Source organism: Balaenoptera physalus (assembly GCF_965194825.1).
Source record: "Balaenoptera physalus genome assembly, chromosome: 9".
Taxonomy (NCBI): domain Eukaryota; kingdom Metazoa; phylum Chordata; class Mammalia; order Artiodactyla; family Balaenopteridae; genus Balaenoptera; species Balaenoptera physalus.
Window position 1 is genome coordinate 104199086 of NC_138888.1, and position 72089 is coordinate 104271174.

Sequence of the window (72089 nt, forward strand, 5' to 3'; positions counted from 1 at the left end):
AACAAATGACAATGAAAACACGATGACCCAAAACATATGGGATGCAGCAAAAGCAGTTCTAAGAGGGAAGTTTATAGCGACACAATCCTACCTCAAGAAACAAGAAAAATCTGAAATAAACAACCTAAACTTACACGTAGGGCAATTAGAGAAAGAAGAAGAAAAAAAAAAAAACAAAAAAAACCGAAGTTAGCAGAAGGAAAGAAATCAAAAATATCAGATCAGAAATAAATGAAAAAGAAATGAAGGAAACAATAACAAAGATCAATAAAACTAAAAGCTGGTTCTTTGAGAAGATAAACAAAATTGATAAACCATTAGCCAGATACATCAAGAAAAAAAGGGAAAAGACTCAAATCAACAGAATTAGAAATTAAAAAGTAGTAACAAATGACACTGCAGAAATACAAATGATCATGAGAGATTACTACATGCAACTATATGCCAATAAAATGGACAACCTGGAAGAAATGAACAAATTCTTAGAAAAGCACCTTTTGAGCCTGAAGCAGGAAGAAATAGAAAATATGAACAGACCAATCACAAGCATTGAAATTGAAACTGTGATTAAAACAAAATCTTCCAACAAAAAAAAGCCCAGGGCCAGATGGATTCAGAGGCGAATTCTATCAAACATTTAGAGAAGAGCTAGTACCTATTGTTCTCAAACTCTTCCAAAATATAGCAGAGGGATGGATTCTCCCAAACTCATTCTAGGAGACCACCATCACCCTGATACCAAAACCAGACAAAGATGTCATAAAAAAAGAAAACTCCAGGCCAATATCAATGATGAACATAGATGCAAAGATCCATAAAAAATACGAGCAAACAGAATACAGCAACACATTAAAAGGATCATAAACCATGATCAAGTGGCGTTTATCCCAGGAATGCAAGGATTCTTCAATATACGCAAATCTATCAATGTGATACACCATATTAACAAACTGAATGATAAAAAAATATGATAATCTCAATAGATGCAGAAAAAGCCTTCAACAAAATTCAACACTCATTTGTGATAAAAAACCCTCCAGAAAGTAGGCATAGAGGGAACTTACATCAACATAATAAAGGCCATATATGACAAACCCACAGCCATTATCATTCTCAATGGTGAAAAACTGAAACCATTTCCACTAAGATCAGGAACAAGAAAAGGTTGCCCACTCTCACCACTATTATTCAACTTAGTTTTGGAAGTTTTAGCCACAGCAATCAGAGAAGAAAAAGAAAGAAAAGGAATTCAAATTAGAAAAGAAGAAGTAAAGCTGTCACTGTTTGCAGATGACATGATACTATACATAGAGAATCCTAAAGATGCTACCAGAAAACTACTAGAGCTAATCAATGAATTTGGTAAAGTAGCAGGACACAAAATTAATGCACAGAAATCTCTTGCATTCCTATACGCTAATGATGAAAACTCTGAAATAAAAATGAAGGAAACACTCCCATTTACCATTGCAACAAAAAGAATAAAATATCTAGGGAGAAACCTACCTAAGGAGACAAAAACCTGTATGCAGAAAAGTATAAGACACTGATGAAAGAAATTAAAGTTGATACAAACAGATGGAGAGGTATACCATGTTCTTGGATTGGAAGAATCAACATTGTGAAAATGACTGTGGTACCCAAAGCAATCTACAGATTCAATACAATCCCTATTAAACTACCAATGGCATTTTTCACAGAGGTAGAACAAAAAATTTCACAATTTGTATGGAAACACAAAAAACCACGAATAGCCAAGGAAATCTTGAGAAAGAAAAATGGAGCTGGAGGAATCAGGTGCTCTGATTTCACACTATACTACAAAGCTACAGTAATCAAGACAGTATGGTACTGGCACAAAAATATAAATATAGATAAATGGAACAGAATAGAAGACCCAGAGATCAACCTACACACATATGGTCATCTTACCTCTGATAAAGGAGGCGAGAATATATAATGGAGAAAAGACAGCCTCTTCAATAAGTGGTGCTGGGAAAACTGTACAGCTACATGTGAAAGAATGAAATTAGAACACTCCCTAACACCATACACAAAAATAAACTCAAAATGGATTAAAGACTTAAATGTAAGGCCAGACACTGTAAACTCTTAGAGGAAAACATAGCAGAACACTCTGTGACATAAATCACAGCAAGATTCTTTTTGCCCCACCTCCTAGAGAAATGGAAAAAAAAAAACCCAAAAATAAACAAAAGGGACCTAATGAAACTCTAGGTAGATGGACCTAGAGTCTGTCATACAGAGTGAAGTAAATCAGAAAGAGAAGAACAAATACTCTATGCTAACACATATATATGGTATCTAAAAAAAAAAAAAAAAAAGGTTCTGAAGAACGTAGGGGTAGGACAGGAATAAAGATTCAGGCATAGAGAATGGACTTGAGGACATAGTGAGGGGGAAGGGTAAGCTGGGACGAAGTGAGAGAGTGGCATTTACATATATACAGTACCAAATATAAAGTAGATAGATAGTGGGAAGCAGCTGCAAAGCACAGGGAAATCAGCTCTGTGCTTCTGACCACCTAGAGAGGTGTGATAGGGAGAGTGGGAGGGAGACGCAACAGGGAGGGAATATAGGGATATATGTATACGTATAGCTGATTCACTTTGTTATACAGCAGAAACTAACACAACACTGTAAAGCAATTATTCTCCAATAAAGGTGTTAAAAAAATTACTTGAAGATAAATAAAATGGAAATTTGTGGAATGCAGAAGGGCAGTACTAAGAGAGAAGTTTAGAGCAATAAATACAGCAATAGAACAAGACACAAGCAAAATCTCAAATAAACAAATAGCAAGTGTTAGTGAGGATATGGAGAAAAGGGAACCCTCATATACTATTGGTGGGAATGTAAATTGGTGCAGCAACTATGGAGGACAGTATGGAGATTTTTCAAAAAGTTAATAATAGAACTACCATATGATCCAGCTATCCCTCTTCTGGATATTTATCCAAAGGGTACAAAACACTAATTTGAAAAGATTTCTGCACCCGATGTTCATCATGGCATTCTTTACAATAGTCAAAGATACACAAGCAACATATACATATATATATATGTGTATATATATATATATACAATGTAATATTATCCATAAAAAAGATAAAATCTTGCCATTTTTTGACAACCTGAATAGATTTTGAGGGTAGTATGAACAAATCATACCAAACAACAACAAACATATAGATACAGAGAACAGAGGGGAAGGAGTGAGGTGAGGGGGAAATGGTTAATGGGGCTCAGCTGTACAGTGACAGATGGAAAATACATTTTTGGTGACAAATGTTGTAGAGTGTAAAGAATTAGAAATATAATGCTGCACACATGGAACTTATATGTTGTCATATCAATGTTACCTCAATTAAAAAGAAAATACAAATAAATGAAAAGTAAAAAAAGAAAAAAAAAATATCAGTGGTTCCCAGACATCCTTTAGGGGAGTTAGGGATGTAGAAGTGAACTTTTAGGGCAGTGAAACTATTTTGTGTGATACTATAATGTTGGATGTGCATCATTCATCACGTTTGTTAGAACCCATAAATGCACAACAGCGAGAGTGAACCCTATTGTAAACAACGTTGATCATGCATCAGGGTAGGTTGAAGTACTGTAACAACTGATTGTTACACTTGACTGTGGAGGGTGCTAATGGTAGGAAACAGTGCCTGTGTGAGGTGGAGGATATATGGGAAGTATCTAATTCCTGCTTAATTTTGCTGTAAGCCTAAAATTGCTGTAAGAAATGAAGTCTATTAAAAATGTCTAAGTAATGCTAAGAGTGTGCAACAAAAAAAAAGCTGACACAGCATAACAAAATTCAAATATCATTTCTTCTACACCAGGACCTCACAGTCAAATGAGTATTGTGAAAATCAGAGTTGAGTCTTCTAAACAGAGACATGAAAACATCACCAAAAAACTTTTTAAAGCTTGTATTTTTAATAAAGATTTGCTTTACACCCCACACAAGAATGAGATTATTATTTTCACTTTTGATTTTTAGTGTTTTCAATTGTGATTATCCACTGTTTTTTACATGGATAACCCATAAACTTTTTGGCTGCTTCAAAAAAGCCAAAGTATTCAAACTGCTGTGTCATTGTAATCAGAATATGTAAAATTATAACTAAAGAAAGGAAAAACTAAGCATTAAAAGTAGGCTGATTTTTGAACAGACATTTCACAAAAGAAGACATAAAAATGGCTAATAAGTACATGGAAAAATGATCAAGATTCTTAGATGTGTGAGAAATGCTAATTGAAACCAAAATGATAAACTACTTAATACTCACAAGGATTGATAAAATAAAAAAGGCTAATAATAGTAGTTTTGGTGAGGATGGGATGGCTGGAGCTCATCAACTGCTGGTGGGAGTGTGTTATGTACAGTGTGCAATGTACTTAGGAAAACAGTTTGGTTACTTTTTATAAATTCCATATACAACTGTGAAGTGTTAGGCACATTGTGATCATGTGAGATATACTGAGGGGAAAATAAAAAATATTACTGCCTTTATACATTTTATATTTTAGTGGAGTAAAATGAGACAATAAACACAATGAATAAGTAAATTTTGTAGTATATAAAAGGCATTAATGGCTCCGACATTTCATTCCTGTATATTTACTCAAAGAGATACGAATATATACCTACAAAAAAAATTTTTTTAAACCTCTACAAGAATGTTATTGTCAGTATTATTAATAACAGCTTCAAACTGGAAAAAAACCAGATGTCTATCAATATGTTAGTGGCTTAACAAACTGTAGTGCTTTAATACAATGGAAGATACTTTATTATATTATATATATGTTTATTATTTCTTTATTATATATTACTTAATTTTGTATGTATATAGACATACATGCACATATACAAATACACACACAAACATATATATATATATATATATTATATATATAAAATGAATAAATATATAAAACAGTTCATGGTTGATACCACTTTATGAAGTCCTAAATAAAGTAAAGACTAAGCTACAGTAACAGAAACGGTAACACTGTAGTGGGTGTAGTTTGACTGTAAAGCTAAGCTGGAGGAAATCCAAGGATAATGGAAGTTTTTTGTTTTGATTAGGTTGGGGTTTGTATAAAGCTCATCAAATATATACTATAATCTATGTATTTTGTTATATTTAAATTATACACCAATAAACATTATTTTTAAAATCATAGTATAAACTATGAAAGTAGTTTAAGAAGGGAAGCTAAAAGAATATGACAAGCAGCAGAATTTTAGGATAATTAGATATTCTCTGAGAGCATCTGCTTTGTAAAGGTCAGTAATCATTTTGATAAGTCAGTTGCATTCACTGTTTTAAAATAAATCATTTTTATAAAAATTCTTATTTGTTAATTCAAAAAAGTAATAAATTTGTAATAAAGTATATATTGAGTGTATATCTTGACAAAATTTTACAAATTAAATGTAAATTATCCATGTAACTGTCACTCAGATAAAGAAACATAATTAGCAAAATCTTCTTCTCTTCTTCCCAGTCACTATAATTCTAAGGGTAAACTAGATTGTTATTTCTAAAAGCATGGATTAGAGCTGCAAAGAATCTAGGTGTGTTGATTATCTTTAATTTCTTCCTTTCCATTGTCTCCCACTTTTCACTGACATTTTTTAAGTGTATTTCAGTTTTACCAAATATTACCCTAATTTTAATTACTAAACTTTAACTTGTATAAAGCTTTAAAAAAAAAAAGTTTCCTAGTTTCATAATTTGAAGCCTCTGACTCATCCAATCTGTCCTGTCATCTTAAACTCAGATTCTATTATTCCACTTCTTTGAGTACATGTGTGAAAAATGTACATTTGAGTTTTGTACTGAGTATTAATTTATAAAAGTGACTGAAATGACACCATGGAGACGTCAGCGCCATTGAGAGACAAGTTTAATATATTCACAGATCCTCTAGAAATGAAAGACACAGCTGACCATGCAGGGCCCTGGGAGGGACCCCAGGTTTTGTCAGGAAGTAGGAGCAGGAGGGAGGGGAGAACCTAGGCCAGAAGTCTTTTTTTTTTTTTTTTTTTTTTTTTTTTCAGGCAACCTCAGGCAAGGTAGGGTAAACAATTGAGGACTGGCTAATCTGAATAATTTCAGTAGGCTTTGGGCTACAGGGCTGGTCTCTAGCTGCCTGGTATCTGCCCTGGGATTATTAAGACAGAAGAATATTTCCTCCTGTGGTGCACAGGTCGGATAGGGAAGGTATAGTTCTAGATTAGTTAGTTTGAATATTAAAGGCCTGCTCCTGGCTGAGTTTTTGCTGTCTCTAAGAATTGGCCAGTTCCAAGCAGTTCCTCCCAGCCAGAAAATTTTTTGTTTGTTTTTTTTTAGTATGAAAACGTCATAATATGCAGAAAATTCTAAAAAAGATTACTACAATATGTATTGCACATGTATATACATGTATGTATATATGCACCCCTGTATGTGTGTATATGTGTGTGTGTGTATATATATACATATATATATGGTATCTCCATATGTGTACCTGCCTGTGTGTGTAGATATATATTCAGACCATCATGTTCATATTACACCCTTTTCTTTCCACATTCTCTATTGTCTCATCTTTTCTTCTCCTGCACAGATTAATTCATCAACTTAAACTAAATCTCACCTATTCTTCAAGTTTAACTTCTAATTAGATGTGGTCTTTTACAATGTCACCAAGATTGATTTTTTTTTTCTCCTCTGTGAAGCCATAGAACTTTAAAAATCATCTAAAAAAGAGTGGATATGTGTATAAGTATAATGACTCACATTTCTGTACAGCAGAAACTAACACAGAATTGTAAAACAACTATACTCCTATAAAAATAAAAAGAGAAAAAAAAACCCTCCATGTTACGACAATCCTATTTGAACAGGTGTGATCCTGCCTCTACCTGAAGGTAGATTTTGACATCCATGAAGATCGTGGCTCTTGTAGGAGTTCATTACTTTTTTTATTTATAGCTATATCAAGTATTCTCTGTTCCATGCCATGTGCATTGGAATTATCTGTTGATTTTGTTTAAACTGTAGAAGGCTTGATGTCACCAGGAGAGTACTCAGCCTCTCTAAGGATAGGTGTGGAAATATGGATTTTAATCAACATTTCTGATGATAGTTCGACACATTATATTTTTAGGACCACTGATTAAGGATTCATTATAAATTGAATAGTATAAAACAGAGTTATACTGTCCTTTTAGTGGTCTATGTAACACATTTAATAAATTAGAAAATGTAGTTCAAATTTTATTTCTAACTAATAGTAGCCAGCACATGTAGCACTTACTATGTACCAACTGATTTTCTAATTTCTCTGCATGTAATAATTTATTGAAACCTCACCATAATCCACTGAGATGGTTACTATTATTAACCATCTTACAGATGAAGGTAATGAAATAAAAAAATATGAAGTAAATTGCCAAAGATTTTGTAGCTTTTAAATCTGGCTGCTGTGTTCTTATATTCAGTTTACTCTTGAAGAAAAAGGGTTTGAACTGCATGTGTCCATTTATATGTGGATTTTTTTTAATACTAAATACTACAGTACTACACAATCCAGGGTTAGTTTAATCCTCGAATGTGGAACCACAGATATGAAGGGCCAACTGTAAAGTTATACTCAGATTTTCTACTGCACAAAGGATCTACACCCCTAACCCAAATGTTGTTCAAAGGTCAACTGTACTAAATAGCTTTTAGTGTAAAAAGAAATTAGATAGATGTTTCATAGATAGATAAATTATGTTAACTGAAATGTGAAAATGTGATCAAAGTTATAACACAGCAAATAGAGGACATGAAGTGTCTGTCACTTGATAAGCAAACACATTCTCTTCAGTCTTTTAGCTAATCCATATAGAAACCACTACTTCTTAGTGATAAAAAAAAATATTCATCTATAATATAGCTCAAACTGCTCTGACAGAACAAGTAAATATTTCTGAGAAGTAGACCTAAAATATTTCTCACTCTTAATAGTTTCTTTAGTCATAAAACCAGGGAAAATTCTAAAGCCAAATCTGGCCATAAATCTTACTCCTTGGCAGTTAATTTGGAAATTTCAATTTTGAGATCCTATTCAAGACTTGCTTTCGTGTCTGATTCTGGATATGTACTCAGTCACCAATGAATGTACAAGAAAATGACCAAGCTATTCCATAGCTTCTCTGAAAAATAATTTAACCCAAATGCTGTGTCATGCAATTTTTTATTACTGTACAGTAATACCTTATTGGTAAAAATTATAGTTAACTCTGGCTTGAATTTATTTTTATCACCTTCTACAGGCAAAGGACTTCATATAAATTATCACATATAAACTTCATAACAAACAAAAAGTAGATAGCATTTAGAGATGAATGTACCAAGACTCAGAAAGTGACTTGCCAACCTCGACATGCAGCAAGCAATTTTTAGATCTTGGAGAAAAGAAGATATTTCTTGAAACAAAATATGCCTTATAGAATAGATTAACTAAAAGATAGATGATAGTTATATATATATATATATAGATAGATAGATCAAGAGATAGATGATAGAGAAGAGATAGCTAAAATGTGTGCATTTATATGCATGTGTGTCTGTATATATGTTATAAATTGCATGTGTACATATGATACATGTGTCACATAAATATCCTTTGCATCTAAAATTAATGAACTACTTATAGGATAGTAACTTTATTTTATATATAAAGACAATGACCCTCACTCATTGGTTCTTTAAAGAAGATTTTATTGGGTGCTTCCTTGGTGCAGGCATGACTCTTGATGTTCAAGAAATAATTTTGAAGAGCATTGAGAGGGTCTCTGCTCTTAGAGGGTGGCATTCTTGGGAAGAAACAAAGAAATAAAGTAATATAATTAAAATTAAACTTTCCTGTGTGATGGAGAAAAAACAAAGGATTCTTTACCATATATTTGGCAAATAGGCAGGCAAGGATGCTCCACAGAGGTGACATTGAGCTTCGTGTCCCAAAACAGGAAGTTAGATTTTCATCCCTGAATTCCTAAAGAAAAAGCTAGTGCACAGTTTCTGAAACAGAAATAAGCCTGGTTTGTTACCATGACTGAAAAAAAGCCATTGTTTTAACTTAGTGTTCAAGGAAGTATAGCTCTCTACCTCCGTGAAATATTTTATGGACTTGTTTTCCTTAAGGCTAGGCAAGAACTAAGAAAAACAGTGTGAACTTGCATTTTCTGTATGTGATATTGCATGTCTTTCGAGACGGAGAATAAAAAATGGAGATAGATATTAACTTACGCTTTTCAAGATCTAATTTAACATAAGTAATTAAACTCAGCAAAAATTTGAGTGCCTATTAGATGCCATTATGGGGAATAATACTATAGCAAATATAAAAAACCTTTGAAAAGAGATAGCTATGCAAATGGTAAGCCTATTACAAGAATGACCAAGGAATATATGTTTCTGAAGGAGGAAGAGAGTGGAAAAGAAGTGATTGCCTTTGGCTTAAATTTGGACAGAAAAAATATATTTTTTTGAACTTCTGAATTTTATTTTATTTATTTTTTATACAGCAGTTTCTTATTAGCTATCTATTTTATACTTATTAGTGTATATATGTCAATCCTAATCTCACAATTCATTACACTACCACCACCCGCCCTGTCACTTTCCCCTCTGGTGTCCATACGTTTGTTCTCTACATCTGTGTCTCTATTTCTGCCCTGCAAACTGGATCATCTGTACCATTTTTCTAGGTTCCACATATATGTGTTAATATACGATATTTGTTTTTCTCTTTCTGACTTACTTCCCTCTGTATGATAGTCTCTAGATCCATCCACGTCTCTACAAATGACCCAATTTCATTCCTTTTTACGGCTGAGTAATATTCCATTGTATACATGTACCACATCTTCTTTATCCATTTGCCTGTCAGTGTGCATTTAGTTTGCTTCCATGACCTGGTTATCGTAAATAGTGCTGCAACATCGGGGTGCATGTGTCTTTTTGGAATATGGTTTTCCCTGGATATATGCCCAGTAGTGGTATTGCTGGGTCATAAGGTAATTCTATGTTTAGTTTTGAAGGAACCTCCATACAGTTCTCCTTAGTGGCTGTATCATTTTACCTTCCCACCAACAGTGCAAGAGAGCTCCCTTTTCTCTACACCACTCCAGCATTTGTTGTTTGTAGATTTTCTGATGATGCCCATTCTAACGGGTGTGAGGTGATACCTCATTGTAGATTTGATTTGCATTTCTCTAATAATTAGTGATGTTGAGCAGCTAGCTTTTCATGTGCTTCTTGTCCATTTGTATGTATTCTTTGGAGAAATGTCTATTTATGTCTTCTACCCATTTTTTGATTGGGTTGTTTGCTTTTTTAATATTGAGTTTCATGAGCTGTTTATATATTTTGAAGATTAATCCTTTGTCCGTTGATTCATTTGCAAATATTTTCTCCCATTCTGAGGGTTGTCTTTTTGTCTTGTTTGTAGTTTCCTTTGCTTTGCAAAAGCTTTTAAGTTTCATTAGTTCTCATTTGTTTATTTTTGTGTTTATTTCCATTACTCTAGGAGGTGGATCAAAAAAGATCTTGCTGTGATTTATGTCATAGAGTGTTCTGCCTATGATTTCCTCTAAGAGTTTTATAATGTCCAGCCTTATATTTATGTCTCTAATCAATTTTGAGTTTATTTTTGTTATGGTGTTAGGGAATGTTCTATTTTCATTTTTTTACACATAGCTGTCCAGTTTTCCCAGCACTACTTACGAAGAAACCGTGTTTTCTCCATTGTATATCCTTGTCTCCTTTATCAAGAATCAGTTGACCATAGGTGCACGGGTTTATCTCTGGGTTTTCTATCCTCTTCCATTGATCTATATTTCTGTTTCTGTGCCAGTACCATATTGTCTTGATTACTGTAGCTTTGTAGTATAGTCTGAAGTCAGGGAGTCTGATTCCTCCAGCTCCGTTTTTTCCCCTCAAAACTGCTTTGGCTATTCGGGGTCTTTTGTGTCTCCATACAAATTTTAAGAGTTCTTGTTCTAGTTCTGTAAAACATACCACTGGTAATTTGATAGGGATTGCATTGAATATGTAGATTGCTTTGGTAGTATAGTCATTTTCACAAGATTGATTCTTCCAATCCAAGAACATGATATATCTCTCCATCTGTTTGTGTAATCTTTGATTTCTTTCATCAGTGTCTTAGAGTTTTCTGAGTACAGGTCTTTTACCTCCTTAGGTAGGTTTATTCCTAGGTATTTTATTCTTCTCGCTGCAATGGTGAATGGGATTGTTTCCTTAATTTCTCTTTCTGATCTTTCAATGTTAATGTATAGGAATGCAAGAAATTTCTCTGCATTAATTTTGTATCCTGCAACTTTACCAAATTCATTGATTAGCTCTAGCAGTTTTCTGGTGGCATATTTAGGATTCTCTATGTATAGTATCATGTCATCTGCAAACAGTGACAGTTTAACTTCTTCTTTTCCAATTTGTATTCCTTTTATTTCTTTTTCTTCTCTGACTGCCATGGCTAGGACTTCCAAGAGTATGTTGAATAATAGTGGTGAGAGTGGACATCTTGTCTTGTTCTTGATCTTAGAGGAAATGCTTTCAGTTTTTCACCATTGAGAATGATGTTTGCTGTATTTTTTTTTGTATATGGCCTTAATTATGCTGAGGTAAGTTCTCTCTACGTCCAGTTTCTGGAGAGTTTTTTATCATAAATCGGTGTTGAATTTTGTCAAAAGCTTTTTCTGCATCTATTGAGATGATCATAAGGTTTTCATTCTTCAATTTATTAATATGGTGTATCACATTGATTGACTCACGAATATTGAAGAATCCTTACATCCCTGGGATCAATTCCACTTGATCATGGTGTATGATCCTTTTAATGTGTTGTTGGATTCTGTTTGCTAGTATTTTGTTGAGGATTTTGCATCTATATTCATCAGTGATATTGGTCTGTAATTTTCTTTTTTTGGAATATCTCTCTCTGGTTTTGGTATGAGGGTGATGGTGGCCTCATAGAATGATTTTAGGGGTGTTACTTCTTCTGCAATTTTTTGGAAGAGTTTGAGAAGGATCAGTGTTAGCTGTTCTCTAAATATTTGATAGAATTCACCTGTGAAGCAAGCTGGCCCTGGACTTTTGTTTGTTGGAAATGAAACTTTCAATTTCATTACTTGAGATTGGTTTGTTTATATTTTCTATTTCTTCCTGGTTCAGTCTTGGAAGGTTATACCTTTCTAAGAATTTGTCCATTTCTTCCAGGTTTCCCATTTTATTGGCATAGAGTTTCTTGTAGTAGTCTGTTATGATGCTTTGTATTTTGCGGTGTCCGTTTTAACTTCTCCTTTTTCATTTCTAATTTTATTGATTTGAGTCCCCTCTCTTTTACTTGATGAGTCTGGATAAAGGTTTATCAATTTTGTTTATCTTCTCAAAGAACCAGCTTTTAGTTTTATTGATCTTTGCTATTGTTTTCTTTGTTTCTATTTCATTTATTTCTGCTCTGATCTCTGTGATTTCCTTCCTTCCACTAACTTTGGGTTCTGTTTGTTCTTCTTTCTCTAGTTACTTTAGGTGTAAGGTTTAATTTTTTATTTGAGATTTTTCTTGTTTCTTGAGGTAGGCTTTTATTGCTATAAACTTCCCTCTTAGAACTGCTTTTGCTGCATCCCATAGGTTTTGGATCATCGTGTTTTTTTTGTAATTTGTCTCTAGGTATTTTCTGAGTTCCCCTTTGATTTCTTCAGTGATCTCTTGGTTATTTAGTAACGTTTTGTTTAGTGTCCATGTAGTTGTGTTTTTTGCGTTTTTTTCCCTGGAATTGATTTCTAATCTCACAGTGTTGTGGTAGGAAAAGATGGTTGATATGACTTCAATTTTCTTAAATTTACCAAGGCTTGATTTATGACCCAAGATGTGATCTTATCTGGAGAATGTCCCGTGTGCACTTGAGAAGAAGGTGTAATCTGCTGTTTTTGGATGGAATGTCTTATAAATATCAATTAAATCTATCTGGTCTATTGTGTCATTTAAAGCTTGTGTTTCCTTATTAATTTTCTGCCTGGATGATCTATCCATTGGTGTAAGTGATGTGTTAAAGTCCCCCACTATTATTGTGTTACTGTCAATTTCCTCTTTTATAGCTGTTAGCAGTTGCCTTATGTATTGAGGTGCTCCTTTGTTGGGTGCATATATATTTATAATTGTTATATCTTCTTCTTGGATTGATCCCTTGGTCATTATGTAGTGTCCTTCCTTGTCTCTTGTAACATTCTTTATTTTAAAGTCTATTTTATCTGATATGAGTATTGCTACTCCAGCTTTCTTTTGATTTTCATTTGCATGGAATATCTTTTTGCATCCCCTCACTTTCAGTCTGTATGTGTCCCTAGGTCTGAAGTGGGTCTCTTGTAGACAGCATATATATGGGTCTTGGTTTTGTATCCATTCAGCCAGTTTGTGTCTTTTGGTTGGAGCATTTAATCCATTCATGTTTAAAGTAATTATTGATATGTATGTTTCTATTACTGTTTTCTTAATTGTTATGGGTTTGTTTTTATAAGTACTTTTCTTCTCTTGTTTTTCCCACTTAGAGAAATTCCTTTAGCATTTGTTGTAGAGCTGGTTTTGTGGTGTTGAATTCTCTTAGCTTTTGTTTGTCTGTAAAGCTTTTGATTTCTCCATCAAATCTGAATGAGATCTTTGCTGGGTAGAGTAATCTTGGCTGTAGGTTCTTCCCTTTTATCACTTTCCATATATCATGACACTCCCTTCTGGCTTGTAAATTTTCTGCTGAGAAATCAGCTGTTAACCTTATGAGAATTCCTATGTATATTATTTGTCATTTTTCCTTTGTTGCTTTCAATAATTTTTCTTTGTCTTTAATTTTTGTCAGTTTGATTACTATATGTCTTGGTGTGTTTCTCCATGAGTTTATTCTGCCTAGGACTCTCTGCACTTCCTGGAATTGGGTAGCTATTTCCTTTCCCATGTTAGGGTAGTTTTTGAGTATAATCTCTTCAAATATTTTCTTGGGTCCTTTCTCTCTGTCTTCTCCTTCTGGGACCCTTATAATGTGAATATTGTTGCATTTAATGTTGTCCCAGAGGTCTCTTATGAGGTCTTCATTTCTTTTCATTCTTTTTTCTTTATTCTGTTCCACGGCCGTGAATTCCACCATTCTGTCTTCCAGATCACTTATCCGTTCTTCTGCCTCAGTTATTCTGCTATTGATTCCTTCTAGTGTATTTTTCATTTCAGTTATTGTATTGTTCATCTCTGTTTGTTTGTTGTTTAATGTTTGTTCTTTAATTCTATGTGTTTGTTCTTTAATTCTTCTAGGTCTTTGTTAAACATTTCTTGCATCTTCTTGATCTTTGTTTCCATTCTTTTTCCAAGGTCCTGGATCATCTTCACTATCATTATTCCAAATTCTTATTCTAGAAGGTTGCCTATCTCCACTTCATTTAGTTGTTTTTCTGGGGTTTTATCTTGTTCCTTCATCTGATACATAGTCCTCTGCCTTTTCATTTTGTGTATCTTTCTGGGAATGCGGTTTTCCTTCCACAGGCTGCAGAATTGTAGTTCTTCTTGCTTCTGCTGTCTGCCCTCTGGTGAATGAGACTATCTTAGAGGCTTGTCTGGTCACAAACAATATTGAAACTATCAAAAAATAATTCATTATTTCTCATCTTTCTGAGTTTTCTACAGCCTTTTTTTTGTTTTTTGTTTTGCTATATAAATAACAATCGTTGAGCCAGAGAAGCTACAGTCTAGATATGAACTCTAAGAATATAAAATAAAAAGTATTGTGCTGTTATTCCCCTAAAACAAGACTAGATGGACACTTAAAAGCAGAAATAGAATGAAGATGGACAGTTGTTTGTTTGTTTTTTATTTTCTGAGAAACAGCAAAAATACTTAGAGTTTCTAAGATGGAGAAAATCATATATATATATATGATATATATATATATAAACACACACATATATACACATACACACACACACACACACACACACACACATACACGTATATAATACCATGGCTTGGGGAATAAAAAAGGAAAGAGTAGCTCTGAATTCACCCAATTTCAAAATGTTATCCTCAACACAGAAAGAAGATATCCATAGAAAAGTTGGCACAGAATATATCTAGGAAGACCACAAACTATTATTAGAGCAAGAGATATGAATTTTAACTCTTCTGCTGACTTCAGGCATTGAATCCTGTTTGGATAGTACATTCAATATTGATGTATATATGCTCCTTTCATGGGCTATCCTGTCTACAATGTACTTTTAGATATTGAGCTAACAAGTATCATGAAAACTGAACTTGGAACCTAGGGCATGTTGTACAAATCAATCATACACAGAGACACAGAAAAGTTCCTTGCTTACAAGGAAAAAAAAATACATTATTTCATTTCATAACACAAAAGTGATCTCTAAATGACTTCTACAAATAGGACAAGCAGATGAGCATAAATATATATATATATATATATATATATATATATATATACATTCTTTAGTTATCAGGGTAATTGCTAAACAGCCTGAAGAAATGGGCTAAGCTCGTGTTTTATCTACCTACCACAACTGGCATACTCATGGATTCAGATATAAATAAGAAGGACACTAGAGAGAAATAGATGAAAGTAAGTGAAATAAGAACTGTCAGCAGGAACATCTGAGACTGCCTGACAAACTCAACGGTTAAGTTACTTGCATCTGAAAACAGGCAACTTCTGCAGGACTTTTGCTCTAAATAGTTATAGGAATGCAGGTTCCTTTGATGAAAACAAAATGCAGATCTTGTGGAGGATTGGAGAGAAAAAATAATCCTTCATTTTTATTAATCTATTCTAATGCTAATGTCGAAAATGAAAAATAGAAGAACAAGATTTTTAGTAGAGTTTTCATAGAGGATATGATGATAGAGGGGATGACAAGGGCAGAAAACTGAGCCAGGGAAATGAAATAGCTGTAAAACTGCTACCCAGCTGACCAGCACCATTAAATGGTTTCAATTTAATGTTGAGGAATGCTCATAGAACAAAAGATGATGTACATTACAAGAGACAAAAGGAATGATGTAAAACTATGTAATTTTACAAAGCATTTTATAATATCTATGAGATTTTTGATAAACAATGGATTAAAAGTGTGGTACTAAAATATTCTTATTAATGCTATGCCCAACGATAGCTGTTGGTATGTAGATTATAGCCTAGACTATTTATGTATGTATTTATGTATGTATTTATTTGACTAAATTATTAAAACTAGTCATTCAGCATCTCCTGGATTAATATGTAGATTATGCTTTTTGATAACCTTCAGTCTGAAAAATGTTGTTTAATCATCCCAATCAACATTACAGCAAAATTTCAATAAAAGCCATCGAACAAAAGCATTGTATTAAAACAACACATTTATTATAAAATATAGTGCTTAATGAAAGAACCCAAAGAAACATAGAACTAATTTAGTATGCAAACAATCAAAACGTTCATGCCTGAATTCTTTCAATGTACAGTGTAATTATAATTTAATTTTACAATAATGACAAAATCTTTTACTGCTTTCTTCAGCAAGTACAGATGGACTTGTAAAGAGCTCACAATTCAGCACTGTATTTACTAACAGCATGAAACTTGACAATACAAAAATGATATGTAAGAATATTCTGGAGATATTGAGTTAACAATTAAACAAAATATTCCATTTCTTATGATTTCAGGGCATTCTTTTATGTATTTAATCTAATAACTGAAAGAGTTAAAATTGTAGAAAACATATATGTTAGTTAATATGTATGTTTCTACTTCAAACATAGTGAAGGAGGAAGCCAAGTGAAATGTAAAATTCATAACTTGTAAATTTTTAATTTCCAATTTATACTTTTTGGTTAAATATATGTTGACAATTTATAGATTTAGCCAAAAAACAAACAAAAATTAAAAAAAAACTAAGTCCTCCCAGAACTACTGCTTACATCCTAAAAATATCATTTATTCATTATTTTGAAAATAACTATTGTTCCTAAAATATCAAAGCACATTATTCATTATTATAAATCTTGTTGAAAGAATAAAATATGCATGTTTATTGTATTGTACAAGTCTTTATTGTACAAGTCTTTTAAAACCTGATTCTAAAATATCTCTAACTTTACTTCTTTTCAATATCTAAAAAATAGCAAACTTATTTGACACAATAATTTTTAAAAGAATAATATATTGATAGATCACCAATAAGAGCTTAAGAATGATAATTATTGAATGGATTAAATAAAACAGATAAAAGTATATTAACAAATTAATATCTGCAAATTAATGTTGTAAGAAATCAAATTTGATTTATGTACATTGTTTTTTTAGTCACCTTTAAATTTTTTCTTTATTTTTTGCGAGGAGTTTTAGGTTCACAAAAAAAATTGAAAAGAAAGTACAGAGATTACCCATATATAACACCCCCTGTCCCCACACATGTATAGCCTCCCCTGTTATCAGGATCACTCACCAGAATAATACATTTTTAAAAAGAATGAACCTATATTGGTATACAATTATTATCCAAAGTTCAAAGTTTATAATAGGGTTCATTACTGGTGTTGTACATTCTATGGGTTTGACCAAATGTGAAATGACATATATCCATCATTATAATCTCATACAGAGATCCGATCTACCTATTCATCATTCCTTCCTTCCTCCTGTCTCTGGAAATCACTGATCTTTTTACTGTCTCCATAGTTTTATCTTTTCCAAAATGTCATACAGCTTGAATTATACTTATATATTTACATATACTTATAGCTTTCTTATATTGACTTATTTTGTGTAGTAATAGGCATTTAAGATTCCTCCATGAATTTTTGTGTCTTGAAAGCTCATATATATATATATATATATATATATATATATATATTACTGTTTTTTAGCACTGAATAATATTTCATTGTCCAGTTGTACCACAATTTATCCATTTACTTACTGAAGGACATCTTGGTTGCTTCCAAATTTGAGCAATTTTAAATAAGTCACTATAAACATCCATGTGCAGGGTTTTGTGTGGAAATAAGTTTTCAAATCTTTTGAGTAAACACCAAGGAGCATAATACCTGGCTCATATAGTAAAAGTATGTTTAGTTTTGTAGGAAACTTCCAAACTGTCTTCCAAAATATCTGTACCAGTTCGCATTTCCACCAGCAATGAATGTGAGTTCCTGTTGCTCTGCATCTCTGTGAGCACTAGGTGTTCTAAGTGTTGCAGATTTTGACTATTCTAATAGGTATCTAGTGCCATCATACTGCTAATTTAATTTCTCTGATTTCAGATGATATGGAGCATCTTTTCATATAATTATCTGCCCTCTCTATGTCTTCTTTGGTGAAGTATCTATTAAGGTTTTGGGCTTATCTTTTAATAGGGTTATTTGTTTTTTTACTGTTGATAGTTAAGAGTTTTTTGTATATTTTGGATAACAGTCATTTATCAAAAATATATTTTGCAAATATTTTCCTTCTGATTTTTCTATTATGTGTATTTTACACGTTTTGTAGTTGTCCCACAGTCCTTAAATATTCTATTCCCTTTTTTTTTAGCCTTAGTTCTCTTTGTTTTCCAGTTTTCAAGGATTTTACAATACTTATGTATCCTCTAGCTCATAGATTCTTTCTTCAGTTAAGTCCAGTCTGCTAATAAACTCATGAATGCATGCTTCATTTTTACAGTAATTTTAATTTCTAGCATTTCTTTTTGGTTATTTATTAAAATTTCCATCCCTCTGCTTACATTTCCCATCTGCTCTTGCATACTATCTACATTTTCTATCAGAGCTCTTAACATATTAACCATAGTTGTTTTAAATTCCCAGTCTGATAATTTCAACATCCCTGCCATGTCTGATTCTGACATCTTCAAATTGTGCTTTCTGCCTTTTGATGTGTCCTGTAGCTTTTTCTGGTAGCCAGATAGCATGACCAGGTACAAGAAATTGCTGTGAATAGGTCTGTAATAATGGAGTGATGAGATGTGGAGGGAAGGAAAGTATTCTATAGTCCTATAGTTGGTTACGTCTTTTAGTGAGCATGTGCCTCTGAACTGTGAACTTAATAAGAATTTCTTAGTTTTTTCTCCCCCTTAGGTAGGACATAATGGGCTGAAGTTAGGTACTTCCCAACCGCTTTGGTTATTTACACTTTGATAATACAGCAAATAACCAGGGGTCTGGTCTATTTAGGTTCCCTGAGGTCAGTTCTTGTTAAAAAGAATGGAGAACTCTGTCATATGTCATAATGGTTCCTCTTCCCCTCCTCCTGCATGAGCAGATTTTTCTCCTGTATTTACTGTGGGAACCTGGTTGAGCTTCTGGAAGTAAACCTCACAATATTCACTCCCTTGTCTTTTTTTTTCTGACTTTAATTCTTAGCTTCTAAAGATTTACAGACACCTTTACTTGTTGTAGGATTGAGATGAACACATATTATCAAATTAAGGAAGTTAAAGGCATGTATCCATTAAAATTCTTAATATAAAATTTAAATTTGTTAGAATAAAGCTTTTGGTAAATTCAAATGTATCTGTTATAAATTCTGGGTTTTTATGGCTGCAGTTGTTGTTTATGGATGTGTTTTCTTCCTTTCATTATAATAAACCTACATTTATTCATTTTATTGTTTTCTTCAGTGAATTAACATCTGACTTTCTTGATCTCTATATTTTACATTTCCTTTCTATTACTTTATTTTCTGCTCTTATGTGTATTATTTCCTCATTATTTAAGCTAATTCTAAAGTTAGTTGCTATATCATTAATTTTTCATATGTCATATTTATAATATAAAGCATTAGGCTGCATCCCATGAGTGGGCTAAATTAATGCAACCACTTTTTTCCCATAAATTTTAATTAGCTTATAACTATGAACCAGTAGTTTTACTCTTAAGCATATATTCTAGAGAAATACTTGCACACAAATACCAAGAATTATATAAAATATAATACATAGAATAATTAGTTGTTACTACAAAAAAACCATACGTGTGTATATATTTCTTTATATATAGTTAGATATAATGAAGTTATATATTATAAAGATATATATATATATATATATGTGTATATATAGAGATATATGAGAGAGTGATTTATTTAAAGGAATTGGCTCACACAATTATAGAATCTACAAAGTCCTAAATCTTCAGTGTTGGGTTGGCAGGCCAGATGCTCAGGGAAGAACCAATATTGCGGTTCAAGTCCAAAGACCGTCTGCTGGTTTAATAATCTCTTGTTACGGTGAGGTCAGTCATTTATTCTTTTCAGGCCTTCAACTGACTGAATGAGAGTCACACACGTTGTGGAGGACAACCTGCTAAACATACGTTGCACCAATTTAGGTGTTAATCTTATATAAAATCACCCTCACAGAAACATCCAGTGTAATATTTGATCACATATCTGGGCACCCTGGCGCAGTCAAACTGACACATAAAATTAACCACGATACAAGGGTTAGAAGCAGGAATGGATCAATTTATTATAGCTTCCAATGACCCACTAGGAGACATTACACTGCCTGTTCATACAACTCTGGGATCTACAGGCTTATATATTCTGATTCAGAAAAATTGGTACAATTTAGCTAAGTGTCATAGCAAGAATCTCAGTGAATTATAGCTATGGCTTCTTCCTGGTACTTTTGGCTACTAGTACCAAAGGAATAGGAAGAAATGAGTCATCATCACATCATGAATAATTGCCTCCAGTTATCAGAAGTAGAGATACTATTAAACAGTAAGAGAAAGGAAGAATATGTGTGGGATCCAGAAAAAAATAAAAAAGGCATTTATTTAGGTGCCTCTTGATAATCCCTTGACATATTTTGATTCACAAGCTTATCAAATGCAGCTTCAGAAGAGCAAGCTGGCAGAGATTCGGATCATTGGTGATGAGGGTTTGGGTTAGACCACCAGGTAAACCCTCTGAGACAAGCAAACATGGCATCTGAGAGCAAGGGGACTTTAGAATAAATACTGGGAAAGAGAGATGATGAGTATCAATTGCAGCATTGAGTTGAGGTCAACTTTATGGGTGCAGACTCTAGTTTGTCCAGTTCACATCCTGCTTCTAAGAAATCCGTATAATGAAAGACCCACCAAAAACTAAGAGGAGCTGTTTTATATATATATATATATATATATATATATATATATATATATATATATATAAGGAGATTCTTTCCATACAACAGTAGTGCAACAGACATGAGGATGTGCCTCTCACTTTCTCCGCTAAGGAAGGAAGTTCTGCCATTTGCAGGTAGTGTGGTCAACAGACAGCATAGAGCTGTCAGCTCCTTCAGGGTCTGCCTCAGCCTCAGAGAGCCAGTTCATCCAAGGTCATGTCTTTTCAAGGCAGCCCATATCTTGAGACTGAGCAAGGTGGAGGTTTAATAGACTGAATAGTTCAGGCTGAGGGAGGATGACCCTGAAGAACAATTCTTATCCCAGAGCTCTCTACCAGGTTGGCTGTGGTTTCAGTCAGCCTGCACAGCAATTTCATTTCTTTCTTTGCTCAAGCTACTTTTCCCCAACTTCCATAGCATCTTCTTGCAAAAGACTGAATGGTGGACATACACTATAAAAGAGAATATGGAAGATAGCATAGGAAACTTTATACACAATAGATGTAGATGCATTTATTCAGACTTGAAATTAAACATTTTCCATTCAAGTATTTTGAAGACTATACTGTTAATATGGCTTGAAAGCATCTCATTTGATAATATTATTTTAGAAACTGGATTAAATGTTTAATGGGCATCAAAATTTGGAAAAAATCTGGGACTTAAAAATCAGATCTAATATTGGTTTGATTTTGAGGGGAAAAAAGTATAAAATTTTTTTTTCAAGATTAGACTGATGCACATCAGTAGTATTCTATGGCAAGTATTACATGGGCAGTACATGACAAAACATGATACAACTCCTTTATTCTTACATAGAATGTGCTTAATGAAACTAAAATTCTGGATGACAAGGATTTCTTGGAGAACACACATAAGCTTGCACCCGCACATGCGCAGACACACACACACACACACACACACACACACACATCTTTTAGTATTTAAACTACCATGTAAGACTTGACATCTAAAAATTTAAGCTAAGTCATCAAGAATATGTGTCAGACTAAATGGTAGTGACATCTGGGTAACTAAATAACTCCAACTTGGAGTGGGAAGAGAGTTGATAATTACAGATGTCCATTTGGATCTATCCATCCTGTGCTATGATCCATTGTCATGTAATTGTGTGACATCAGTTATAGAAACATACCAGAAAAGTTTGCATAGGTATGAATTATCTTCTTTCCTTCCTAAAATGCATATTTGTTGAGTTTCTGCCACTAAACAAATGGTCTGTCCTCGACCTAAATCCAAAAATTTTATTTTCAAAGTCAGGTTTTCCTTCTTTGTGGTTATAATTTCCAAATGACTCCTGAGAACAAACTCTTTTCAGCTCCATAGAGATGCCCCATGAGAGACTTGTAACTTCTTAACTCTCCACATGTCAGCCTAGGGTTACAATTGTATTTCTCTTGTATACCTTAACAATCTTTAAATATAAAACCTTGTGCTCACAATTTATCTTGAGAACATGATATAGTTGTGTAAATGATATAATCAGAACAGGGATGTATATAAATATAAATATTGTATAGATATAAAACATAGCTTACAATCATGACTATTTAGAATTTTGTTTAGCTCTTTGTCCAGTCATGAACATATTTTAGTTGTTCCAAAGTTCTAAACTCAAACATTATGAAGCTATGTTTTGAACATCTATCATATCCTGAGCATTATATAAAACCATATATGACCTGTGGCCAAAGGTAACAGACATACTAATTCTATAGGACACTTCAAAGTGGGTTAAAGTAAGTGTTCTATGCACTGACTAGTTCAGAGGAAAGCAAAATCACTTAAAGTTAGGAAATTACTTTTCTAGGGCCTGGGGAGGTGGATACAACTTAACTTTACAATTAAAATGTACATTAAATTGACAAATCATGAGCTATATTTCACTTGGTTTCAGAGTTTTTAGATGGTCTAAAATGTGGTTTTCTTTTAGAGTCACACATTAGTTTGTCCACCCCTAATGGACTATAGAAAAAAGACCTACTTACATTTGTTCTTTTTCACTTCAACAGATTACTGCCCAGTCTCTTCATTTTCCAAAGATTATCCCATTTATATTGCAGTGACTTGTTCAAAATAAATCATTCATAAGAACCACTTTATTTCTCTTTAGGTAATAAGGTAGGAGTTTGACCAGAGAAGGCAAAATCAATTTTTTTTTTCTGATTTCTTAAATTAAAATGATAGGCTCTGTGGGTGTCTCTCCATAGAATTTTCAGCTTGAAAAGGAAATTTTCTTCAGTGTGGTGCTAAGTACAGAAATAAAGTCATCTTACAGGGTTGTCATGGTAACATGCATGCATCATTTTTCCTGCTCACGTGTAAAATTTGTTCCCTAATATCTTCCATATGTGTATTTGCTTTTTAAACTTTGTATAACCTGTGCTACATTTTGGCAAGATTCATCAAGTATAAATTACAACTAAATTCAATAATTAAATTAACTGATTTGCAAAAATGTATGTGTAAGAATCTACTGAGTTCATAGAAATAAATGTGAAAAAAAAAACATAACAATTAGTAGCACTGTGCAGTTTAGCATCAGGCAAAATTTAAAAAAAAATATATGGTTCATCAGTTTAATTCACTTCTGTCGTGGTATACTCATTCACATACAGTTAAGTAGAAACAGGTCTGTTGGAAGAGATTGCTTACAAGTGAATCAGGGCAATCTTGTTGCTACTGCTATAGCTGTTCCTACTTTAACCACTATTACTACTACTATAAACATATAGTTTATTTAGCAGTGTGTGTGTGATGTATGTGATAAGCACCTTACATTTCCTGTTTTATCATTAAAACTACTCTGTGCCATAAGCATTTGCATTATTTACAAAAAAAAAAAACTAACCATAACAAAACAAACAACAACAACAACAAATGCTTAAAAGTTTAAGCTCCTACTCAATTTAGAATACAAAACAAGCCTAATTCCAAAATGTATGTTTTTGACATTATGTTACACTTCCGTTTCAGGAAGATTATTAAGGAAATTCATTAGAAAAGAAAAAGCAAGAATTGAGTTAGAAACCAAGAAATGCAGTCTTCTCTCAAAAATGCTGTTACAAAAAGTGCAAAAAGAAAGTGCCATGACCAGTTGAAGAAGCTGTGCCCTGGATATTTCATTAGGTCACATTTTGAGTCATAAGCACCATAATGAAAATTATAAAGTATATATAGTATATAAGTAATTTCAACTTGTGTACTGAAAAATTCCCTGTGGTTCATAACATAATGTTAGTTTCTCCTTGAACAAAAAATTATGTCTATCATTCAAAAAGTGCATGTGTCACAAAACCATTTTGCAACTGAACCTCATTCTGTCACAACCTGACCCTTCTGGTCACAAGAGAGTTCTTGCCCCCTTTATTTCTCTCTGAAAGATTTATCACCTTCTAACATACCTATTTCCTGCAGAGAATACTACAAAATTCTGCCTAATATGTTCTTCAGGTGCAATCAGATAATCATCGAATAGCTGCTACGGATTTCAGCTGCAGATTGATTATAGTTTCAACTGTCAATGAGAAATGCCTTGGTCAAAGTTTAACCTGAAAATACACCCCCACCCAGCTATCAACCAGTGTCCAGTGATAAAGGAATTCAAAGGCAGGCAGCCTTGCCTCAATTTGGAACAACTTTGAATGTCTTTCCAAGCTCCAAAGCTTCCTGTATGATTGGCTGAGCCTCATGTGTTACCACATTAGTAATCAACTCCCTGTCCTTCTCAATTCTGCTGTCCACAGTACTCAAAGTTATATATTCTCCTAGAGGACTGTCCAACAAACTTCTCTATGAAATATTTTATCTGAGAGTAGGAGATTTTTATATAAATATAGCTATGGAGCAGATAAACATTTGTTTTCCCTTGAAATTGTAAAGAAATCTACTGTTCTTCTCAATTTATGTGTCACCCTAGGCCACCTACAAATCTGATGCAATCCCTATCAAAATACCCATGATATTTTTCTCAGAACTAGAACAAATGTCCTGATACAGTAAGTCCCCTACATACTAACCTTCAAGTTGAAAACTTTCAAAGAGGCAAACGTGCATTCCCATGTCCACTCATGTAAGTTAGTTCATGTCTCTGATGTACATTTGTCACATGTGTGCATCTTCTACAAGTGGTTGTGCTTTTGTGTACTTTTCTGTACAGTACTATACAGAGTACAGTAGTACATTATCTTTATTTCAAGCTAGATCTGCAAGAGGATGACTTCATTGAACTCCTTGCTGTGCAACACGAGGAGCTTGCTAATGAAGACCTGATGGAATTGGAGGCTCAGATAAAGGACAAATAGAGACAAGAGGAAGAACTGAAGAGATTCATGATGCAGGAAATGGCAAGGGGATTTTTTTTATTTGAGGAGGCACTGTTAGTTTTTGAGGCACAGGACCCAAATGTAGACTGGTACGTGAAGGTTGCAGCAGCCATTGAGAATGCAATCCAGTGCTACCATGTCATCTATGATAAGAAAAATAGAGCTACTACCCAGACATCACTGGATCGTTTTTTCAAGAGGGTAGATAGAATTGAATCCAGAAGGAACCAGAACCTGTGCCATCAATGTCAAGCATGAGTGAAATTGCACCTTGCCCTCTGTCTCCTATTGCTGATGATCCTTCAGCTCTACCATCTCCCACCTCCTCTCCCTCCTCCAGTCAGTAACTCTTTTTGCCTGTTCACTCGATGCCAGCCCATGTGTGCCAGCTGTTGTACTGTATTACTGTAATTTTCAAGGTACTGTGCTGCAAGATTAAAAATGTTTTTTTTTGTATTTGTTTTTTATGTATGAATTGTGTGAAAAGTATTATAAACCTATTACAGTAAAGTACTCCATAGCCGATGGTGTTAGTTGGGTACCTAGGCTAACTTTGTTGGACTCACGAACAAACTGGACTTACAAATGCGCTCTCAGAAGAGAACTCACTCATATGTAGGGGACTTAGTGTATTTGTATGTGAACACAAAAGACCCTGAATAGACAAAGCAATCGAGAAAAAAGAACAAAGCTATGGAGGTATCACATTTCCTGACTTCAGACTATACTACAAAGCTACAGTAAGCAAAACAGGATGGTACTGGCACAAAAATAAATACATAGATCAATGTAACAGAATAGAAAGCTCAGAAATAAACCTAGGCAAATATGGTCAATTAATCTACAAAAAAGGAGGCAACAATATTCAATGGGGGAAAGTCAGTCTCTTAGATAAGTGGTGCTGGGAAAACTGGACAGTTACATATAAAAAATTGAAACTAGAATATTTTCTCATTCCATATAAATAAAAATGAACTCAATGTGGATTAAAGACTTAAATGTAAGACCTGAAACCAAAAACTCGTACAAGAAAACATAAGCAGTACATTCTTTGACATTGATCCTTATAATATGTTTTTGGATCTGTTTCTTCAGGCAAGGGAAACAAAATCAAAAATAAACAAATGGAACTACATCAAACTAAAGTGCTTTCATACAGTGAAGGAAACCATCAACAAAACATAAAGACCACCTAGTGAATAAGATAAGATATTTGCAAATGATATATTTGATATGGGGTTAATATTCAAAATACCAAAAAACTCATACAACCAAGCATTGTAAAATCGAACAACACAGTTGAAAAATGGGCAGAGGACCAGAATGGACATTTTTCCAAATAAGACATACAGATGGCCAACAGGCACATGAAAAGATGCACAACATCACTAATCATCAGGGAAATGGAAATCAAAACCACAATGAGATATCACCTTACATCTGTCAGAATGCTTATTGTCAAAAAGAGACAACAAATAACAACATTTGGTGAGGATTTGGAGAAAAGTGAACCCTCGTGTAGTCTTGGTGGGAATGTAATTTGGTGCAGCCACTATGGAAACTGTGTGTAGGCTCCTCAAAAAATTAAAACAAGAACTACCATATGATCCAGCACTTCCATTACTGGTTATTTACTCTAAGAAAATTAAACCACTAAGTTCAAAAGATATATGCACCCCTATATTCAGTGAGGCATTATTTACAATAGTCAGTATAAGGAAGTATTCTAAGTGCCCGTCCATAGATGACTAGATAAAGAAAATGTGGTGTATATATAAAATGGAATATTACTCAGCCATAAAAAATGAAATCTTGCCATTTGAAATAACATGGATGGAACTAGAGGGAATTACACTAAGTGAGACAAGTCAGACAGAGGAAGAAAAACACTGTATGATTTCACTTATATGAGGAATGTAAAGAGCAAAACAAATGAACAAACAAAACAAAACAGTCATAGATACAGAGAACAAGCATGTAGTTGCCAGAGGGGAGAGGGTTAGGGTGGTGAATGAAATAGGTGAGGGAGATTAAGAGGTAAAACTTCCAGTTACAGATTAAATGAGTCATGGTATGAAATGTACAGTGTGGGGAATAGAGTCAATAATTATGTAATATCTTTGTATGGTGACAGATGGTAACTAGACTTCTGATAATATTTAATGTGCAAAATTATCAAATCACTATGTTGTACACCTAAAGCTAATATAATATTGTAAGTCAATTATACTTCAAGCAAAAATAGACAAAATTTTTAAAAATGAAGAAAATAAAATTATCTCAAGTTCTGTATTTTCTTGGGCCCTAGTGCTCTAATTTATCTTTTATACCAGGCAGCTATAGTGTTAAGGTCTCACTATTTATAGTTATTTAGATGAAAAGTAGATATTAAATATCCTAAAACTGTATCATTCTTGCTATCAACAACCAATAAACAATGCCAGCAAATATAACCAAATTTTATGCTCAAGTAAAAGAATTTATCAAGTCCTATATCATATTTCATACTATATTTAAATTACCATACAGAATTGGTTCCACAGGATCTAGTTTTCACAAAACATTAGAATTATATTTAGATCACTGTTATTTTCTATATTTTATAAATACTTTCCAAATATTTTGATCTTAAATCCAGACGACTTTATGCATACATAACATTAACACAAATAATAGAGCAATGTATAATTCTAAAATGTTTGGCAATATCCAAATTATTGCCTCAGCTAAATCATGCCTTACTGAGTTCTTTTTATGTGTTCATTACAATGATAAACACAGAGAAGAAACAGAAAGATGTACTTATGCATAATTTTAGAGATAGGATCCAAATTGCTTTACAGGTATGAGGTAGGGTTTGGGCAAAATAACCGGCAGTTTTTATTGGGGTTTTTGCTTGGGATCTGGTGTAAACATGGTGAAAGTTTTATTCCACATAAACTCTTCTTCAGCCCCAAATAATCAAGATGAATCTAGCTGTTGTATACTTGTTTTGTGACCAGGGTAATTTTAGACTTGCAATTAAAATCTCCCTTCAAGCAGGGAAGACAGCAACAGTATGAGAATGCATTTCTCAGTTCCTGGCTCATCCACTTTCCACATCTTAATCCCAGCTATAGCTCCTTTCTGTCTTGTGAACTGATCAAGTAGATGTTTAGGACCTCTGCTAGTAAAATCTTTGCATCCCAGTTGTATTTGCCCTCATCTTTAGTACCGACCATTTCAGAGGCTGTTTCCCTCATTAGTCTAATTCCCAATCTGGTATTTGTGTTTCAGTTTCTGCTGAAATGTTTCAGGTTATTCTGTCATGTATTAGAAGTATGTCCAGTGGGACTGGTGGAGGAGTTAAGTTTATCAAAGAAATATGGAGAAGATAAAGAAGAAAAAGAGAGCCTCAGCATGGATGGTCAGCTGACATATGGGGAAAGTAATGGATGCTTTCATATTATCCTCTGGACTGCATTTATATACTTGTTCATCTAAGAACAAGCTTTGTTTCATGATAATGCCATGAAGCCTTTGCAAATATTACCAGAATATTGAAAGTCTTACATATTTATTGACGGCTTGATTCCCTGGAAGATGCCTGTTCCAACCCTGTGCACATTTTTCTATTTAAATATTCATTTATTTCCCATTTAACTAACCAAATATGTAAATATTAATTATATGTGTGTGTGTGTGTGTGTGTATATATATATATATATGCAATTTGTCTACCACATTTAAATGTTGCTTATAGTAATTTTTTTGCTTGCAATACAATTTAGACTTTGAATCAATATTTTTATGAGTATCTTAGAAATACTTTTCTATATCAAATGCTCACTTTATTCACTTTTATAACATTTATTGTTTTCATTGTCTTATTTTAGAAAGTAATAACCCTTCTAGTATTTTTCCAAAAGTTCTTTAGGTTTAATCTTCTTTATTTTCCAAGGAACACTCTGTAAAGGAGAGGTTTGACTTTTATTAAAATTAAACTTACTGAAAATTTGTTTTCATAAAACATTGAGAAATGTTTCATATTTGTACTTGAACATCCTCATAAACAATTTTTATACAACTAATTTTATTCAAATCTTTTAAAATCTCCTTCAGATATCCATTATTTACTATCAGCTATCCAATACTCCTGTGGTCTCTGAATATAGCTTCAATATACAAAGAGTGAGGTACCTTCAATAAATATTTGTTGAATGAATGACTTTATCAGCAAATGAATATAAAAATGGAAAAATATTGTGGACTGATCCAGATACCTTTACTTTGGTGTATTCTGTATAGAACAGGGAGAAAAGGAAGAAATATTGAAGAGACAATAATATTTCTTGATCACCTAACAGAGTGCTCAAAGCTATACTATACACATCATTTATTTCCTAAAACTATATAGTCAGGGTTATTATTTATCTTTGTTTCATAAACAAAGATAATTTTAAATCAATTAAAAATGATCAGAGAAATGAGTTCAACTCATCTCTGAATTCAAAGTCAAGGCTCTTCCATATACAGCAATAAAGATCAGTTTTTTAGACTCTGGGTTACTCATAACATCCCTATCCTTGTTGGGACCACAAATGCAATTTCAGATGGGAAGTAAAATAAATTCTATTTTAATTTTAAGATTAGCAACAATTCTGTCACTGACATTCGTATCGTCCTTAACATAATTAACCAAATTTTGAGATTAGATTTCTCTTACAAGTCTTCTTACTATTTTTATTTTTGAATGAAAGGATTCAGGCCTCAGATATTTTTTTCCTGAATTAGTCCACTTTCAAAACATGTTCCTTTCTGTCCCACCAGATCATACTGCCTCCTAACAGAACTTTGTTGTTGCAATAATTCAATATACATTAAAATGGCTGATGGAGAAACAAGAGTAAAGATGTTGAAGAAAGTTTTGAATTATTAATTATTTATGTTAAATATGTGGCTCTACAGCATATTTGAGAAAGGAAGCTCTAGAGTCCGAGTACCTGGGTTCAGATTTCAGTTCTTCAAGGTACTAGTTGCAGATTTTGGGAATGTGTTGTTTAGCTTTTCTAAATATTAAATTACTTTTTGTAAATTAAAATAATTAACATTAGTTACCTTGAGTGGTGCAAAGATTAAATGAGATAATGTATATGGGGCGCCTGTCACATGATTGGCAAAGAGCAAATTTTAAACATGATGAGTAGCAAATGAAACACAGTGGTCTTAAAGGGAGAAACCTGAAGAGGACCATGGGCTGTCTACTATTTCCCAATGCAGGGCAAAAACAGTGTTCAAGTAAAGTTGCTGGTTGAATAGAGCTGCCAAATTTGAGCAGAAAACAACACACATATAATAGGAGCAATAAAGCGTGAAAATAAGCAGATGCTGGGAAAATTTATTCCAAATCTATACCAAAAAAAATGTCTCCACACATATCAACATATTTTTCACTGTGAAATTAAGACATTTGAAGGAACAATTTAGAAGCAAAAAGAGAGAAGATTGAGGTCATTTGATGCTTATACTTAACTATGTCACATCTGAACTTTGCATTTCTGCATTTAGTGAATATTGTAAGCTATGATTTCTAATACATTTGGAAATGTATTTCATCATTTGTTATATGAGAAATTTTAAAGCTATACAGTCTTTAGATTTATTTGAATCCTTCCAGAGATTTTTCCTTGGGCTTTGTTCTGATAGTCCACAGAATGTTAGCGTTTTATTACCTTTATCGTAACCCGAGAAATCAATACACTAAAGATAAGTACAACTTACTGTTAAACTTGTTGTTTCCAGGAATATGGCAGGTAGACGCTTAGGAAAAGCAAGTTAATAAGATTTATTCAAATTATCTAAATTCTGTATGGAATAAATCTTACTCCAATGAATTTTACTGACTACATTGTAACTAAGTTACCACTAGATATTAAGCATTTCTTTTTCCTTCTTATATATTTTAAAAGTTAGAATGCCCTACCAATCCAAAGTTCTATCAAGTCTACTATAAGAGCAAACAAACTATGGTTTGGACTAATAACTGAAGAGATGTTTATTCTTTAATTTTACTTATTTTCATCTTCCTATTTGAAAGCTAAATAGAATTATAATAACAAAAATAGAATTATGCAAACATGAGGAAGTAAACACACCCAAGGAAATCCTTCTGGGATACAGAAAACTAATCTCTAGGGCTAAAAAAATCTGGAAAACTGTCTTATATTGACTCATTATTTTCAAAGGAATGTATTTCTCTGTATTCCTTCTGGTCTCCGCCCAAATTGGGAGATAGCATAGAAGCATTATGTTGTGGAAAATCATGAGGATAAGGATGCTCTGTGTGACAGTGTTCAATTACAGGAAGAAGCCAGGAGCTTTGCAGAGAATGCGTAGGTGAATGAGAGAGATTCCAAATGGCTAAGCATGAAGGTTGATGAAAAGGGCATGAGCAGGAGTAAAACTGTCATTGCTCCAAGAAGTGCTTACCTAATGCCTAGTCAATAAAGGACATGCATTAGTTTAGACAGAAATTACACAGATGGGAGGCAATGACAGCAAAATTTCTCCTGTGTTAAAATGTGTGTATAATACATGACTTACATATGCATACGTAAGTTTTATTATATATATAAATCCCTCCCATGTTAAAATACATGTATGTTTAAATGTTATAGAGATATGAAATATATAACATTTTGCATATATTGTTATATGTAATATATATGTTATTGTTAAAAATTAGAAAACAAATGGTAGAAAATATTTTTATTCATATGCTCTTGAGAACGTATACATGCTTTCCCCCTGCACTTTGGCCAAAATGTACTTTGGCCATTTTATTATTATGTTCTAACTCTAATCATTACCAGAACATTATATTTTATGGTTTTCTTCCCAGTTTCTTCCTTTCTTTAAAGACAAGTTCATTAAAAATACATTGAGAGTGATTCTTACATAGCTGGAGAGTATATCATGAATTGTTTCTACATTGAAAGCCTTGCCAAATGAAGCCTATGACACACAGCATTTTCATCAAAAAACTGTCATAAATCCTCTTATATTAAATCAGAAATTCTCTCATTAAAATGTCTCAAAGCTTTATTAACCCAGTAGTATGATTAGTTAATCAGATCAACTAGAAGTTACCTTTGTGTTGTGGAATTAAAGTGATTCTACTCACAACTCGCACGCTTATGTTTGAGCACCTGGTGTAACCGAGAATCACAAAATGCATTATATGAATTCGAGCTGGGAGGGTAAAAATCAACAAAAGCCTCTACTCTGGAGACTTTTATCCTTTGCCACCATGTCGCCTAAATCAGGTTGGTGCCTAGAGGGAGTAAAGAGTTTATGGAGAATGATGTGGTACAGACAAAATATTAAAATAAGATAAAGGTAAAATTTTCCTCTCCAGTCTTTACAGATGGTATCACTGGCTAACATTTTCAGTGGGACTATTCCTTATTTTTACAGTCTGCTAAAATTCTAAGGAAAAACACCCTACAACACTCTAAAGACATGTTATTTTTAACATTTTTTTCCAAAATGAGCTCTAGCTTATGATCATGTACCAGTTATAACGTGGGCAGGGCCATGCAGTCTGAAAGAGAAAATAGCATAAACCCATTTGATAGTAATTATGATAATAAATGTTGGTATTTATTGACACTACTTCCATTATAAACACCCAATATATACAAAATTACAAAAATAAATATGTAAAATAAATAGCAAAATGTGCTCAAGCAATTTAAATTTATTTTATTGAGCTCTTTCATGGTGCTATGATGACACAAACATGACAAGATGCACCTTTCCTACTTATTCTCAAAGAATGTAAAATCTACCTTGGAATAGTTTGTTTTAATATGCAAATAACAACAATTTCTATTAAAGCATAATAAATACTCTAGGACAGAAAAAGACACAGTGCTCTATCAGTTCAAAGAAAAAACAGTTATAATTTAATCTTATGAGAGCTATTATTTTTACTATATTTCTACTAATAATTTTATTGCCACTTATTTTTACTATAATCATAATTTTATTTTTACATCTATCATTTGGGGATTTTTGCAAAGAGAATGTATTACTGATTTGTGTTTTCTAACTAATTAAGGTAAAAAATAGGTAGGATTTAAACAATAGAAGAAAAGATTGTTTTTACTGGGGATAAAAGCATAGTGGGAGGAAGTAACAGAATGGGTTGGAAGTATTAAAAGTCAAGTCTAACTGCAGCAAAGGAAAAAGCAGAGGTTAATCCAAGTAAGTTGCAATTATTTTTAAGAAAGACCTTGAAAAGAGATTTAGATGGCAATAATTATGAAAAGAAGCTTAACTTAATAAGTGGGGAAACAAATGCAGCCTGAAAGATAAACTTTTTATCAAAAGAGATTTATATTAAAAAAGCTAAAGCAAAACACATGCGTGGCACAAATCCATATGCATTTTCTGTAGATTTTCGGCAACTCAAAATCGATTGCCCAACTTTTAATATTAAATATATTTTCTCATGCTGTTTTCATTATTTTATTAGAAATCACCTTTTATTTGAAAAATAACAGTCACACTATCATTTTCTTTGTCTGGTTAGTAAAAGCTTGCATCAAAGGTTTACAATTGAAATTATTTTAAAAATTAAAATTGCAAAGCAAAATACAGAAGATATTTTATTCATATGTGTGTATAAATATAAATATTTTTTCTTTGCACTTTGACCAGAAATACATTTTGATCATGTTTATTATTATGTTATCAGTTCCAATTAACATAAAATTTCTCTGTATGATTTTTCACCTGGTTTCTTACTTTCTTCCAAAATAATTTTACTCAGATTCTTTGGGAATATTTTTCACCTGACATGAAGATAATTTATGAAGAAAATTTATGAAGATGAACTCGTCAGGCTAGTTTAATAATAAAAGTTTGGTGTAAATACCCAAATAGCAAAAAAGACATAACCACAAATAACAAAACTCTTGCATGGCAGATACCGTAGAAAAACTGAGACCTCTGGAAATGGTGGCAACCTCAGAAACGTCAGTTTTTGGTTAATCTCATTTAGTCTCTTCTATCCAACTCTCTTAATATCTACCTACACTGCACTCCCCTCTGGCTTCTGTTTACCTAGCATCCTCTTGTTCCTAGTCATGGATCTTCATGAACTTCCCCCTTCAATGTCACTTTCTGTTTCTAACTAATCTTACTATCTTGATTTTCCCACAATCCAATTTAAATTTATTATACTAATCTAAACATTGTTGCTCATTTCACAGGAAATTGTTTTCTTAACAACGAGTTTATTCATAACTTAAAATTTTGGTGGTTGCAGGAATACCAGTTTATGGCTAACAACGGAGCCCTCTGCAGGCTGCAGGTAACACAGGCTTCTGATGATCATGGGTCTGTGGCCCACATGCCTACTGAACATACAAACAGCAAAATGATGTCGATGTGGAAGGTTGTAGCTAGCTCCGTCTCAAAAGTCTTTCCATTTGGAGAAATTAGAGATGAACCTACAAGAAATCATGTTCAAGAAAATATCTTTATTCAAAAGCCATTACAACATACACACCATTTAACGTCACTAGGATTTTAGTGCTATTTTCTGTAGTGATTTGGTACCCGTTCTGTGGCAATTGCAACTTTTTGGGGTTTTCTTCTTGTATGATGCCTGTATATATGTATATATTTCTTTACTCTTGATTTTGAGATTTTCATTATCTAACTTATTTTCTTTTACATTATTTTCCTTAAGCCCTTATGGCAAATGTTAACTTTAAATGCCCCTCCTCATTCTAATCTTAAAATTATTTAGAAAGTTTTAAATTTTTTGGTTTATCTATGTTCATAGACAATTATTTACAAGCTGTGTGTTGGTTGTTTTACATCATAGTGCTAACATTTATCTTATTTAAAAGATTTTTTATATCTCTTATCTCCATTGTCTAAAAGTAAGTCATAAAAAATAAAAACATAAAACATAGAGAAAATTGTTGATGAATTTGAGTTCCTCAAGCTTAAAAATAAATCTAAGGCAATTTGTATTCTAAATGAAGTTAAAAAACAAGTTACAGACTATGAAAAGGTGCTCACATAAACTGACAAAGGATAGCATATTAATACAGATTAAAATTATTTAACTACATGCAAAATAAAACAACTAGGAAGAAACATCAGCAAAATATATCAACAGACAATTATAGAGAGGAAATACAAAAGGCAAAAGGAATCTGAAATGTTATTTGACTAAGAGAAATTCAAATGATTATCACAATGAGATAACATTCATATCCAATAGATTCTCAAAATTAAAACTGTCCATTATGAAATGTTGTGAAATATATGAGAAAGTGAGTCTTCATACACTGACAGAGGAGTATATGTTATTGCACTTATTTTGGAGAACCAATTGAAAATATCTAGTCAGTCTTGTGATACACACATTTTCACTTCTGGTCTTAAAGGTGATTTTAAAATCGCAAAATTACTGTATTTTATACTATACATGTTTAAATACATTGTATATATTTACATATGTAATTCAAAAGAGAAAATGGAAATAGGATAGATACCAACGTACGTATAGAATTACTTCTGGGAGAGATAGGAATAGGTTTGGTGAGGCTTCCAATGCATCTTTAAGGTATAGTATCTTCTTTATAATAGTTACCAGCATTAAGTATGGCAAACTGAGTAATCTCGGTGAAATGTTTAGGGACATGGCTTACATTGTTTTCTATACTTGTCTGCATGTTGGAAAATTTATCAATTAAAAAAATATATTTTTATATATAAAAACATCTTTGAAAGAGTGGCTCAACATGAAAAACATGGGCTTTGTTGCTTTTTTTTTTTCCTTCACAGTTGTCCTTAGAGTTGTCCTCAGTCCTCTCTCAAACAATGAATAATTTAAAATAACAACACCAACGAAAAATGGATGCAATTTTTGGAATATATACATTTTGATTAACATATTTAAAGAAATTTACATGCATTATCTTACTTTCTCTTCTTTATAGGTCCATGAGGAAACTATTATGTTTCACATTTAACAGTTGAGGCAATAGTGAATTAAATAATTTCTCTGAGTTAAATAAGATTGCTTCAACCACACAGATAATTCGTGGCCAGGATGTGCCTTGACCCTCCCCAAAGGCCACGTTCTGATCCACCATGAAGATGGTTTCCTCTATTATCTTATAAAGTTTGACTCTTCACAATGGTCAAGTAAAACCTCAACTTTAGTTTATACTTGACTTCAAATGGCTGGCATGATTTACAAGTACCTTTATCAAGAGCCAAATACTAATAACGCTAAATTGCATTAAATCAGTTTTAAATGAGATGATACATGTAAGGCCTTAGAACAGTGCCTGGAACTGTGTAAGCATTATGCACGTGTTCGCTGATATTGTCATTGTCATGGTTTTCTTAGCTATTGTGTGGTACTAAGTGTTGTGAGCAATACAAAGATGAAGACAACATCCATGACTGTTCTTTTTTTTTTATCCCCAACTTTTTAAATGGAGAATTTAATTTATTTCAAGTTCAAAAGCAAATGGAGAAGAAATTTCTTTATAAAACTAGGTATACACCAAGGCAAAATGAAATAGATACCATAATAAAGGTGAAAAATATGACATTTTAGATTAAAGAGAGGTTAATTTTCCCTTTGAGATTTTGGGAAAAAATATGGTAATTAGTTGAAAAGTTATCATTCTGACTAACTTTGTACCAGGAGAGCAATTATGAGCAAGGTAGAAAAGGAGACTATTTCAGGTTGCAAAAGTAGTATGCGTAATGGGAGAAGCAAAATACTGAATTGTGTGGCTTGAGGTTTTGGGAGACTTGTGCAAGAAGAGATGTTAGAATAGCACAGGGAGATCAGCTCGGTGCTTTGTGACCACATAGAGGGGTGGGATAGGGAGGGTGGGAGGGAGGGAGATGCAAGAGGGAAGAGGTATGGGAACATATGTATATGTATAACTGATTCACTTTGTTATAAAGCAGAAGCTAACACACCATTGTGAAGCAATTATACTCCAATAAAGAAGTTAAAAAAAAAAAAGAAAGAAAAGTACCTAAGAGGTAGTCCTGCAGAGTCAAGCCAGGAATGTCAGCTACAGAGTTCATTCCAGAGTCAATGAGAAAAGTATTTAAATGGTTTCTTCTGTTATTAAAAGCCTTATTTAGGGGCTTCCCTGGTGGCGCAGTGGTTGAGAGTCTGCCTGCCAATGCAGGGGACACGGGTTCGTGCCCTGGTCTGGGAAGATCCCACGTGCCGCGGAGCGGCTGGGCCTGTGAGCCACAACTGCTGAGCCTGCGCGTCTGGAGCCTGTGCTCCGCAACAAGAGAGGCCGCGGCAGTGAGAGGCCCGCGCACCGCGATGAGGAGTGGCCCCCGCTTGCCACAACTGGAGAAAGCCCTCGCACAGAAACGAGGACCCAACACAGCCATAAATAAAAAATAAATAAAAGCCTTATTTAGTCAATTTGGTTAAATATACTTCCTCTAGACATGATATAGACTGAAAAGTTCTTAACTGAAAAGCTCAGGTTTTCACACTTTCCTTTTCCCATGTATTTAAACATATATTTTCAAGTCTCTCTGCATTTGCCATACATATTGAAAGGTCAAGACAACTGTGAGTACCAGGCTTATTTTCCTTCACAAACTAAATAAGATTAGATATTTCACATCGGTGCCAATTTATCTTATTATTATTCTATTACTTTTATGTGCCTTTCTTTTTTTCTTGCATCTCACTGCAGTAAAAGCGTATCTGAACCAATATCTCTCAGAGGATAAGAAATGTTCTTAATGACCATATTTTTCTTGTCTTGAGAATTTAGAGAGTTAGATTAAGTCATCTCTCTTTGCCTGAGAATATAGGAAGACCTCCAAAAGACTGCATAGTTAGAGTTTTGGGGAAATCAAAAATTCATTAGTAATTGGTAGTAATCCAAGTGTGATTTAATGATGTAAGATTTCAGAGACATACCTTGCTCTAATCAAATTGGATTAAAATATTGCAAAACTTAGCAGAATTCTGCCAGTTCTGAACTAAAATAACCTTGAAAATGTTGGTTTCCTGGTATGCATTCAATGTAAATTATTCAAGAAAAATATGAAATAATAATACTTAGAATGAATTACATTATAAAGAAAATATGTTTGCATAAAGGGGTAATAACTAATTCAAAAATTTTAAATTTATATTTATCATATGACACCGTAGGAAATGTAATTGATCTCCCAAATCAAAATTTTTGAAGGATAAATGTAATTAGTCATAACAGTAAACCATATTGATTTAGATTTTATTCATATTGACAGGGCATAATACTTAATAAATTTACTTATAGTAACTAAAATTATTTCTATATCAATAATTCTTTATTTTCAACACTTTCTATCCAACCCCGCCTCTCTCTTCCAGGTTACAGATTTGTAGACTCTTCTATAATTACACGTGTTTAAATGCATTTTAATCATGCAGAAGACAAGATGAGAGAAATTCTAGGGAGTCCTTTTGGCATTCTGAAAATATCTCATAAGAATCTAAACAAACAGACTGGTATCATTCGGACACTATTATATCTGTCAGGGACTTTTATTCCAACACTTTTCTAAAGTCATCCTCATTTAGTTACTTATCCTGAGGCAGTGTTAGTCTTTACTTCTAATGCTTTCTCTTCCTGTTCCTCATTTTCAATTTTATATTCTTATCTGTTTAATAATGTTTTACTTATGGTGCCATGAGGTTTTAGAAAGAAATTTAGTTCTAAGAAAGTTAATAAGTAAATGTAAGAATAAATATATAAACACAATATGTTATACAAATCCGTAGGTTACATGATTTTATATTTAGACATATAAAAACTGAGTATAATATTGAATTTTATTCTGAAGGCAGTAACAAGTAGTAGGAAAATTTTTCCATTCTCGTTTATATTTCAATCCTTGTCACTAGAATAGATTAATGCTGTGTTAATTTCTGCCCCTTATTAAATTTTGTCATAAGAAATGAAGCACTGGAATTTTTATACCCCAAAGTGTTTAACAGTTAATGAGCCTGATTCTCCCAATGCAAAATTTACTGCCTAGAAAAAATGTCAGATATACACAGCTGAAATAACCGAAATGCAGTAGAGTTTATCAGATGTGTTTCATTTTCCTAGTATAGGTGATCACAGTCTATCTGACTGATACACTGTTTCTGTTATCTTGTCCATGGTCTAGGTAGATCTTGTTTACTTTGGTTGTTTGAAAGCTGTTTGTGGATTTCCACAACAATCTGTTTAATTGTTCTTTTTCTGTTTTTTTTTCAGTCAAATAGAACTACCATTAGCTATATACTCAGTACTATGTTTTAAGGTAATTCCTAAATCTTTAAATTTGCCAATTACTAAATGATTTCCCCTGCACAACACAGTCAGATCAATCAGGCTATTTTGTGGATTATTTTACAAAGTAATTAAATAGTTATTTCTACTTTGCTCTGTTTACCTATGAGGAAGAGAGGAAAATTACTTGAGAAAAAGTTAAATTTAAGCCAAAAACTTGTGCAAATATAGCTATAGATAATTTTAGAACATGTAACTCAACATTCTTTCCAATCCTACCTTATTCTGTTTTTTTCTTTTTAAATTGCATGCCCTTTTAAATCACTAGGCAACCTTCAGACAAATATCTCTCACCAAAATGATACTATTCCAAAAAGATAGAATATAACACAGTCATACACACAACTTAAAAACTTTACTATAGAATTCAAGTGGCTTAAAGTCAAGTGTCTACCTTAGTGTTTCTTTCTTCTCTGAAGTGCAGATTTGAAGTATTCAGGATAAATAGTCTAAATTATTTCTTAGTAATGTATTTACAAACATATCCATATGCTATGCATAGATTAATGTTAATTATATATTGATTATAATTGCTCATGTCACACATCTTTTCTGTGTCAAGAAGCTAAAATAAAATAAGCATTTTTGAAATCTCTTTACACATCAGTTTATTGACATAGCCAACCAAGGTTCTAAATCATTTTATTTGCATAATTTCTCCAGATTGTAATGTGAACATATTGAAGTTTACCAGATAATTTATCCTTCGCCATGTTTGACTCTAACTTCTCTCAATGGAAGAGTAGAAATCCCAAGCCTTGAATTTTCAGTATGTTGTTTAAGATCTCAAATCATTTCTCTTGTCTAACTGATCTTTTCTAATTAGAGTTTAAATGTGCATATACCTTTTATACTTTTATTTAAAGAAATTACCATCTTTTGCTTTTTATTAATTCTTTTTTTTAAATCAACTTATTTAGAAAGTGTGACTAGTTTACCATATTTATTATAATTAACTGGAAGAAAAGTCTAGCAACTTCTCTTCCAAGAATTTAAGGAACTTAAAAAGTGTAAGTATCACTAGGTGATATAATTCATAAATATCTCATACCAGTAACACTCATCAAAAAATATTTTTTAGAGGTCAGGACATTGATATTTAAAAAAGTCAGGTATGTTTAATTTTCAATATTACTTTATGCTAAGATTTGTAAACTTATAGAGTTTGTCGTGAGATTTAAGTATTAAAATAAAATTGGTTTTCCTTCTTATAGTACAGGAGTCAAGATTCAATTTCATCCAATAATGAAAGTCACTAAGTAGAATTTGGTAATACCAATTGAAGGAAAGATATTTTATCCTTTTGGCTAATTCTGGAAAATGATTTCTAATGTATTTCAAAAGCAAATAATATTCTAATAATTTTCAAAGAAAAAGCCTTTCTGTTAAGACCTGAGGATTTAATATAAATACAATAGTGAAATCTATACTGTATAAACCAGTGCTAATACTTGTGTCCTGCAATGGTCATCAGACACAATAATATTTATACTGATTTTAATATATTTCTTCCAAATCAATTTTTTATATTGACTTATTTTCCTTAGAGCCACTATACCTTTGTTATTTGGATTTTTTGTTATATTGGAAACTGTGTTTTGTTCTGCAATACTGCATTCTTAAACTGTATCAGAGGCAGTGACCAAGTTGAATTTGGAAAGGACACAGAGAGTATAAAGCCGCATTGGATATCCTTGGTGATGGCAATCACTCAAAAATTCACACCTCATTTCACTCCCCATGCTATCCACTGTCTGACTTCCTGTATTTTCATTACCTCAGTAGGGCCTCTGACCCATTCTCCACTCTTCCCTCACAAACGTGTTATTGCATATAAGTGACAGAACGTTCAGTTCTGCAAATCTTACAGCATGTTTCATTGACTCTTCCCCTTACTTGTTATTGTCGAATCCTTACCTCCACGAACCCATGAATTTTTTATTGGAGGGTCATGTACAAGTTTTCTCTGCTGTGTATGGCACCTTCCATGCACTGCCTTTTGTACTGTTTCTCCTCCAGCATAATGGCCATCACCAAGGGCCTATGATATGCAAGAAGTTAGACACCAAGAAAATGGTCTCCAACACAAACGTATAACTATGTGTGTTGATACATAGTGTGAATGGGAAAAATAAGACCTAATAAAATAGTAAATATATAAGGCATAGTTTAGATTGACAGGTCACAGAAACCATGAGATGTTTAAGCATTAGGAGAAATTATAAATAAAAGTAACTTTTTATTTTTCGAGTTTAAAAAAGCGTGACATCAAATAGCTAGGAAAACAATATATAAGAGGAGCTATGAAGGAGAACCAGTCCTAACAGGTATTAAAGCATACTACACATCCATCACAATTAAAACAGAAGCATGAATAGCAGAAAGGTCAATGGAGTAGAAAAGAAAGTCCAGAAATAGAGCAAACAACAATTTTTTAAAGATGTATTATAAGATAACTAATTATATATCAAATCACTAGAACAAAGATAGTTTTTTTGAAAAGTGATGTTGGAAACAATGAATATTTCTGGAAAACGTTAAAACTATTTTCACCATACACAAGAAAAAACTCCACATGGATCAGTTACGTGAACTTTATTTTTTTTACTATAAGCTGGGTAAAGGGAAAGGCTTTCTAACTATTACTAAAATGCAATGAAAAGAAAAGATTGATTGACTTAACTAACTAAAAAGAAAGAAAACTTTTCTGTGGCAAAAAGTACCAGAAGCAAAATCAAAAGACAATGAACAAACCAAAAGAAAAGTATGTGCAGCATATATCACAGTTACATGATTACTATCACTGATATATAATGAGCATTTTAAAAATTGAGATTAAAATATTCAAAAATCTAGAAAATAAGGAAAAGACAATGACAATCCACAATATATACATATATATATATGTGTATATATATATATATATATATACATACATATATATATATATACACACACAGCCCTTAAAGATATGAAATGAAATTCAACTTCACTCAAAATGAGAGAAATGCCATAAAAAGTACACTGAAATTCCATTTCTCACCCACCGGATTAGCAAAACAGCAGAAGCTGGAGAATCAGCAAGGTTGTGAGAAATCAGGCACTCATGTACTTTGTGTGACAAGGATGAAAACTGATACAATTCCTTTGGAGATGAATCTGGCAATATCTAATAAAGCTAAGATTTTTGAATATGCCATTGTCTTTCTACTCAGCTATCCCACTTAGAGGAATGTGTCTTGATTATACAACTCTAACAATACAAAAATCACATACATCAGCAGAACATTATTTGTAATTGCAAAATATTGGAAAGCTATCATAAGAGATTGAATAGATATACTACGGTACATACACATAATTTTGAATGTAAAAATATAATTAGCAGCTGTACAAAAGGAATGTCTGTGAACTGATACAGACTTAGTTATAGGAGATATTCTCAAGTAAAAATATATACTCTTTTATAAATATATATATATATATATATATATATATATATATATATATATACCTTCGTATAAATATCCTTTGTATAAAAGGCAAAGAAAAGTAAGATAGCACAGTGTGCTTCTCTTTACAAAAGAAGTACAGGTAAGCATAAAATTGTTTACCTACAAGGGGTTGGGAGAAACAGGGTAGAAGAGATACTGATCTTTATTTTGTTTTGACTTTTGTAAGTGTGCCAGTGTTCTAAATGGTCAATAAAAATTCAATTCAATCAATAATAATGCAAAGGATATACGTGTAGAAATGAAAACAAACTTAAATGTATTCAGATGTATTTCAAATGAATACCATAACCATACTGAAGGGAAAAGAAAGAGACAGCAAAATAAAGAGAAGGGAGGGGGAGAAAGAGGGAAAGACAGAGGGAGGGAGGGAAAGAGAAGGAAGAAGGTAAAGATGAAGGTAGAAAGAAAAGCACCAAATAATTTAAGGACCTATTAGTTGACAATATATCTTAAGTCTCTGGTGGGAGTGGAAGCTGCAAACAAATCTTGAAATGTTTTTAGTAGGTTTATTTTTTTGTAGTGCTATGGACAAAGAAATCTGAAACGATTTTAGACATATTATAGGATTGAGCGAAAGATGAAATGTGTTGATACTTTGAGAAGGCAAGGTTCACTCTGAGGAAAACAGAGATGACAAATATGCAATGTAGGAAATAAGAAAGAACCATGGGATGATGCACTGTAATTGAAGGTATCAATGAAACTCATGATTTCTAAATATGTCTATGCATAATTTTGTGTACGTATACGTACACATATTTATATACATATCTTTGTGTATAAGCATGGCTATATATACATTTGTATGAGTGATGCAAATGTTTATTTATATATACATATGCATCCATATCTTTTCAAGCTCTGTCCCCTGAAAGGACCACGTAACAATGATACATACTCGAATAGCAATTAGCCCATCTTGTACCTGATCTTAGTCACTAGTACTATTTTCAACGAAAAAGAACTAGAGATTCTAAGAGAAATTTATCTTACAGGATTATATCAGGGTTTGTACAAGATGTGCTTGGAATATTATACTAGAAAATAATTAAGTAATAATAATAGTATTCATAATAATAATAAAGTGAGGCATGTTATTGGTCAAATCTGGGACAACTTGGGGAGCAAAATAATTCAATATGTTAATTACATGTACATATTTAAAAATAACACAGATGTGTGAGTTCATAAAGATAATCAATCAACCAATCTATAGGAATATAAATATACAACTGGGGAAGAGGCAGGGACAGCTAATGTTGAAAAACCAACACTATGTAACCACCATATTGAGTGGCTCAAGCAATCACCAGTGGAGCTAAGAATCATCAATGGATGTTATGTCTAGAGGGGAATTATGATGAGGAATAGGCTATTGTCATCTTCTTAAAGTGTTTCCCTAAAAACTGTTAATTCGTTGCAAGTGAAAAATAAACTATAAATACGGTGAAAAAAAATCAGATGATTCCTTGATAAACATCAGAATTAACGTCACCGGTGGGGAGAGATGGACATCATGTGGCTTCAGATGTAATGCGCTGAAAAGAACAAAAAACAACTCATCAGATTCCAGCCATGATACTTAACCTGATCGTAATCATGAGGAAATATTGGACAAACCCCACATGGAAAATGTTCTATTTTTTAAAATGAGGAGGAAACAGCACTATTCAAAAACATCAATTTCATGAAAGACAGAGAAAAGCTGTGGAAATGTTACACATTACAAGAAGCCAAAGTGACATGACAACTAAATGCAACACATCCCCCAGACTGAATCCTGTACAGAAGGGGAAAATATATAATAAACAGCATTATAGCCTCAACTGACAAAAATGGAATCTGGATAACACACTAGAATCAATATTGGATATTGGATATTGAATGGATAACTATACTGTGGTTTTATAAAAAATATATTGCTAGTCAAAGAAATTACAAACTGATGTATTTAGGGGAAAGGACCATGAGGTATGCAGCTTAACTTCAGATATAAGGAAACACAGAGCCACCGAAAGAGGCAAAGCAAACAATAAAGCAAATGTGGTGAAAGGTTACCATTTGGTGAATTTGAGTAAAGAGTATACAGAAGTTCTTAGTGCAATTTTAGTTCTTGCATTTTTTTTACGTTTGAAATTATGTCAAATAACAAGTTCAAACAGCAAAAAACTGTGATGTATTTGTTACCATATTTTAGCAACATTAGGGAAAGAAGGGATTATTGAATTAGTTAAGGGTGATTTGATGACTATTAGAAAAAGGCATTACATATTTATTCATAGAATATGCTTTGTTTTGCTGAACAACTAGAGGAAGGCTTCATTCAAAAACTTCAAAGCTGGGGAATTCCCAGGCTGTCCAGTGGTTAGAACTTGGTACTTTCACTGCTGGGGCCCAGGTTCAATACCTGGGTGGGAAACTAAGATCCTTCAAGCTGCTTGGTGTGGCTAAAAAAAAAAAAAAAAAAAAACTGGTATTTCCATCAGTATCAAATTTTAGTAAACTCCTTGCCTAGCCAGACCGTTATTAGCTAAGCAATCAGATCTCCAAGTAATCATGACAAAGAAGAAAAGCTGTAACAAAGATAATAAAAACTAAATTTCTATAAAAATTTATTTAGTCTTCAAGCAAGTTGTTTTCCTTTCACATCTCTGAAGAGCAAGAGACTAGTTAGGCTCAGAATGTCACATGAAAATCATCCTAACAAATGAAAATTGTCTCCAATGTTACATGAGAGGGTAGTAAAAAGACTAGTAAAATATTAATAGGAAGAGTATATCTCAGGTGTAAAATAATACTTACAAACTGCTTAAAGAAGACTGACTCTTTAGTTTGCGGATCTTATAAATTTAGATGATCTAGTCACCATCTAAGTGACCAAGTATCTTATTTCTACAGCCTAAAAAAATCCAATCACTTTAACCTCTTGGAATGATAGTTGCTTCATTTTCATAATAAAGTTTAATACAGATACAATATAAATTTCATACTTTAGGTCTCAAAGAATAGGCCAAATTATGAGTTTCTTAAGTGTAGAATGCTTGATTTGTCATTTTTTCAAACCAAACCTACTGGGTACTAAACAAACATTTATTTTTATTTATTCATCAAACAGGTGTTGGATATTTACTCTGGAGTCACTGTGCTAAGTTCTTGACGTGTAAGAGTGAACAAAATATAGTGCCTATTATAGGCAAGCTCAGTTTAGTGGGGAAGACAATCAAACAGGCAATTCCTATTCGTTTTATGAGTACTAATTGCAGTAAGTATAGGGTTCTTGCTACAGGAACATAAAGAAGGGGTAATTAACTAAAGTTTGGAGAGTCAGGAAATAACTATGATTGTGAAAAAATAAATATACTTTTAAAAGAGGAGGATGAATAAGAGTTCATTCATTGTATTATAGAAAGGATTGCCTTGGTTGTGTGTGTGTATGTGTAGGGTGAAGAGTGTTCCAGGGTAGGCAAAGAACACATGCACAGGCACAGGAGACAGAGCTGATGTGAACTGCAAGTATTTCATTATGGTTGGAACAGACAAAAACAAATGTGGGCGATTAGGCCCCAGTGGAATCCAGTGGCCACATCAGAAAATGCCTCAGGGCTATCTAGAGCTGGGATCTTACCCTGAGAATTTTGGGCAGGTACACACTCATTCACAAATATTCATTAATCAACTACTGTTTGGTTATACAGTTCTAAATGTAGTAGTCTTTGCCCTCATAGAGTTTATATTCTGGACTCTAGACTCTAGAGAATATAGCAGAGAAAATCAGATAAATAAACAATTATACCATGAGAAAATAGTAAAGGGATCAAGAATATTTTTACAATGGTTGAATAATTGATGTACTCCATTTGTTAATTCTCTGTTTATAGTATATATTCTGCCTTACATGTCCTTGGGAAAGAATAGTGAACAGGAGACATGTAACTTTTACTGTCTAGTGTTGATGGTTTAGTGGGAAGAGGGAAAACTAATTAAAATTGTCATTTAGTATTTACTCTGTGCCAGGCACTGCGCTAAATACTTTACATAGGTTAAGTATTTTAATCCTTATAACATCTTTTAAAGTACTATTATCTTTTCTATTTTCTAAATGAGTAAACATACAGAGGTTAGAATCACACGCCCAGAATGTGATGGAGCCAGGCTTTGAACCAAGAAGTGTGGTTCCATTCACCCAACCACTGCACTATGGTATTTCTGAGATAAGTACGACGACATGGAAGTGAGAAAAAACACCGAATGCCACAGGAACATGTTACCTAAAAAGGGGACAGGACAGCCTTCTCTGAGAAATTGATATTTAGGTTAAGACTGAAAAAAAAAAAAAAAAAAAACGGAATTTGCTTCTTTAGAAGTAGTTGCAGGAACACTGTTCCACACTGAGAAAATAACATATGAAATAGTCACTAGAAAAGTAGAAACTTATAAGCAATGGTCAAAACTTTGAGCTTTTTCCTTGAGCCTAGGAATAGGGAAAGTACAATCCATGGGCCAGATCCATGTGCCATCTGCTTTTGTAAATTAATTTTCGTGGAATTCAGCCACTGCTGCTGGTTGATGTGTCACTTATGATTTACTTTGTGCTACAACATCAGGATTGAGCAGTTATGACAAAGGCCACATAACTTGAAAAGCCTAAAAATTTACCATCTGGTCATTTACAGAAAATGTTTGCTGATCCTTGTTAAAGGCAATAGAATGAAAATCAAAAGTGTCAAGTTGGAAAGGGACAGGATTAATTTGTATTTAAATATTTCACTCCAAGTACAGTATAAAAAAATGGTTGAGGAAGAGCAGGATTAAAGGACATAGAGGCCATTTCAGTTTACGTTCACAGATAAGAAGTGATGTTGGCTTAGAATAGGGTAGACAGAGGGGATAGGATAAAAAAGGTATAAAGTTGAGAGAATGGAAAGGCTCTGATGATTAATGGATATGGAAAGTAATAAATAGGAGTTAGGACGATATCGGTGTCCTGGTTTAAACAACTGAGTAGATGGCAGGTGGAGTAAGGGAGAGACATAACATGGGTTAGGGTACTTTAAGTAAGATTTTAATAAGAGTTCTGGGTGTAGCTGTCTAAATGAGAATTGAAGTAAATTGTATCAGTTCACCAAAGATAGTGGCAGAATCTGATGCTGATTTTGAGTCTAGTTTCTAAATTATCAGTAAATACAGAGGCGTAATCAAGCAACTTCAAAAGATTTAACATCTATTTTAATGTAGATATACAATTGATGATCCAGAGGAGATATTAAGGAGTGAAGAAAAGTCTCATCCCAAATCCCAAGCCCAAATTCAAACTTTTTGAATGTGGTGGAAGGAGATTCAACCACCATTAACAGAGAACTGAGGGACCAGATGTTCCTATTATGTCAGTGGACCAGAGGAATATTCACTAAACAGTGTGAGAATATATAAAGAGTTACTTTCCATTGAGTTATTTTCCTTGAAGAAGCTCCAGAATAAAAGTTGTATCAGAAAAAAAAAAATGAAAAGAGAGAGAGAAATGAAGGAGTGGAAAAAAAATAGATGAATATATGTGGTTATATTTAAGGAATTATTAAGGATTAAAGGGATGGGAGGCAGGGTGACACTAATTGGTCTCAGGCTTTTCAGAAAATATCACTTCATCTGATGTGACCGATATGGAGTGTGATGGTGGAGGATTCCACAGGATGAATGAAAAATAGGAAGAATTAGCTACAGTACCTCTTTATTCTATTTCTTTCTGGGTGACCCCTCCTGCCTCATGTATCCCAGTGTCCACTACTTCTAGAATTTCCACTGAGATTGTTCTATCCCTTATACTTTATGTCTACTTCAAAAGACCCAATCTCACTGCAAGGGTAGCGTTCCTTCTGCCATCTTGCCCTGATAGGCAGGCCTTGGGCAGTACTCAGATACATTCAGTCAATACTTTTCTTCTTTGGGAGAAATGCATTTTGATATGTGTGTGATGTATAACTGGATAGAAAACATTTCCACTTGAATGTTCTATTACTGCTCAGATCCAACCCATTCAATCTGAATATCCATTTCCAAATATGACTCTCTACTTTACTACATTATTTCCTTCAAGTGGCACCACTGTTCTTCAGATGTCCCAGGTTAAGTAGTTTCAAAATTATCTTCAAATTGTCTCTTGACTTTGTTTGCTATGGTTAATTGGTATCCAAGTCCTATAACTGTTAAATTAAGTCAAAAACTTAGCCCTTTTACCATATGTATCACTTTGGGCAAATTATTTTACACCCTGGGCCTCCATTTTTTCATTTAATAAATCGAAATGAGCACCTTTCTCTTGGAGAGGATAATCTAGTGAAGCCAGAATAGAGGCACCATACTGTAGCAATTCAGGGCATGGACTTTGGTGTCAAATTGCCTGGGTTCTCGCAGGCAATCCTAGCTCTACCCAGCACTTGCTATCAGAACTCTATAGCACGTTTCTAGCTGGGTGATCTCCATGACTCAATGTCTCCACCTATAAAAGGCAGACAATTAGAGCATCCACCTCATAGAGTTGTAATGAGGATCAAATGACCAAATATTTACAAAGCTTTTAGAATTGTTCCTGACAACAGCACGTGCTAGATACGTATTTGTTAAATAAAGACTGTATCTACATATACATTGGAGCATAGCTCCTGGAACATTTTAAGCAATAAAACATGCTAGTTATACATCAAAGGTTAGCTGTATGTATTATGATTTATTCATCTTCTCAACTTCCAGCATCTCTACTCTAACCCATGTTTTCATAAGCTTGCTCTTGAATTACAGCCAAGAAGAATGTTGCCTCTAACCTTTGTACCCTTCTCACCAACTGCACTGGATTGTCTGTGATTAGTTCAGCATCATATCTGTGCCCTTCTCTACCCTTATAGTTCTCAAGCTATATTTCCCAGAATCTCCTTCTACTAAAGTTCAGCTAATGAGAAGCACTCATGCAAGAGCCAGTGATGACATGGAGTATTACCAACAGCTTCAAATCATCCTGCTTTGAGAATCACCTATTTAAGTGCTTTTTGCAACTGAGGTCATGGTCAATGGCTTTCTTCCCATGTCTTCACTTCTGAAGTTCCTTGAAGTTAGAAATGTTCTTCCTAACCTTTGCTCTTTTAGCCATTTCAAAGTTGCATACATTTCCAAGTCTCTGTATTGAATTATTTCCTGATCTGAATACCTAGTTTTTTTCTCTTTTTCCCCCACAATTAATAATATAATTATTAGTATGATTTCTATATTATCAAACTACGTTCCTATGAAACCTGAATGGTTTTCTATCAGAAACACTTTTCTTGTTATTCTTAGACTCTTTACTTTAAATAGATACTCCAACTGATCTCGTCCTAAGATAGTATAATTAAGGATAGGCTCCAGTATTTCTAAAAACATAAACATTTCCTCAATGAAGAATTCCCTGTGTTCAGTACATTTTCATCTGATTTTTTATTTCAAGTTTCATCTTATTTTGACTCAGATATTTGAATACTTATTGTCCTTTATTTATTTTTATTTTGCCTTTCCTCTCCTGTCTTTACAGGGTTCCCTTTTATGCCTTATATATATCTGCATTTTAGTTGACTATTGCTGTATATAGATTTTTCAGAGTAGAAGATTTTTATACTTCTCATTCCCAACAAGGACTTCACATCCATGGGAAGAATTTCATATGAGAAAAACTTGGTGTCTCATTTGCCCTACTCCATTAACAGCCTTCTCTAAGTATTAACATACGTGTACTTTGTTCTTGTTTATCTTTGTCTATAAGAACCAAGGAAACCTATATTCCAAACAAGAAGCACATCTAGAAATATATTCTATCTTCCCTAATATTGAGCTCAAAATAACTACTGTTGAAGGAGAAAAGAAAAAACTGATGGAGAGAACTTCTATGGGCAAAACTCCCTTTTACCTCAAAGCTTTCCACCCAACACACCTATCCCTAGTGATGTCTAACATGGTTCCTCCACAAGGGGGCGTGAGTGAAGCAGGAGGACATTATGTGACATTACCTACCTGTTCTGGTCTACAGTTTTCTTAATTTCTAACTCATGCTTGCTGATCTGTTTTCCCTTAATTTAAGTCATTCTTTTTTCCTTGCATTCCAGTAAAAACATGTTTGCATAGTCCCAATTTTCCTTGCTTATATCCATTACCTAAGGGGAACTACTGCATGGAAAGGGGTGAGCATGGCCCAGTGATTAAACATGGCTGTGTGTGCTGTATCCAAGATCTAATACTCACTGGAGGTTTCCTTGGTCAAGTCATTTAACCTCCTGTGACTCAGAAGCACCAGTTTTTAAGTTTATAATTCTAGGATAATAATGGACTTTTCTTCATAATTTTTTTTTAATTTATTTATTTAATTAATTAATTTATTTATTTTTGGCTGTGTTGGGTCTTCATTTCTGTGCGAGGGCTTTCTCTAGTTGCGGCAAGTGGGGGCCACTTTTCATCGCGGTGCGCGGGCCTCTCACTATCGTGGCCTCTCTTGTTGCGGAGCACAGGCTCCAGATGTGCAGGTTCAGTAGTTGTGGCTCACGGGCCTAGTTGCTCTGCGGCATGTGGGATCTTCCCAGACCAGGGCTCGAACCCGTGTCCCCTGCATTAGCAGGCAGATTCTCAACCACTGCACCACCAGAGAAGCCCTCTTCATAATTTTGCACAATTAAAGAAATTTGTATGTGTAAACCACATAGGAGAGTGTCATGCAAATAAGTTTCAAAATGTTAGCTTATTATAACAGACATGGTTATAAATATTATTGTCAAATTAATTATTTTTGAAGTATAGCTTTTGAACGTATATTTCAAGCCCACGATTTCTGTGTTTTCCAAGTACCTCCATAATCTGGTGTATCCAATATATTAACACAGTTTTCTATTTCTTGTCAGAATAATCCTTTTAGTCTCGTCAGGTTGAGCTCCCCGTTTCTGTATATATATATTTCTTAACAACAGTAAAAAATAATTAACATATATTTGGGAATTTATACTTTACAAATCCTTTGCTCATATACTACAGTCTTCAATCCTGCACTATCCCTTCAAGATAAGCAGTTTTATACTTGTTTTTCAAAGGGAAAACAGAGGTTTAGAGAGGTCAGATGACTTATTCCACAGCACCTTTCAAGTAAAGCATTCAAAAACAAATTTCAATTTTTTTTTCTGCTTGTCCTCACTTCATGTCTTGTTTTAGTCTGTCCCAATTACCTGAAATCCACCAACCAATATTATTTACATATCTATCTTACCCAATGTGAGAGTTTCAACTCAAAGTGACATCCTTAAACAATTCCCTGATATCATAACCTATAGATTTGTTTATATTTTTCATTTTTCTATTTAATTATAATTACTACCATATATTTTAACACTTTAAAAAACGGAGGCACAGCAGATTAAATAGTTGCATACTATTTATGCAAAAAGTTGACTTTAAGTTGAATATTACTATCACTTGATTTATGTATATTTTTCTTTTATAGTAAGTGTTCAATACACAAAATATCCATATTTAAGAATCAACTATGAGAGATGTGAGTAATGTTCCCCTATACCATTCTCCAGATACAAGTTCTGCTGCTGATTTAAAATCTGTCTACACTCTTCTTTGAGGTGTATTAACTATATTATAGTATAGTGTTATAGTATACATGCATATCTATCTATAACTATGCATACATAAATATTATACATATATATTTAATATATATATTACACACATTCTCCCATTATTCTGTCCCACTATAGTACCTGGCAGAGTGCTATATGGCTTTACAAATATGAGCCTTCTAAGTTACCAATATCACTCATTTTTTAAAAAGCTACATCGTATCCAATATTATAAAGTAATCATAGATAATTTAGATCCTTTAACAATGGATAGTTTCCAATTAGGTGCTATTATAAATATTCAAATATCAAATATGATATAAGACTTGAAATCGGACTTGTTCTCCTCTAGTGACCAAAGCTTGTATAAAACATGATTTTATAGAATATGTGACAGAGAGTTAAGGGTTAGTAGAGAGGTTGTCTTTCTAGATATGATAAGAACTTGAGTTGAGTGATTTTCTGAAGGTTTTATTATGTTTCTATTAATAATTTGAAAGCATTTTACTTATAAGTGGAGATAGTAGCAAAAAATGGAAACTAAAAGAGTAAACAGCTGGTTTAAAATTGGTCTTCAGAATGCTGGATACAAGAATGACATGCCCCTAATGCAGGATTTGCCATTCTTTGTTGGGAAGGGGTCTTATACTTAGAGCAACAGATTTTGCTTAACATTTGCTAAGTATTCTATACCTTTCTTGTGTGGAGGTTTTTCTAATAGTTTTTTTTCATTTTAAATATTTACTAACTTTTCTCCGATAAAACACTCACTCAAAATTATTTTAATAGAATGATTAACAATACAATAAGTTGTACAGCTGAATATGAAAGGAACATTTAATAATATTTGTCTGATAAATTATTGCAAGGTAAATGGAGAATCTCTAATTAGAGATATATTCATAATATCTTAAATACCAGTGTTCATCTGGTCTAAAGTTAGAGTTATTTAAATAATTTTAAAATGTAATTTCCTTTTCCTCATTTTCAGACTACTTAACTGTAGAATAAGAAAGTAAAGTATTTCTGTTTTAAATCCTTCAATTCCTTCTGTATCAAACATTATCATATTTTGCAAGTTAGTACAGAGCTCCTAATAGTAAATACTGCCTTTGGAAAGACAGATGAAATATGTTTTTTTCATAATTTAACATAATTTATTTAGCATCTTTAAATAGTAACTGGCAAATGAATAGTCACTGGCTATGAAAAATAACTCAGAATTAGTGATTCTTAATGAAATGAAAACATAATTTGATTCCAGAAGTGGAAATTGGAACTACTAAGGCACCTTTCATTAGTAAGTAGGACTAGTAATATATAAAACCATTTGTAGAAGTAAGATGTGTACACCATATGGTTGATTCAAGAGGGAGAATGCATGCCCTTGAAATATATTTTTCTTAATGCATTAAGTGATTCACAATCAATTTAATCAATAGATTAAAAACAAGCATTGGAAGAAATCACCTGGTACCTAAAATATTTTGATCTTTTGGTTCTTGAGATAGTCAGTATTCTTGATCTTCCTTCGCTCTTCTTGGCTCATTTTACCTATATATAACTTTAAATAGCTCCCTGGCTGGCAGACAGGCTATCTCATCATATGGTAAATGGTAATACACTCCATTACACAGCAACTTAAAAATCATAGACCCACTGAGGAGCTGCTCCAAGAGTTTAACTACTCTCCTGGCAGATATCAGCCAATATCTAGATATATTGTCAAGGGAGACTCCACTGACCACAAAAGGATCTGGGAGGGAGTCGGGAACTTATTTCAGTTCTATATAAAAGCCTCTGGAAGTTCACTTGCTTAATCTATTTTTTATTGACTGCATACTGAAAAAAAAAATTAAATCTCCGTATCAGATAAGACTCTGCCACCAACTCTGTCCTTGATCAGTTCTCTAAGGACTCCTGACCACTTATATATTGAAGAATTTAAAAAGTATTAAAATTCATATTTTTTTTGAAATTGTACTGGTTTTATATCACAATGGCTGTATATTATATAATATGAAATTGGCAGAAGGAAGAGTGGCAATCACCAAACTGATTACCTATGTTCAAATACCTAAATACTATTTTTAATCTTGCAGAGATTCCTAGTGACGTGCTATTCTTTATTTAATGGTCACTTTACATTTAGTGTGCCACTTCCAAATATTTAATTGTGTAGCAATGCAAAAATCACCAAAAACAGATTAGAGGACAAGTACACTGTAATTATTCTTCTCTTATTCCTACTACAGAAAGGCAATACGGTGGCTGTAGCCACCAGCATGTTAAAACAATACATTTCACTTAGCTGATATGTAAATACTTCCTATTGTTTTTATTTTCACTTCTAAGCATGATCTATTTTTAAAGTCTCATTTTGATAATCAGTGAGAGAGTTAAGCGTGGGACTTTGAATTCCTTGGAAGAAAGCTATTATACATGCACACATAGATGAGTGGATTTAAAAGAAAATTACTCTGGTCTGAAACATATGCAGTATTGAGCATCCTAATAATGATATAATTATTATCCCTATCAGTGTTAATAGTATGGAGGAGGAGGGTAGAACTTTCTCATGGTGTATATCAAGGATGTTCAAGATCTGGCCATAATAAAGTTTCCTGTATTAAAAATATTAGAGATAAGGGTTAGTCTTGAAATTTTTCAGATTTTTGATTTTTAAAAAAACTGTGAAGTTGCCTTTCCTTCAAGACATGTGATTGCCTAACATTGCATCATATTATTCTTTAGAATAAAGAGACCTTCATTGATTGTATGTTCTAAGGAGATAGTAAGTCACCGTAAAGGATAATGAGAGGAACCAGTGGGAAGGGAAAGTGAAGGTTGCAACCGTGTTTCCTCCTAGAACAGTGGTCAGTCCCCTTCACCTGCACAGAAAGGGTTCAGCCAAAACAGAAAAAGCTAAAACTTGAAGAACTAATACGAATATTTATATATCCCTTATTCACAATTCCAAAGTGATCATATACCTCAATTGTTTATGATACAGAGAATTTGCACATTAAAGTTCATGATTTCAATACATGAACACATCAACTCTCATCTAAAAGAGAAAAATTCTGTTTCAACACACAGAATATTTTACAACCTTGCAAATGTGTGAAAGACTGGATAACACAAAATGAATGCCTTTTTATAACCCACTACTACTACTGGACAGAAAAGAGAAAATTATATACTAATATTGAATTTCTTCCAGTGAACCCAGGTATTATATACACCATTTATATGTCTAGTTTAATTATTAAGATCCTATTGGGTCAATTGTGCAGCATGTGTGCGTGTGTGTATGTGTGTGCGCACATATGTATATACATATAATTTGGATTTTCAAAATATCTGAAGTAAGGTTCAATGTGCAGTCAAAAAGATAGATTCTCAAATTTAAAATAAATTTAATTATGGTAAGTGGACACTTCATGTTAAATAAACCAAAACCCAGGAGAATGCCATTCTCTAATTCAAAACTCCACCTTTTACTGAACATAGAATTGACTTAGCTTTAAAAATTATAAGCCCAATTATGTATATGGCAGTTTGTGTAATATATTACTCTGTATTTTTCTGGGAAAGTATGTGGAGAGCACCAAAAAACTTAATACAGTTTTATTTCTCTTTACCTTATTCTTTTGCATTGGTAGAGTGCTTTACAGATTATAAACTACTTTCCTATGTACTATTTTTCCTTACCCATACCAAAACAATCTTATGAGGTCAATAGGGGAATATCATTTCCCAGTTCTATAATTATTATAATATTTTTCAAGCTCTGAGCAATTAAGAAAACTCTCTGAACCCAAACCTCTACAAAATAATAGAGCTAAGATTTGTAATAAAACCATGCTTATTGGAGGGAGATCACACTCAACTGCACTTCAAAATAATTATTAGTTACATTGTTTTCCTAACTAGGGTAAAATGATTGGCTTCACCAGTATTTGATTTTGTACTTGTTCCTTCTGCAGGAGTATGGCCTTCGGAGACTCAGAATCTCAAACCTTGTCAAATCTTGGTTATTCACTGTATTTGAATATTTTCTCCTCTAGGCTGCATGTTCATAATTGAAACTGGTTCTTCCTGAATGAAATGCTTAAAATTGTAGGTACAGTGACCAATAAATAAAATTTGAAAATAAAGACAAAAAATTTTAAAAAGTAAACAGGTACAAAGTTTTAAAATATTACAAAAGAAAAGTAGAGTGAAAGTTAAGAATAGAGAAAAAAATTGGGGGCATAGAAAAGGGGGAAAGGGAATATAAGAGAAAAGAAAAAGAAAAGTCATGACTGTCACACTTTTAGCATCATTTAATTGCAAATTTCATAGAATATTTTCAAGTAACAATTAAAAATGAGTTTCTGTATATCTGTCCTCCAAGTGTCTGCATGTTTATGGTGTGCAATTATCTTCTACCTAGCAGAAAGACTAGGGGTACTGCCATGCCATGTACTTTATTTACTTTTAGCCTGTTTGAATCAGCCAACAATCTGAGTTACTGCTTCTAATACCATTGTAACTGCCACCACTGTTCTACAAATAATAGCGATAATAATATGTTGTATTTATTAAACAATTTTTATTAAGACATTAGCTCCAGAACAGGAAGGAATCACTCTGTGTTTTTATAGTTATCTTTGAAAACCAAAAATCAACATCACTGGGGATCAAGAAATCTAGGAGAGAGTTCCTTCTCACTCAGTTTTTCATTTACCTTATCTCTAAATGGTGTTGGTCCATTTTGATTGTCCCTTTCCCTGTTAATAACTTCTGTAGAATATGTAAATCAAGTATTAATCTATAAACCTATTGTCCCGAGGCATGAATATGTGACTTGACATGAATGAGATAAATTCTTTACATATTTCAATTTAATTGACATTTTGAATGACAGCTTTGTGCTTATTAAATTATATTCCATCCTCTCTCCTAAGTTTAAAAGAGCGATACTTGGAATTACAATGACTCACAGAATCACTCTTCCTCTCCCTTTCTGCTGTGCAAAACCCTCTGAAGATTTGTTAGAGAACCTAGTCCTTCCACCTTCTTTATTCTTTTTTAATTGGAAATTCTCACCTTCCAGTAGACGATCTAGGTTTAAAGATACACTTTAAACATTTTAGCAGCCTCTGAAGAATAAGAAGTCATGTATAACTACTGGATAGAATGGCTTGTTTGACTATTTTTTTCATATATTTATGTTTACCCACTATGTAACCAAAAGAAGTTACTTTGCACTAATATATTTATCCCAGTATTCTACGTAAAATGTTTCCCAGGATTGTTCTTGCTATATTTTATGAGTTAGTATTTTGGATTTGTATGTGTGTGTGTTTTTTTTGTTTGTTTGTTTTATTTTGCTTTTCTAACTCCATTCTTTAGAATCACTCTGGTGAGTGTAAAATATTTCAATGAGGTTTGAGTGGTATTTTTTTGACCCTATCTACCTACCTACCTATCTATCTATCATCTAGCTATCTATTATCTATCTATCTATCAATCATCTATAGTGAGATCTATTATTATAAAGAGCTGGCCCACATGTTAAAGGGGCTGAGAATCCCCAGATCTGCCATCTGCAAGCTGAGATCCAAGAAAGCCAGTAGCATAATACAGTCTGAGTCTGAAGTTCTGAGAACCAGGGGAGCTGATGGTGTAAATCCCAGTCTGAGGATCCAAGAAGTTGAGATGAAATGTCCCAGCTCAAACAGTAAGTCAGGAAAAGGTGAAAATTTCTCCTTCCTCTGTCTTTGTTTCATTCAGGGTCTTAGTGGACTGAATGATGCCCCACCACAGTGGGAAGGGCCATGCACTTTACTGAGTCCACCAATCCAAGTGCTAATCTCATCCAGAAATACCCTCACAGACACACTCAGAAATAATGTTTAATTTGGGCACCGAACAGCCAGTCAAATTGACACGTAAAATTACCCATCAAAATTACTATCATTTTTCTTTAAATATTTGATAACTAACTGGTGAAATCATTTGTGTCTAGTTTTCTTCGTGGGGAATAAATTCTTTATTGTATAGGTTGTGCTTTTAAAAAATGTGTCAATTTTATTTTACTTGCAGAATTATTGACATAAATGTGTTCTTAATACACTCATCCCTCTAACGACAGAAAGATTTGTAGGGATGTCCACAATTTTAAAATTTCTGATTTAAAAAATAATATTTATTGGGCTTCCCTGGTAGTGCAGTGGTTGAGAATCTGCCTGCCAATGCAGGGTACATGGGTTCGAGCCCTGGTCTGGGAAGATGCCACATGCCACGGAGCAAATGGGCCCGTGAGCCACAGCTACTGAGCCTGCACATCTGGAGCCTGTGCTCCGCAACAAGAGGCCGCGACAGGGAGAGGCCCGCGCACCACTACGAAGAGTGGCCCCCGCTTGCCGCAACTAGAGAAAGCCTTCGCACAGAAACTAAGACCCAACACAACCAAAAATAAATAAATAAATAAATAAATAAATAAATAAATAAACAAACAAACAAATAAATAAAAATAATAATATTTATTTATTCTTCCTCTTGATTAGCCTTGCTAGGCCCTATCAATCTTATTAATCTTCTCAAAGAAGATGTTTTGACTGTTGATTTTTCTCTTCTAATTATTTATTTCTATATTATTAATTTCAGGTTTTATATTTACTAATTTTTTCTATTTACTTACACTTAATTTGATTATAATTTTCTCTTTCTTAAGGTTGAAGCTTAAAACATTGATTTTTCATGTTTCTTGTTTTCTAATGTAGGTGTTTCATCTTAAAAATATCCCATAAATAACAGTATGAAAGCAAACAACAAACTTTTATGTTTTGTTTTTATTTCCATTCAATTTAAAATATTTTTAAATTTATCTTTTAATTTTTGTATGATCTATTGATAATTAAGAGAAGAGATGAATTGCATAGCTTACAAATATTCTTTTTAAATTTATTACTTTCATAGATTACTACATTAAACTATTATGGTAAGAAAACATACTATAGGATTTGGGCTTTAGAAATTCATTGATACTAGTTTTAAGACCCAATCTTTGAATTTTATTTGTGCATCTGTGTGCAATTGAAAAGAATATGTATTCCATCATTATTATTGTAGTGTTTTGCTTAATATACCGTCTGAATATTCTATATCCTTAAAGATTTGTTTTACTTATTTTATCAACTTCTAAGATAGTAGTATTAAAAGAGCCAGATAGTTTGTATATCTGTCAATTTCACATTTTAGTTCTATTTTTGTGCTATGTATGTTAAATATTTGTTATTATGTACATCTGCATCTAGAATTGTATTATCTCCTTGATGACTTACCCTTTGACTCATGTGAAGTGCCTTTCTTTATCTCTGGTAATACTCTTTGTCTTAAACTCTATTTTTTTGTTATTAATAGAGCCATAAACTCGTTTTTATATTTAGTGTTTTCATGATATATTCTTTCCCAAACTTTTATATTCAACTATTTTTCTTTTTACTTAAAATGTATTTTTTTCTTTTTATTGTGGTCCAATCTATCTCTCTCTGTATATATAAAACAAAATTTTCCATTTTAACAATTTTTAAATGTACAATCAGTGACATAAATTACATTCACAATGTTGTAGAAATCATTTCTATCTTGTTCTAAAATATTTCTGTCACTCCAAAGTAAAACTTCTTACTCATTAAAAGCTATTTCTCCCCATTCATTCCCTTCCCCTAGATCCTAGCGATGAACAATCTGTGTTCTGTCTATACTGTATACTTCATACAAATGGAATAGTACAGTGTGTGACACTTTGTGTCTTAGTTCTTTCAAAGAGAGAAACTATATAATGATAAATTTATTTACTTTACTTTTTCCCACATATTTATTCTTTCTGGTGTTCTTCATTTCTACCTGTAGATACGGAATTCCATCTGGTATGATTTTGCTTCCACTTAAATCTTTTCTTTTAGCATTTCTTGTAGGACAGGTGGTCTAAAGGTAAACTCTCCCACCTTTGTCCATTTGAAAAGATCTTTATTTTGCATATATTTTGAACTTAATTTTTCCTCCCTATTTAATTCTAGGTTGTTATTTTTTTTCTTTAATAATATGCCATTATCTTTTGGGAGTCATTGTTCCTCTGTATTTAACGTGTTGTTTTCTTTTTTTTTTCATTTTCTTTGATTTCAACAATTTTACTCTGATATGCCTAGGGGTGGTTTTCTTTGTATTCATTTTATTTAGATTTCTCTGAGCTTTTCTAACTTGTCAGTTTCTGTCTTTCATCCATTTTAGACAACTCTTGGCATTATCTTTTCATAAGTTTTTTCTCTCCTGTCACTCACTTCTTTAATTCTAGGATTACAATTAAACATATGTTATATTCACAGTTCTTAGAAGTCTTTATTTTTCTTTTTTTTTTTTTTTTTTTTGGTACTTATTTCTGTTTAGGTTTTAGTTTGAATAGTTTCCATTGCAATCTCTTCAAAGTCAATGTTTACATAGTTTTCTTGTCTCCACTAAAATTTCACATCTAATTATGCATACTTACATTTTATGAACTAAATCATTTAAAATATTTTGATAAATATTTTATAGTCTTTGTCTGATCATTTCAATTTCAACATCTGGACTATCTCTGAGTTTGTTTCTATTGATCCATTACTCTATTTAATATGGGTCAAATTCTAGCTTCTCTCCAAGTCTCACAATTATTTACTGCATTCCAGATATCCCCTTTTTTTTTTCTTTTTTTTGGCTGTGTTGGGTTTTCGTTGTTGCCCTGTGGGCTTTCTCTAGTTGTGGCGAGCGGGGGCTACTCTTCATTGTGGTGCGGGGTCTTCTAATTATGGTGGCATCTCTTGTTGCGGAGCATGGGCTCTAGGCACGCAGGCTTCAGTAGTTGTGGCTCACGAGCTCTAGAGCTCAGGCTCAGCAGTTGTAGTGCATGGGCTAAGTTGCTCTGCCGCATGTGGGATCTTCCTGGACCAGGGCTTGAACCTGTGTCTCCTGCACTGGCAGGCGGATTCTTAACCACTGTGCCACCAGGGAAGTTCCCAGATATTCTAAGTAGGGAATAAAATGAACAATTCTTATACCAGAAAAGACAGAAACATTTTTGATTGTGATTAAATAAATTTGTGTACCTGTGCCTACTCTATTTCTCCCTTTGGAGATTAGTACAGCATGTGGTCATATTGAAGGTTTTAAACAATTTCACGACACAGAAGTATATTTAACTACCTTTAAGCAAAGAGTGTTCTAGGCTTATCGTACCACAGAACTTGGGGAAGAACATGTTACATCATGTACAATTTTTGTTCGGTAAATGTTAAATTAGGTTATTGAGAGAGAAAAAACAAACATAGCTAAGAAAGTTTTTTGTAGTCTCTAGTACTTAACTGTTTTTAAAAAGATTTTGTCATTATAGATTACTTAATTAAAACAAATCTGAATAGGTAAGAAGAGCAGCATATTTGAAATTAATAGGATGTTCCTAAATTACATATTTATTATTTTGGTAAGTTAGTCATTTTGCAGGGTTCTACATGGCCACATAGATGACATTTTTTTATTTTTATTTTGCCACCAAGTGATTTAGATTAAATTGGGTTAATTTGTAAAAAATATATAAATAAAAAGAAATATTTCTCCATACAACCATTATATTTTGATAAGAAAAATCGTATGCCACTTCAACCTATTTCTTCAACCTTCAAGAATATTAATTCACATGTATGAGATTTATGTAGAATCAAATGAAAGTAAGAATTAATATTTGATTACTATACTCTCCTAAGGAACACACAATTAAACTTAAAAGTGGTGGTGACTAAAAATAATATCTTGAAGCAAGAGTCAAATGATCTGAGTCTTGTTTTAAATTATGCAACAATATTACTCAAATTATAGAAAGAGTTTTGGTAGTGTGTGTGTGGTTTTAATAGATTTGGTTTCCAGCTCAATGCCAAATATCTCATAAAGGCAGACTAAGAACTTCAAACCAAATATTTCCTTGAAAGAAAAAAGAAAAAATATGTATGAACATATGTTAAAATATATCTTTTGAAAAGCAACAAGAAGCTAAAAAGATAGTGAAATCTAAGAACACCAAAATCTAAGAAAATACGAGAATGAAGCAAGATGACACCTCTGAAAGCAGATGAATAGAAGCTGGGTCCCAGGCCTTTGTTCAAGTACTGCCATTTGGGGTTCAAAATTTGACACAGTAAGAATGAACTGGAAGTAAACAGTCCTCACCAACAATGCAGCAAACCTGGATTCTAGGTTGTCCATAAAATTTCAGATCCTAAGATGTGTGATCACATAAATTATTTCTGAACAGTGACAGCTTTAACAGTTGTAAGGGGACACCCAAAAAGTTGAATTAATATAAAGCTTTTAAAATATGGTATCGACCAATAAACTTGTTTTCCATTATTCATAGCATACTTATAACATACTTCCCTCATAAACTAAAAACATAAAATGATTATTTAAAAAATTCCATATTCATGTACATTAAAGCAAAATGGAACAAATTATTAGGTAAACACTTAAAATAGCATAAACAAATTATTCTTGATATATTGATATATTCGTATACTTTAAAATTTAGTAAAACAAACTTTAATATACATTCAGTAGTATTTTCTGAGGATGTTTTCCCAATACAGTCTTAATAGCAATGGTTTTAATTTTAAAAAATGAACAACAATTTTCTTTTCAGTTGCATATTATAGTTAAAATGAAGTTAAAACTTGTTCTAAATAATTCTTTTCTTCATATAAAATTTTGCTGAAGTCCATAAGGTTTTGAACTGAGAAACCACTCTTTCTAGAGCTGTCAATGCCTAGTAAGCTCAGAAGAAATTCTGCTAAATGGAAATTATTCTCAAATCTAGTTATTTTTCATATTGAAACATGTTAATAACAAATAAACATGTAATAAAACATGTAAATAAACATGTAATAAATCATGTAAATAAGCATATAAATAAAAATGTAAATCTACTTATTTTTATATCGAAACATGTAAGTTGTTCAGCCAAAATATTTTCACACGTAAGTTTTCATCTTTTTGCCTGCATTCAGAGTACCCTTTTTCAAAAAATTCTTTTACAAGTCAAAATTATAAGTTACCTCTTCAAAGTTACTGAATGTTTTGCCAATTTGATTGACAAAGTTATAGGCCTTTTCAATTTTTGACTCATCAGTGTTGAATATATATTTATCCAATTAAACAGAACATTCATAAAAAATCGTATATGTTGAAATACTTGAAATATTGAATTTCAAAATTAAACTTTGTATACCATTAGAACTCCCAACTTCTAGTTTTAATTTATTCTTGCTTTCCTAAGGATAAACTGTAATGCTTAAAATTTTAAAAATTCCAGTTTGCAAATTTTAAGTACACTTCTTTAATTTAGTAAGAACATTATTTTTTTTCAAGACTTTCCATCATAATTTTTTTCTGCATTATCTCTGAGTTTTAAACTGGACTTATGTAGCATTCACAATAATGTTGGATGTTTTACCTTCAACAAATGTACTTCCAAAAGATCTACTTTTATTCTATCTGTTGGGTAAAAATATCAAACTATTATTGGAATTACTGACTTTCTATTTGAAACCTCTGAGGACATTGGAATCAAAGGATAAATGTAGAAAAAGGATTCATTGACTCTTTAAAGTAAAACACACTCTTAATTTAGAGATTCGAACATATGGTAGGTTTAATGTTACCCTATAAATATTTTTAGTTTAAAATACGTTTGATATTTAAATATGATTTGTGTTTCTTACCTGTGACTATTAAAATTATGCTGGTACAATCAACTGAATAATAAAAAGTTCAGTTAATGAGCCTGTTTTCCATATGCATGTTTATTTTTTAAATTGAAAGTGGACTATTTTAGTATCAAATATATATGAAAGTTCTAAACACTAGTCAATATTAGTTTATGGTAAAATAGGTACAAATTGGGGTGGGGCAGAGAAAGAGAAGATCAAAATAAAATAGAGTATATTTTTAATGAAAAACAATTATTTTTAAAAAGGAAGTAAGGTGTCGGTTCCTTATTTTTTCCCTGTGATTATACCTGTTCATGAAAGCCAAAAATCTGAAGCTGCTGTAAGGCACCCAGTAATGGTAAACTGAAAAACATCCCCAGAGTAAAATTCATCAGGCGCCAGCTCATTAAACAGCAAGGCCTTTGAGTTGCTGGTTCTGGGAGATGTTTGATGGCTGAACATAGGAGAGTTAAATGGGCCCAAAGAGGAAGAGAAATATTTTCAGGAAAATATTCTTACACAAATTGGTGTAAAATTGCTCATCCTATGTCTCGGGGGCACAGAGAATGCCGAGGCAGCAGCAATACTGCAGCCAACAAGGTAAAGACAGATTGATTAAGATGAAGAGACAGTTCTCTAATTCTATTAAAGTTGGTATTCAGAATTTCAAAGAAAATATTGAAAGGAAGCCAAGTCTTCAACAGAAACCATCTGATAGAGACTCAGTCCGTAAAGACTCCTTTTAAGGGAATTGCAGCAAATTGTGTAGGCAAAGAACTCTGCCTTTAGTGAAGAAGCCAGACAACAAGAACCTTGCATCCCAGCACAAAACGCCATGGCAGGTACAGAGCTGGAGTGCAAATCTTGCAGGAGAATGACTTAAACTATACTAGAAGCATCCTCTTAGACCAGAGTTACTCATGATTTTCCGTATATCAATATCACCTGATAAATTGTTGAACCGTGACAAACGAGCCTCACACAACACCAAATTACAATCCCCAGGTAATTCTAATGGACTACTAATTGTTGCCATTGAAGTGGCTGGAATTTCTCATTACATTATTACTTTACAGTAAATCTGGATCATTATATCAGACAACACTTCATATTCATTACTGCTTAATGCATATAATTGAAAAATCCCCTGGAACAAAATCCCCAAGAACACACCTATAACCTAATAAAATGGGATTTAGCAATTGCTCCATCCAGAACACCACACCCTATTTGGAACCTTGCTGTGTGGTGTCTGAGATTGTCCTGGGTGATTCGAGAGAGGGCTTTTGGGAAGATGGGGTGTGTTCTGGATTGGGTGCTCTCGGGACCCAGGGACAACTTGATGATCAGCCTTTGTCATTTATATCTTGAAAGTGAAAGAAATAAAAGCACTAAATGTGTCATTTGTAAATGTGAGAAGCCACTCAGTGAGCCAAGACAGGAGTTTATTGGATTATTTTCCTGGTGGCACCCTGTCCTTTACTTTGGCTTATGCTTAGAAATAGGTCAGATTGATCTTGTTTTTGAATGTGTCCGCATATTTTTGACATTCTGTGAAATTTTTGTTAAGTTCAGTAGAGAACACTATGGAACTTTGAGTTGTCAGCTTCTAGAGCCTTTTGACCTTATGTGCTTATGTAATAAAATAAAATCCATTATTTTATTTTAGGATGTGTTCAGTCATCTTCAAGAAATCTTGTATGTGTCTAAAAAGTTTAAGATTTTAAAAATATACTTTCTAGGGTCTATACTTATAGACTGGAGTGGAAAGACCCTGTTTGAATTTCTAATATGGAACATTGATAAATTAAGAAAACAGATACAGCATATGACATTACTTTCTCCTTTCATTTAAAAAAAATGATGTGTGCCACATCTTCTTTATCCACTCATCTGTCAATGGACATTTAGGTTGTTTCCATGTCCTGGCTATTGTAAATAGTGCTGCAATGAACATTGTGGTACATGTCTCTTTTTCTCAGGGTATATGCCCAGTAGTGGGATTGCTGGGTCATATGGTAGTTCTATTTTTAGTTTTTTAAGGAACCTCCATACTGTTCTCCATAGTAGTTGTATCAATTTACATTCCCACCAACAGTGCAGGAGGGTTCCCTTTTTACCACACCCTTTCCAACATTTATTGTTTCTAGATTTTTTGATAATGGTCACTCTGACCAGTGTGAGGTGATACCACTTTGTTGTGTGACAGAGGCTAGTACAGTATTGTGAATCAGTTATACTCCAATAAAGATATATTTAAAAAAATTAAAAATTTAAAAAAAATTCTATTTGCTGTGTGTGTGTGTGTGTGTGTGTGTGTGTTAGGGTATTTATGTATGTGTATTTTCATATCAAAGAGGAAAATATTTGATCCTTATCATTATAGATAATACAATGATATTGTGATAATCTTCTGGTTTCAGATGTTAGAATTTCTAATACAAGTTTGAGGAGGAAAAGGGAAACACTAATTTAAAATTGAATCCAGGATTGACATCATGTAAAGAAACTGGTAAAGAGACAAGAGAAAGAACATGTCTACTTCTTGAGATCAACCAATCTAGATATTACAGATGAGACTAGTGTCTAAAAATTTATTCTGTATGTGGTTTAGGGATTCCTCTACTGGGAAGTTAAGATACTTTTTAAATATCATGAGGAAACACTCAACCCCAAACAGCAATAGAAATAAGCACAAATAAAATAATATGAGAAAAGTAGTTTCCTGTGAGTTAGGAAAAGTGCAGTTTAAATGACAAAGTACAGAAAGAAGAATGCAGGATACAGTCATTTTTCAAGCAGAAAGTTTAGCATAAAAGGGCAGGGCAGTGTGAAAAATAATTCTACATAAAGAATACTGCAAGAAGTTTGGACAAAGAACATCACAAAGTTAAATCTCTAAAAGTAGACAGTCAGAAATGTTCCTAATGTCAAAAATGTTTAGTATTAAAAGAAAAAAAGAATCAGTAGCAGCATTCTCAGATTAACATCAAAGAATGTCAAGGTTAGATTAGCATTTGCGGTGTTCCTTCTCTAGCAGTTGTAGTGTGAATTCCAGAGTAGTAATAGTGGACTGGAAGGTAACTCTTCCAAAGGAGAGGTCGCAGCAACAATCCAGAGGAAGAATGATGGGGGTTAAATTCAGTGGGAAAGAGGAGGATGAGACAGAAGAGAGAAATGTAAATGGAGTGAAATCAAAATGCTTTGTGTGCTGTCAGAGAGAAGGCAAGAGGGAGATGACTCTTTTGCCTCTGACTTCCTTGTCATGGGAGGAAGTTGTACTTAACGAAGATTGGAGATGTGGAAGATGGAGCAAGATGATGAAGTGAATAGATGATCGAAACTTTTTCAAGAGACAGCTCAGTGGAGATGTAATTTGGGAATTACCCAGGGTTTGAAATGGTAGCTATAGAGAACAATAAAATCCTTGAGGGAGGAAAGCAGAGAGTTAGTACCTGATGAAAGTTACCAAGGTTAAAGGAGCAGGCACAAGAAGGGAAGAAAACATAAGTGATGGAGCAGAGGTGGCCTCTCAGACATTTGGTGCTGTCTGAGGAACCACGGAGAGAGATCCCAGGAGCAGAGGGGGGTCCACAGGTGAAACGGGGCAGACAGCACTTGTGATGAGACTGCTTAGAGCTCCCTGGATGTAGACGCTGAAAAATCATTTCACATCTTTACCAGAATATTTTAGTGGAATATAGAAGTGAAAACCAGATTGCAGTGGGTGGAAACAGCAAGGAAATATGCTCTCTTATATTGAAAAAAAATTACATAAACATACAGAACAGACCTTGTTCTTTGGGAAAGAAAACTAAGGGGACACAGTGAGGGAAACTGATGTTTCAGAAAGAACGTCTTTTGACTGTTTTAATACTTAAAGACTTTGCTGGTTTGTTCATCAATGATTAGGTAAATATTATTGCATAGCTAATATGTTCCAGGTACTTTATAAATTGACATCATATTTTATATGACACTGTTATGTAACATCCCCTTAAAATTCAGTACTATCTTCCTTCATGATTAAATGAGATTTGGAAATAGATAGATAGATATAGGTATATAATTGTTACATATAATTTCATAATACACTTGTGTAGATATTTTATATGCTATGTAGCTTCATATTTGAATATTATTAATAGAATTTAATTAATATATTTGCACATGTACTTGAGTACCCAGCTAAAACTAGTTATTGTTGAAAAGTGCATGAGGTTTCTTCCTCAAAATGCTAGGGAGCGTTTATCATCATTTTATGTTGGAACATTCCACAGTGTCTATAAGGCACACCTATCTGCAATGGTTCCCTGAGTCTTAATGCCATGTTGCCAAGTCCCACAATTTTTTGCCCTGTAGTCTAGAGAACATTTTATACCCTTTGGTCCCTATTAAAAATACCAGCTGGTAAAAATACCAACTATCCACTAAGTATTTTGTTTTTCCTTACTTTATGGAGGAGTAATCTTAACAGAGCACTGGACCCTCAGAAATATCATTGAAGAAACAAGCCTTTGCATTTTTGTAGGGTTTTGTCCCATGCTTCAGTAAACACGTGTCTTGCCCAGGCACCTAGCATATCTGTTAGTCCCTGCACCTTAGGACCTGTCAGCATAAGATTGTCACTCCAATGGGCCAACAGCATATCCATTGCAGGGTCAGATGATTAAGGACCCCAGGTCAAAATCATAAGAGACAAGAATTGATGCATATTGAGTATAATTTAATTCTATTTTCTTTCCACAATTAAACTATTCCACTGTCCTTTGGCCTTCAAAAAGCTGATGTGTACTCTAATTGTAATTCCTTTGTATGTAGTATCTCTCTACCTTATAGCATCTTTTTTTTCCCCTTTCCCTTTGCAACATCACAATGATATGTCTAAATTTAGTGCTTCTTCAATCTTAGGATTCAAATTATCCATTCTGAAGAATTGTCAGCCGTAATCACTTTAAACATTGTCTGGCCCCCATTTTTTCTATTATGTCTTAATGGAGCTCATTATAGATTAATGCAGGACCTTCTCGTTCTATCCTGCACTACCTATTCTTTTATCTTTTGAAACACATTTTGATAATAACACATAACGGCTCTCATTATTGTACACTGAATATGTGCCAAGAACTGTGTAAGCACTTTACATTAAAAATCATATTGGAATCTAAAAAATATAGATTCAATAACTTGCTGATGGTCACATGTGAGCTCTTGTGCCACATTTGGGTGATTTCTCCCTTTCAGCTCTGTGTACAATTTACCCAATCAATTCTTAATATTTATTTCATTTGTTAGAGAGTTCTTAAATAAGAATTTGCTTTGTTCCTTTCAAATTCATATGCTTGTTCAAATGCCCTATTCTTACTTTATCAACTCTATTTTTAATTTATCTTTTTGAATATGTTAATATACATCTTTTAAAGTATCTCCCATGTTATTATAGTGTCTGTTTCTTGTGTGTCAAATCTTGTGTTTGTTTTATCTACTGGTTGAAACAAGCTTGTTGAAACATGGAGTCTATTTCCTTCTGTGCTTCTAACTTAGATGGTGTTTCTAAGGCTTTCTAACTTATGAGATTCTCTTTGTCCTCTGAGTTACCTACTTGTGTAGCTTCACACACTATAAAATTAGAGGAAGTTTTGTGTTTCCCTTGCCTGAAATACAATTCTACTGTGATGTTGTATACTTTTACTAATTATGAGTTTCTCATGTCTTGCCAGTAACATTTTTTACCACACACATAACCCAGCATGAATAGCCTACTTCTTCGACATGTCACTAGGCCAAGGGCTGAAATTATTTTATTTATTTAGTGTAAAATTTGTTTTAACATATTATTATTTTTTTGTAATTATTATTTTTAATTTTTTTTTTTTTTTGGCTGCGTTGGGTCTTTGTTGCTGTGTGCAGGCTTTCTCTAGTTGCAGTGAGCAGGGGCCGGTCTTTGTTGCAGTGCACGGGCTTCTCATTGCAGTGGCTTCTCTTGTTGCAGAGCATAGGCTCCAGATGCCCGGGCTTAACCACTGCACCACCAGGGAAGTCCCTGAAATTACTTTAGACTCTCTGCCCTTCCCTGGAGTTTCAGCTCCAAACAGGAGAGGAAATTTTTGGATCAGCATTCTAAACTTTCATTAGATTAAACAAAGTCTGGCCCAAGGGAAGTAGCCCATTTTAATATTCCTCAAAGCTTTGTGGCTTCAGTTTTGTCTCTATAATGCCATCTTCTTCTTTATTTCTAGAAATAAAAGGAATTCCCTTTGTTGCTGTAGAGTTTACATGTACTTTTAAAATATCCCATTGTATTTCCTCTGGGCATTCAACGTGTTTGGAGTGAGGGTGAGATGTCCTGAGTTCTCTCTTTCACAGAAGATGGACTTCTGGGTTAGGACACTAGAAAGACAGTTTAATATTGTGTCTTCTTGGTTCATGTCTCAGGGAAATCTACCTATACACATGCAGATCTACACTGTAGAAATATAATAGGACTCACTGGCAAGCCCTTTCACTGCAAGATTCTGCAATTTCTCCCCTGCCTCTTGCTCTACAGTTCTGACTGCATGGATTGGAAGAGAATTTCAGTCAACCACAATTTTGGTACCTCTGTCAGGCAGAGAATGGGATGAATAGCTCCATTTCAAGAATGACTAGGTCCTCAAAGAGACTATTGTCTTGACCGCCATGTTCTTCCTTCCATCCTCTATATAAACTTGTTAGTGAATATTATGGAGAGCTTGATTTTGGTGAAGTGGGACAATTTAGCTTACATAACAGAAGAATAAAATCAGAAATGAAAGAAGAGGCATTACAACTGACACCAGAGAAATACAACAGTCATAAGAGACTACTATAAACAATGACATGCCAAAAGTTGGATGAGTTCCTCAAAACATATACCCTACCAAGACTAAGTCATGAGTTCATGAATATGATACTAAAAGCACAGGCAATAAAAGCAAAAACAGACAAGTGGGACTATATTAAAGTAAAATGCATCTGCAAAGCAAAAAAAACCCAACAAAACAAAAAGCAAAATGAAAACAACCAGCAGAGTGTAATAGCTACCTATGAAATAGAAAATATTTGCAAACCATATAGCTAAGAGGTTAATTTCCAAAATATATAAGGAATCCCTACAGTTCAATGGTCAAAAAATTAATAATCAAATTAAAATATGTGCTAAAG